The sequence below is a fragment of the Rattus norvegicus genome, chromosome 6 (assembly GCF_021556685.1).
Source record: "Rattus norvegicus strain SHRSP/BbbUtx chromosome 6, alternate assembly SHRSP_T2T, whole genome shotgun sequence".
In the NCBI taxonomy this organism is placed as follows: Eukaryota; Metazoa; Chordata; class Mammalia; order Rodentia; family Muridae; genus Rattus; species Rattus norvegicus.
In genome coordinates this window covers 113,235,028-113,300,339 of record NC_141539.1, presented here as the reverse complement: position 1 = coordinate 113,300,339, position 65,312 = coordinate 113,235,028, and the positions used below count along the sequence as shown (strand labels likewise).

General features: G+C 46.2%; 1 protein-coding gene and 7 pseudogenes across 3 annotated transcripts; 3 read left to right on the top strand and 5 right to left on the bottom strand.

Moving 5' to 3' along the window:
* Positions 1–4,980: 4,980 nt before the first annotated feature.
* On the top strand, positions 4,981–11,202 carry LOC148005403 (glyceraldehyde-3-phosphate dehydrogenase-like). The gene is made up of 2 exons (XM_087555009.1): positions 4,981–5,298; positions 11,185–11,202. The coding sequence occupies exons 1-2, from the start codon at positions 4,981–4,983 to the stop codon at positions 11,200–11,202; spliced, it is 336 nt and encodes a 111-aa protein (XP_087411135.1).
* A 2,443-nt stretch (positions 11,203–13,645) lies between these two features.
* Positions 13,646–15,756, top strand: Ddx41l1 (DEAD-box helicase 41 like 1; annotated as a pseudogene). Its single transcript, XR_015623271.1, has one exon. The product of XR_015623271.1 is annotated as a DEAD-box helicase 41 like 1 (transcript).
* Positions 15,757–16,487: 731 nt separating this feature from the next.
* On the top strand, positions 16,488–18,540 carry Gle1-ps2 (GLE1 RNA export mediator, pseudogene 2; annotated as a pseudogene).
* A 21,595-nt stretch (positions 18,541–40,135) lies between these two features.
* Positions 40,136–43,873, bottom strand: Gle1-ps6 (GLE1 RNA export mediator, pseudogene 6; annotated as a pseudogene).
* A 565-nt stretch (positions 43,874–44,438) lies between these two features.
* On the bottom strand, positions 44,439–45,035 carry Ddx41-ps1 (DEAD-box helicase 41, pseudogene 1; annotated as a pseudogene).
* A 3,853-nt stretch (positions 45,036–48,888) lies between these two features.
* On the bottom strand, positions 48,889–51,052 carry Gle1-ps4 (GLE1 RNA export mediator, pseudogene 4; annotated as a pseudogene).
* A 4,294-nt stretch (positions 51,053–55,346) lies between these two features.
* Positions 55,347–57,442, bottom strand: Gle1-ps7 (GLE1 RNA export mediator, pseudogene 7; annotated as a pseudogene).
* Positions 57,012–63,424, bottom strand: LOC120103584 (WW domain-binding protein 11-like; annotated as a pseudogene). Its single transcript, XR_015623270.1, has one exon. The product of XR_015623270.1 is annotated as a WW domain-binding protein 11-like (transcript).
* Positions 63,425–65,312: the final 1,888 nt, after the last annotated feature.

Genomic DNA, 65,312 nt, shown 5'->3' with positions numbered 1-65,312 from the left:
GTGACAGTGTCTGCTCACAGCAGTCAAACCCTGCCTAAGAGAGACGTTGTTTTCACAGGACTGGGGTATCTCGGTGATAGGCCTGAAGAAGCTTTTGTTTGGAAGACTGGGTTGGGGATCCTTGGACTTGAAACAGACACAAGCTTATGCTACATGCAACAAAAAGTAATAGAGATGTACAAATATATATATGTGTGTATATGTATAATATATGTATGTTTCTATCAGTGTTTTATCTCCATGTATTCTGTAACCACATGCAGACCTGCTGCTCTAGGAGGCTAGAAGAGGGCTTTGGACCCGCTGGGTCCTAGAAGAGCAGATGTTTCTGAGCCACCTTGTGAGTGTTGGGAATGAGTGCACTCGACTGTCCTCTCGGACCCAATAACATTCCCTTCTCAATCACTTACCACGGGCAACACTTTCCTTTAGTTATGTGGGGTGTGGGTTTGCTTCACTTTTGCTGGATTTTCGTGAGTTTCCCTATCTCATCGGATGTCGAATTTAACCAGTTACCTAGCTTGTTTGAGCCACCCACCACAGGAATTTACAAAGAGCAGACCCATAAACAAACAAAAACTCAAAAGACCTAACTTCTCCCCATCTCGGTTTTAAACCCTGGATACTGAAAGGTTTTCAGAAGTTGAAGTGAGCTGACAGAGGCTGAAGAGGAGGTCACTCACTCTCTAAAGTACTCACTACTTAAGCGGGAAGACTTGAGTTCAAGGCAATTCATTTAAAAAATGAAAACAATCAAAGAAAGAAAGAAAGGAAGAAGGAAAGAAACAAAGAAAGAAAGGAAAGGTGGAAGTCATATAATCAAAGCCCACCATCATAGTTCCGTGGAGACTGTGGATTGAGGGTCTTTGGACTTGGAAAGCAGTGGAATGCTTTAAGTTCGGCTTAGAGGGCTATCTCAGTAGGAATATGAAGACCTGGTTCCTGAGAGTGACTTGAATCAGGCAGAGCTATCCAAGAGGTTTCAGTGGGGAAGAACTTCAGTTTGTGGTATAGAGACTGCCTTTTGGACTATCTTGGTGAATAACATGGCCTCCTTTTGCCATAGTCAGGAAAGTGAGGATGTGGGTAATATTTAGAGTCCGTTTGCCTTGACAAAGCAAGTCTCAGAATTGCCCATCATAGTCTTTGTTCTCTGCCTATATCTCATGGAGAGCATTTGCAATATGCATAGAAAGCTAAAAGGAGAAATATAATATATATAATTCAAGTATTTATTAATTGATTTTAAATTGAGTTCAAGGATAGTAAATTAAATGAAGAGAGTGGTGAAGTTGTTACAGGATCCTACCCAGCTACATTCAGGTCCAGGCTTGTTGATGCACACCTTTAATCCCAGGAGATACAGCCGTGGAGGTCCCCAATTTCAAGGCCAGGCAGAAACAGTAAGTTCCAGGTGTCTCTTCATTAACCTTTATATACTGCAAAATGAAAACGAAACAAAAGAAAACAAAACAAAAAAGAAAAGAATCAATTCTCTCACACAGTGTTGATAGCAGCTGTTGTCTCTGGTCACCAACATCTGTAATTAGAAGGCAGGTTGATTACATCTGTAAGGAAACCTGGATTCCTGTGCAGACCCCTTAGTGCTGCTCTAGAAATTTGGCAAGCATTTGTCATTGAGCTAGGACAAGGAAGTAGGCTCACATAAGAATATTTACATTTGGGCTTACACAAAGTACAAGGTAAACAAAACAGAGAAATATGTGGCAATCCTTTTATCTTGGGCATCCTGATAAGACCCTACATACAGTGACCAGGGGACTTTGTTTTTTGCCTGGTTTGATCACATTATTTTTTTCCTTCTTAGACTACTCTCTCTTTGCTCTAAGAACTTGTCTTTTCTTTGTATGGACCTAGAATGGTATAAAAGCAGACTGGGTAAAAATAAACCTGCTTCAGCCTCAGTTATCTTACAGTGTTGTCTAATATCCTTTCCTTCTTAGTCCTCACTACCTCCCTGGACGAGCTGTTGATTGAGGGAGCTGGATTGGTCAGATTCCACCCTAGGCCATGGGACCTCCCCAGCCATAGCTATTTGACCATGTGCACTGTACCACATAGGACACTAGCATAAGGCTCATGCAACACTCAGGGCAGAGTCCAAGAAGCTGAAGGTCAGGCCATCTGAGTTCTTCAAGGGTTCCAACTTCTTCCGATGACTCTGTGCTGTCTGTTTCTTGCAGCTGCCCAAAGATTCCAGATGTATCCTCGAGTTATCTTAAATACAGGTGAAAAACAATGCCTGGAATAATGAAAAATCTCCATCACAAGATTACAAGTTTTATTCTACAAGGAGCCGAGCTACTCTAGGGACAGTGATGACCGTTACCAAGCTATAATAGAGACAACAGGGACTGTTACAACTATCCTTTACCATGCTAGGGACCATCACCAGAAAATAAAAGACTATAACTCAACCATTGTGCTCTGTGGCCATGACCTCCAAGAACAGTCAGAGTTGTTGGTTCATTTGTGGTTCGAAACAGGGTATCATTCTATACTCTGAATTTTTTTCCGTGAAATGAACTGTGTAGTCCAGACTGTCCTGAAACTAGAGGCAAAATTCCAAAGTCCCAAGTGCTGGACTTACAGAGTGACATGGCCAACAAACACTCTTCTTTCCTCCCTTTTAGAAATGAGGAGATGGGGTCACAGAGATTTCAGTCCCTCCGAGTGTCACAGACCTGACAGATATTAAAGGCAGGCTTGTCTGATTCCACACAGTTATCATTTGCTCTTAGACTTAAGACATTTTTATTAAATTTGGCAAATTAAAATGTTGATAAGGTTGGTCTGAGTACAGAGGTGTCTGCAACTAACTGGTTATAACCAGTTACAAATTTCTTGCTGGATGTGCTGCCCCAATCCCAGAACTCAAGAGGCAGATAATAAAACCCTCATCATGAAATTGTTTGGGTGAAAAAGGTAATTTCCTCATTAATATCATTACCATTAGGGAAGTATATATAAAGAACCTTTATTTTGGAAGGAAGTTTGCCAGTATTTATTAAGTATTTGAAAATATTTATTTCCCTCTACCCTGGGTTTGCAGACAGGATTTTCCTATGTAGGTCTGGCTGTCCTGTAATGTACTTTGTCGACCACACTGACCTCCAACTCAGAGATCCACCGGCCTGTACTTCCTAAGTGTTGAAATTAGATGATATAGCCTCTTTTTTTTTTAAGAGGGGGTCTTGGCTACGTTGGCAAGCCTGGGCCTGAATGCCTGAGCTCAAGACATTGTCCTTCCTGAGCTGCCACAGTCCGGGACTACAGGTGGGCACCAGTCTTCAATTAAACTTAAAACAAAAACAAAAACAAACAAACAACCTCTCAGCAGTGCTTATAATGAAGACTGTCAAGCATGCCTATTGCAGCAAACATTTTAGCTGTGTTTGGAGGGACTGAAGAGTTTGGCTCAGTGGGAAAGATGGCTTGCTGCTCTTCCCGAGGACCCAGTATTTGCTTCCCACTGTAACGGGCTCCAGACCTTAGCACAGCTGACTTCATGGTGGAAGTCTCATGCAGGCCTCATCACTGTGCAGAGACAGCACCACCTGCCTAAATGAAAACATGGAACTAATCCACCCAGTGCACAGTTCTGGGAAAGTCTCTCAATGTACTCACCTTGCTCTTGGGCTTCTGTCCTTTGGTTTCTGGCTGACTGTTTTCCTCACTACAGTGTGTCAACCCAGGATGTGGTTTTGAACTAAGAAGATCCTGAAGAAAAGCTCAGGGCTAAACTAAGAGACCAGCCCTCTCCTCAATGGGATTTTCCACTTTTGATTTTTGTAATTTAGATACTGCCTGTGTTCCCTGTACTTAGTTAGGCTAAGGATTTATCTCTTGTTGAGTTTTCTCAAAGAACCAGGTCCTTGTTTTGTTGATGCTTTCTATAGTTCTTTTTGTTTCTGCTTGGTTGATTTCAGCCCTGAGTTTGATTTCTTCCTCCTGTCTATTCCTCTTGGATGTATTTCCTTCTTTTTGTTGTAAAGATTTCAGATGTGTTGTAATGCTGCCAGTGTATGATCTCGCCAATTTTTTTATTGAGGCACACAGAGCTATGAATTTTCCTTTTAAGCACTGCTTTCATTGTGTCCCATAAGTTTGGATATGTTGTCTCTTCAGTTTTCATAAATTCCTAAAGGGCTTTAATTTCTTTATTTTTCCTTGACCAAGATATCACCGAGTAGAGCGTTGTTCAGTTTCCATGTGTATGTGGGCTGCCTCTTAGTTTTGTTGATATTGAAGACCAGTCTTCATCCACGGTGTCAGATGTAAAGCATGGGATTCATTCAATGTTGTTGTGTTGGTTGAGGCTTCCTTCATGTCTGACGATATGGTCAATTTGGAGAAGGTAAAATGATGTGCTGAAAAGAAATGATATTCATTTGTTTAACGAAACATTCTTTGGATACCTGTTAAATCCATGTGGTTCATAACTTGTATTAGATTCAGTGTGTCTCTGTTCAGTTTCTGCTTCTATGATCGGTCCATTAGTGAGATGGGGTGTTGAAGTCTCCCACTATTATTTGGGGAAGTTCAGTGTGTGTTTTGATCTTCAGGACCATTTCTTTCAGAAATGTGGTTTCCCTTGCATTTGGGGCATAGATGTTGAGAATTAAGAGATCAACTTGTTGGATTTCTTCTTTAATGAGTTTGTAGTGTCCTTTCCTACCTGTTCGATAACTTTTGATTGAACATCTATTTTATTGAATATTAGAATATTAGAATTACTACTTCAGTGGGTTTCTTGGGAAATTTTTCTGTAAGTTTTTCCCAGTCTTTTAATTTGAGATAGTGCCTGTTTGTGTAACTGAGGTGTTTTTCCTGTACACAGTGAACCACGGGAAATAGGACCACTCCCTCAAGATTGTCAGCAAAGCATCCTGCACCAGCAAGTGCTTAGCCCTCCTGGCCAAGATCATCCATGACAACTTTGGCATCTCAGAAGGGCTCATGACCACAGCTCAGGTCATCACTGCAATTCAGAAGACTGTGGATGGCCCCTCTGGCAAGCTGTGGCATGATGTCCGTGGGACAGCCCAGAACACCATTCCTACATCCACTGGTGCTGCCAAGGCTGTGGGCAAGGTCATCCCAGAGCTGAATGGGAGGCTGGCTGGCATGGCCTTCCGTGTTCCTACCACCAATGCATCTGTTGTGGATCTGACATGCTGCATGGAGAAACCTGCCAAGTATGATGACATCAAGAATGTGGTGAAGCAGGCATTCGAGGGCCCACTAAAGGGCATCCTGGGCTACAGTGAGGATCAGGTTGTCTCCTGTGACTTCAACAGCAACTATGGAACTTTATTTCTTCAAGAGGAGGGACCTAGAGAAGCTGCAGCAGAGAAAGCATGGAAGCTGACGTTGAGATTCCACTCTGTGTTTATACAGGATGTTATGAATGTTCTTAAGGGATGGATGTGTATATGGCTTTGTATGTTTAGGTGGGCAATTATATCTCATCCACTGAACCAAAGGGTATTTTGTTGTGTGTTCTTTCATGTAGCGATGTAAGTGTAAGAGAGTGTGCTGTGGCTAGGGAGTCTGGGCCGCCATGGAGTTGGGATGTGTTTCTGCCCAGATATCTAGTAGACACAAAGACCCAACAAAGAAAGAGAACTTCAGACCAATTTCCCCTATGAATATGGGCGTAAAAATACTCAATAAAATTCTTGTAAACCAAATCCAAGAACACATCAAACGATCATCCAACGTGACCAAGTAGGCTGCATCCCAGAGATGCAGGGATGGTTCAACATACAGAAATGCATTAACATAACCCAATATGTAAACAAAGTCAAAGAAAAAAAACCACATGATCATTTTATTAGATGCTGAAAAAGCTTTTGACAAAATTCAATACCCCTTCATGATAAAAGTCCTAGAAAGATCAGGAATGCAAAGCCCATACCTCAATATAGTAAAAGCCATACACAGCAAACCAGTAGCTAACATTTAACTAAAGGGAGAGAAACTTGAAGCAATCCCACTAAAATCAGGGACTGAGCAAGGCTGCCCAGTCTCTCCCTACTTATTCAATATAGCACTCTAGGTCCTAGCCAGAGCTACCAGACAACAAAAGGAGGTCAAAGGGATACAAATTGGAAAGGAAGAAGTCAAAATATCACTATTTGCAGATGGTAGGATAGTATACTTAAGTGACCACAAAGTTCCACCAGAGAACTACTAAGCCTGATAAACAACTTCAGCAAAGTGGCTGGGCATAAATTTAACTCAAACCAATCAGTAGCCTTCCTCTACTCAAGATTAAACAAGCTAAGAAAGAGATTATGGAAATGACACCCTTCACAATAGTCCCAAATAACATAAAATACCTTGCTGTGACTTTAACCACGGAAGTGAAAGATCTGTATGATAAGAACCTCCAGTCTCAGGCTGGAGAAATGGCTCAGCGGTTAAGAGCACTGACTACTCTTCCAGAGGTCCTGAGTTCAATTCCCAGCAACCACATGGTGGCTCACAACCATCTGTAAAGAGATCCGATGCCCTCTTCTGGTGTATCTGAAGACAGCTACAATGTACTTATATATAATAAATGAATAAAATCTTAAAAAAAAAAAAAAAAAAAAAAAAAAGAACCTCCAGTCTCTGAAGAAAGAAATTGAAGAAGACATCAGAAGATGAAAAGATCTCCCATGCTCATGGATTGGCAGGATTAATACAGTAAAAATGGCCATTTTGGCAAAAGCAACGTAGAGATTCAATGCAATGCCCATCAACATTCCATATCATTTCTTCGTAGAGTAAGAAAGAGCAATTTCCAAATTCTTCTGGAATAACAAAGAAAGAGTGTAGTGAAAATTATCCTCAAGAATAAATGACTTCTAGCGGAATCACCATCCCTGACCTCAAGCAGTACTGCAGAGCAATAGTGATAAAAACTGCATGATATTGGGACAGAGACAGGCGAGTTGATCAGTGGAACAGAATTGAAGACCCAGAAATGAACCCACACACCTATGCTCACTTCATATTTGACAAAGGAGCCAAACCATCCAATGGAAAAAACATAGCATTTTCAGCAAATGGTGCTGGTTCAACTGGAGGTCAGCAAGTAGAAGAATGCAGATCGACCCATGCTTATCAACCTGTACAAAGCTTAAGTCCAAGTGGAACAAGGACCTCCACATCAAACCAGATACATCCAAACTAATAGAAGAAAAAGTGGGGAAGAGTCTCGAACACATGGACATTTGGGAAATTTTCCTGAACAAAACACCAATGGCTTATGCTCTAAGATCAAGAATTGACAAATGGGACCTCATAAAACTGCAAAGCTTCTGTAAGACAAGGACACTGTCATTAGGACAAAACAGCAACCAATATATTGGGAAAATATCTTTCTAATCTTACATGTGATAGAGGGCTAATATCCAAAATATTGAAAGAACTCAAGAAGATAGATTCCAGAGAGCCAAATAACCCTTTAAAATGGGGTACAGAGTAAAACAGAATTCTCAGCTGAGGAATATCAAATGTCTGAGTAGTACCAAAGAAATGCTCAACATCCTTAGTCATCAAGGAAATGCAAATCAAACAACCCTGAGATCCCACCTCACAGCAGCCAGAATGGCTAAGATAAAAAAAACTCAGGTGACAGCAGATGCTGGCCAGGATGTGGAGAAAGAGGAACACTCCTCCATTGTTGGTGGGATTGCACACTGGTACAACCACCCTGGAAATCAGTCTGGAGGTTCCTCAGAAAATTGGACATTCCACTACCTGAGGACCCAGCTATACCTCTCCGGGGCTATACCCAAAAGATACTCCAAAATACAACAAAGACACATGCTCCACTATGTTCATAGCAGCCTTATTTAAAATATGCAAAATCTTGTAAAAAAAAAAAAACCCAATGCCCTTCAACAGAGGAATAGATACAGAAAATGTGGTACATCTACACAATGGACTACTACTCAGCTATGAAAAACAGTGACTTCAGAAATTTGGAGGCAAATGGATGGAACTAGAAAATATTATCCTGAGTGAGGTAACTCAATCACAGAAAAACACACGTGGTATGCACTAATTGATAAGTAGATATTAGCCCAAAACTTATATTACTCAATATATGATCCACAAAGCATATGATGTTCATGAAAAAGGATGACCAAAGGCAGATGCTTTGCTACTTCTTAAAATGGGGAACAAAAGTATTCATAGGAGGATATATGGAGGCAAAGTTTGGAGCAGAGACTGAAGTAATTGTCATTCAGAGCCTGCCCCACCTGTACACCATATATATATATATATATATATATATATATATATATATATATATATATATATATATATATATATATATAATAGCCACCAAGACTGATTAGATCAATTAAACTAAGAAGTTCAAGCTGACAGTAAGCAGATATAGATGTCTCCTGAGAGACACAGCCAAAGTATGTCAAATACAGAGGCGAATGTTAGCTGCAAACCACTGAACTGAGAATGGCAGGGATTGGGGGAATTAGAGAAAGGATTGAAAGAGCTGAAGGGGCTTGCAACGCTAAAAGAACAATGTCAATCAACCAGAGCTCACAGGGACTAACCCACTACCCAAGAGGACACATGGACAGCCCCATGGCTCCAGCTGCATATGTAGTTGTCCTTGTTGGGGCTCCAATGGAAGGAGAAGCCCTCGGTCCAGCTTCTGTTGGACGCCCAGTGTGGGGGAATGTGTAGGGGAGGGAAGACGGGGTGGGGGGGGTGTGGAAGGGGAACAGCTTTATAGAAGGAGGGGAGGTGCAGGGGATTGGGGCTTATGTCTGGGAAACTGGGAAAGGGAATAAAATTTGAAATGTAAATAAACAAAGATGCAATAAAGATTTTTAATTTCAACACTTGGGAGATACAGGAAAGTGGGTCTCAGGAATGAAGATGGGAGTTATAAATATTTACATAATTAATAAATATTGTCAAACCACGTTCCAAATCAAAGGTTTCATACGTATACTTCTCTAATAGTGATGAGAGTGATGAGGAAATTTCTCTTTTCCCTAAAACAATTTCATTTTGAGGGTCATATTATCTCCTCTTGAGTGCTGGGATTAAAGGTGTGCAGCCACAAGCAGCAAGAAACTTCTAACTGGTTATAACCAGTTAATTCCAGACACCACTGCACTCAGCCAATCTTCTGAACATGTTTAATTTGCCAAATTTAATGAACAGACTAAGTTAAGAGACCTTCTAATAATTGTGTGGAAGCCAGACAGCCTGTCTTTAATATCCGTCAGCTCCATGACACTGGGATGTTGATGAAATCTCCCTGACACTGTCTCCTCATCCCTAACACCAAAGAAAGAAGAGCATTTCTTGGGTGGGTCACCTGTGCATCCAGCACTTGGACTAAATTTGCCTGAATTTGGAGGTTTGCCTCTACTTTCAGGCCAGTGTGGACTACATACTGAGTTCTAGGAAAAAAATCCGGAGTCCAGTATGAGACCCTGTCACAAACCACAAATAAACAAACAACACTAACTGTTTTGGAGGTCATGGCCACAGAGTGAGTTGATTCAACTACAGTCTATTCTTTTCTGGTGATAGTCCTTACCTTTGTAAAAGGTAGCTGCAATTGTCAGTGGTGGTGTCTCTATTATAGCTTGTTAACTGTCGTTACTGTCTCTAGGGTAGAATGGCTCCTTGCAGAGTAAAATTTGTGGTTTTCTGATGGTGATTTTTTTTGTTTCACCAAGGCATTGTTTTTCCACCTAGCACTTATGATAAATGCTCATAGATAAATGTAGGATCTTTGGGCAGCTGCAAGCAACAGATACCCCAAGGCAATCTAATGTACCTGGAGCACTTTACCTGGCTAACCTTAAAATTCTCTGGACTCTACCCTGAGTGTTGCACGAGCCCCATGCTAGTGTCCCATGTGGTACAGTGCACATGGTCAAAAGACTATGGCTGGGGAGGTCACAGGCCCTGGTGGGGAATCTGACCAAGCCAGCTCAGTCAGTCAACCAGGGACTCCAGGGAGGTGGTGAGGATATAAAAAGACAATCAGAGAACACTGTGAGGCTGAAGCAGGTTTATTTTTTTCCACTCTGCTTTTATATTTTTCTAGGTACCTGTAAAGAAGAGGGCCCGTTCTTAGATCAAGGACAGAGGAGTCAAGGAAGGCAAAAAATAATGTGATCAAACCAGGCAACAAACAAAGTCCCCTGGTCACTGTACCTAGGATCTTATCAGGATGACCAAGATAAAAGGACACATACTTCCATTGAGTTTACCTTGAGCTTTGTATAAGTCCAAATGTAAATATTCTTATGTGAGCCTACTTCCTTGTCCTAGCTCAATGTCAAATGCTTGCCAAATTTCTAGAGCAGCACCAAGGGGTCTGCACAGGAATCAAACTGCCTTCTAATTATGTGTGTTGGGACTCACAGACTACAGCTGTCATCAACACGATCTGTGTGAGAATAGATACCTTTCCGGGTCTTGTTTGTTTGTTTTGGTTTTGAAGCAGGTAATGGTTAATGAAGAGATACCTAGAACTTGCTGCCTCAGGCTGGCCTTGAAGTCAGAGAACTGATTGGCTTTATCTCCTGGGATTAAAGGTGTGTACCACCGAGCCTGGATCTTGCTACAAGTTCCACACTCTCCAGTTCAGTTTAATATCCTTGAACTCAGAATCCAAATCCATTTCTTTAATACTAGAACTCTCTATATTTTTTCTTATCTTGCTATACATATTCCAAATGCCCTTCATGAGATATAGGCAGAGAAAAAGGTCTATGATGGGAATTTCTGAGACTTCCTTTGTCATTGCAATAATCTGGGTCTCTTAGCCTCAAGGTGACTGTTCAGAGAGGGGCAGACAGCAGTCATGTTGTTCATCAAAATACTACAAAAATAGACTTTTCTCCACCTACTGAAGAACCTGTCCGCTAAAAACTCTTGGTCCAGATCTGTACAATTCAGATCACTCTCAATACCAAGGTCTCCAATATTACTACTAAGATAGCCTATTGAGCCCCATTTAAAGCATTCCACTGCCTTTCAAAACCAAAGTGCCCAAATAGAGTCTTCCAACAAAAGCATGGTCGTGCCTCTCATAGCAATTCCCAAGTTCCTGGTACCAACTTCGGTTTCAGCTAGGGTTAATTGTGTGACTGTAATATTGCTCTCCTCTAGATTTCCACTGGACAGTGAGGGCTCATCACGGTGCAAGCACCCCAAATGCTATGCCTCTGTGGAAAAGGAGAGTTGACCTCAAGAACACAGATCCATCCCTTTTGTCCTATCCTCCAGTCCAGGTTGTGATCTCCAACTTTCTGTTTTCCCACATTAATCATTTTAACCTTGAACTCAGTAGGCTCTTTTGTCTCTCATTAGCATAGGAAGCCAGTGGGATGTAAGAATTGCCCTTTTGTTTCTTCCCTTATTGTGCTGATTTGATTCTGTTTGGAGCAGGGTGTGGTAGTCTCGCGAGGTGTGGCCTTGGAGGAGGGGCTTTGGGGAAAGGTATATCTACCAGAGCTCTGACCAGGCCCAGACACAGTACTCTCTCCTTCCTACCTTGGAGTTCATGTGGAGGCAGAGGCGCGCAGGATAGCTGATCTAGGGCAACGCGGTCTATACAAAGAGTTCCAGGGCAGCCAGGATAACCGAGAAAAACTATATCTTGGGAAGAAAGGATCTTCCTTCTTCTGAGAAGCTGAAGTTCACCAGGTATGTTGATTTGGGTCCTGAATACAGAAGTTCCGGGAGTATATGTATTTCATATTTTTCTACCCAGAGTGTCCGGGATGGGGAGCAGAAGTCTTACGGACTTCCTTGACGACTGGGCTGCTCAAACCTGGCATCTTTCATTAGTTGCCTTGCCTGCCTGCTTTCCTCCCTCCTTCCTTCTCTGCAAGAAAGCAAGTCACTCTTGCTTTTGTGTGTGGGATTTTGCTAGCGGGCTTGACATCCCTTGGTGTGCTGTATCCTGCAATTGTAAGCCAGATACCCCCCGCCTCCCTTGTAAATTGTGTATTGCTGGAATACTTTAACCACAGCCACAGAAATGAAACTAGAAGAACCAAGAGATAATGTTTAGTAGTGTGGGACTAGTCTTGGTATAGTCCATTTTTTTTTTTTTTTTGGTTCTTTTTTTCGGAGCTGGGGACCACACCCAGGGCCTCGCGCTTCCTAGGCAAGCGCTCTACCACTGAGCTAAATCCCCAACCCCGGGACTAGTCTTGGTACAGAAAAATAAGTGAGTTGTGCTAAGTGTTAGAGGTACCAAATATTTGAGTCTTCTTCAGGCACTATGATGTAGATTCTTAGGACTATGAGGGGAAAGGAAGGTAGAACTAGAAATGCTTGCCCACAAGAAAAACTCCCAGAGTACAATGTGTATTGTGTGCTTACCTTAGCAGTGGTGAGAAGACAAATCTCACAATGGCCAGGCTTGGCAATCACAAAGGTTCAGGTGGCTCTCACTAGTGTTTTTAGATGTCCTTTATGAAAACAAGCAAAACGGGCTGGAGAAGCAGGTCAGTCGTTCAGGGCATGGGCTGTTCTTGTGTAGTTTGGTTCCAGACACTATCCCCAGTAACTGCTCACAGAGGAAAAGTTAATTTTCTCCAAAGGAGTCTCACTGTTTACAAAACCACTCTTAAGGGAAGGCCCCACACCAGATGTAGGTAGCCAAACAAAATGAACTGAGTAATGTTTCTCCAGGTTTTCTTTTTATTAGTTTTGTCCTATTCTGGTCAGTTGGTTTGTCACTAAGTCTTTCTCACATCTAAAGGGATGAAGTTGAACTTTCTGTTTGCTCTTTGTTTTCTCTGGATGGCCGAGGACTCCATGTAACTGTCTTGTCTATGTCAACTGCATATGTGTTATTTTGTGTCTCAAAGTAGAACTTAGTAACAAAACGTGTGGCTTCTTCCATTTTTCATTCATTTCATGAACTGAACAAAAGTTTAAGAGTTATTTATATCAGCATAATGTAGCTGTCTTCAGACACACCAGAAGAGGGCATCCTGAACACATTAGGTTGGGAGCCACCATGCAGTTGCCAGACATTGAACTCAGGACATTTGCAGGAAAAGTCGGTGCTTTCGACCAGGGAGCAATATCTCCAGCTCTGAAAACAATTTTTTGTTTCTTTTTCTTTATTGTTTTGAGCATGTCCATTCAAAGTGTGGTGGTGCATATTTGAGAGGGGTCTAGTGCTGTACTAAGGGCCTGATAAACACAAATGGCCTTATAGTCTTGGTTACTCTAAATTTCTTAAAAATCTCTTAAAATGGTATCTGAGTTTATTGTTTTATGAAACCTTACACTGCTCTTTTTGTATATGTTCCTCGTAATGATGAGATGAAATTTTTATCAAGCTATACGATTTGATGCTGTGAGCATAAATTTGATAAAAAGAATTCTTTCCAGGGTTCGAGGTTTCTAGATCGCCTTGCCTGGGTGGTGGACACAGAGGGAGAGAAGGCACCTTCTCAGAAAGGACTCGGCGGTCCTTCTGTTTTTTATTTACTGAAGAGGAAAATCAAATATATTGTCAACACAGAACAAGCCAGAAGGGAAGCCCGGTAGAGAGAATTGAAAAAGAACAAAAGTGGTTTTTTCAGGCCTGGCACTGCGTATGTGTGCGGCCTACGATGGAGGAGTGGGAACCCGAGCGGAAGCGAGCTCGCAGGAACCAGGCGACTGCAGGTGCGAGCCACTCAGAGGATGAAGATGAGGACTACGTGCCCTACGTGCCCTTGCGGCAGCGCAGGCAGCTTCTGCTCCAGAAGCTGCTGCAGCAAAGACGCAAGGGAGCTGCAGAGGAAGAGCAGCAGGACAGTGGCAGTGGCAGTGAGCCCGGAGGAGACGAGGACAACATCACGCTGGGTCCTCAGTCCAATGTCAGCCTGCTGGATCAGCACCAGCGCCTCAAAGAGAAGGCTGAAGCACGCAAGGAGTCCGCCAAGGAAAAGCAACTGAAGGAAGAAGAAAAGATTCTGGAGAGTGTGGCTGAAGGCCGAGCCTTGATGTCAGTGAAGGAAATGGCCAAAGGCATTACCTACAACGATCCGATCAAAACTAGTTGGACACCCCCGCGCTATGTCCTGAGCATGTCAGAAGAGCGGCACGAGCGTGTTCGGAAGAAGTACCACATCCTGGTGGAAGGAGACGGTATCCCGCCACCCATCAAGAGCTTCAAGGAAATGAAGCTCCCTGCAGCTATCCTTCGAGGCCTGAAGAAAAAGGGCATCCTCCACCCAACACCCATTCAGATCCAGGGCATCCCTACCATTCTGTCTGGTCGGGACATGATTGGCATCGCCTTCACGGGGTCAGGCAAGACACTGGTATTCACACTGCCCGTCATCATGTTCTGCCTGGAACAAGAGAAGCGGTTGCCTTTCTCCAAGCGGGAAGGGCCTTATGGACTCATCATCTGCCCCTCGCGAGAGCTGGCTCGGCAGACCCATGGCATCCTGGAGTATTACTGCCGTCTGCTGCAGGAAGACAGCTCCCCTCTCCTGCACTGCGCGCTCTGCATCGGGGGCGTGTCGCTGAAGGAGCAGATGGAGACCATGCGACATGGTGTGCACATCATGGTAGCCACACCGGGCCGCCTCATGGATTTGCTGCAGAAGAAAATGGTCAGCCTAGACATCTGCCGCTACCTGGCCCTGGATGAGGCTGACCGCATGATCGACATGGGCTTTGAGGGTGACATCCGTACCATCTTCTCCTACTTCAAGGGCCAGCGGCAGACTCTGCTCTTCAGTGCCACCATGCCGAAGAAGATTCAGAACTTCGCCAAGAGCGCCCTGGTCAAGCCTGTCACCATCAATGTTGGTCGTGCTGGAGCAGCCAGCCTTGACGTCATCCAGGAGGTGGAATATGTGAAGGAGGAAGCCAAGATGGTGTACCTGCTTGAGTGCTTGCAGAAGACGCCCCCACCTGTACTCATCTTTGCAAAGAAGAAAGCAGATGTGGATGCCATTCACGAATACCTCCTGCTCAAAGGAGTTGAGGCTGTGGCCATTCATGGGGGCAAAGACCAGGAAGAGCGGACCAAGGCCATTGAGGCATTCCGGGAAGGCAAGAAGGACGTCTTAGTGGCCACGGACGTGGCCTCTAAAGGCCTAGACTTTCCTGCCATCCAGCACGTCATCAACTATGACATGCCTGAAGAAATCGAGAACTATGTGCACCGAATTGGCCGCACTGGGCGCTCGGGAAACACAGGCATCGCCACCACCTTTATCAACAAGGCCTGCGATGAGTCAGTGCTCATGGACCTCAAAGCCTTGTTGCTGGAGGCCAAGCAGAAGGTACCACCTGTTCTGCAAGTGCTGCACTGTGGGGATGAGTCCATGCTGGACATCGGAGGAGAACAGGGCTGCGCCTTCTGTGGAGGCCTTGGTCATCGCATAACTGACTGCCCCAAACTCGAAGCTATGCAGACCAAGCAGGTCAGCAACATTGGCCACAAGGACTACCTGGCGCACAGCTCCATGGACTTCTGAGCTTCCCGCTTCTCCCCAAGAGTCCAGTCCCAGGACATCAGCCATGTGCACACCAGCCCTCAAGACAAGAAGCCAGCCTCCTTGGCCCAGCTGGCCTGGGCCACCCCAGTGCCCCCAGAATTACTATTTTTGTTCTCTTCCCCAGCTGCCATTAAAGCACAATCCCTTTAAAAAGAAAGAAGGAAAGAAAGAAAGAAAGAAAGAAAGAAAGAAAGAAAGAAAGAAAGAAAGAAAGAAAGAGAGAGAGAGAGAACAAAGAACAGCGAATGATGGTTCGAGCTGCGGCTTTGAAGATGAAATATCCCAAACAGATTATCCGGGACATGGAGACCCTGGATGCAATGGAGTCTCCTGCCAGGACAGGCTTCTCTCCAGAGGACTGGATTGTGGAACAACAGACTCTTGCTAAACTTAGAGGGAAGAGCAATGTCCACTGTCAGGTGTTGTCCAAGTCCCGTTCCAGGAGCCTCCTAATGTTTGTCTGCTGGGATCCCCACACAACGCGTTTCTTTATAATCGACCAGGACGTGAAGGAATGAACGCTGCCAACCCCTGTTTCCTCTGACACCACCACATCCTCCGTCTCATCCCCCCACTATTTTGGCAATTCTGTAAGGGAGGTCTTAGTTTCTCATTTTCACTCATGTGCAGTGGGGACTAGAGTAGAAAATTCTGGAGGAAAAAAGATTATTCCAACTTGACTTTTGTGATTGAGTTATTTTTAAAATTTTCCTGTAAATATTTTGTAATATTTTCCTTGTACTGAAATGGATTACAATATCCCTTACTAATTCAATGCTTGGTATGTGGGAAGAAATATATGAATCTGGGATTAAAGATAATTTTCCAAAAGCTAAAGTCTTTGCGTGTTTTATAAAGAAATAAAATGTTGCACATCAAGATAAAAAATGCTTTCCAAAATAGATTTCAAATGAGACCTTATTTCAAATATAATTAGTTTAAAGGTAAATGATGTGGAATGGTGCCTGCTGGGAAACCCTGAGGGTGTCCCGAAACAAAGGCCTCCTGCACCGTGAGCACAAGGGACTGATGAGACTCTAGCATGATTTAGAATAATGCATCTCATTTCCCATACTGTCCTGTTACTCCGGATGGGTGGTAGATCACATCCCACCCACCAACTCACACCACTGCCAGATATGGCACCCCCTAGGATAATTCTCCATCCTCTAGATCTGCTTCAGGCCAAAACCAATCCTCACTCCTTAAGTCTCCTGGCACAAGTACCGTGCAATCCCCTCACCCTCAACAGCAAATGGAACCCAGAGCACTCATGAGTCACCGTTCACAGACCCTGTAGCACTTCAGTGCTCTCGGGCTATCAGAGTGGAGGGTTGCATCTGAAACTACAAATTGGCCAGCAGAAGGAGAGCAGCAGAGGGCCTGAGGCTGCAGCCGGAGGAGCAAGAGAGGAAGGTGCTAGACCTCTCAGAGATGGCATCCCAATAGCATAAGAGGTCTGAGGAGCTGAGGGAGTAGAAGCTGCAGAAGGATTTCCGGGACTTACAGGAAATGATGGAAAAGAGTAGCAGACAAGCCCTGGACCATCAGAAGAAGCTGAGAGCTGAGCATGGCGGCAGAGCCAAGCTTCTCTCCCTAAATCTTGGAGAGGCTAAGCAGCAGCAGCAAAAGAAGCAGGCAGAGTAGGAACGGCTTCCTGATGAGAAAGACCAGGTCAGTGTGCGAAGCCTGTACCCCCTGCAAGAGGAGGTCCTGTCTCAACCAGCAGCTGGAGGCCTCCATTCAGCAGCACAGAGACCTCCTGAACGTGGACCTGTCTACCTTCCAGAGCCGGGGCACGCAGCTGTGCGGCTTCATCTCCGGACTCCTTCCCACCACCTTGGAGACTGGCTATCCCACAGCAGAGAATCAAGCTGGGGCTGAGGGAGCCCTGCAGGAAATGAGGGACCTCCTCATCCATTTAGAGCAGGAGATCTCCAGAGACAAGGAAGTCAAGGAGGAGGAGGAGGCCCGCATCAATCGACAGGAGTCACAGGGCCCCCAGCACAAGCCCAGCAGGGACTCAGGGGAAGGAAGACTCGAACATGCAGGTCCAGGACGGGACGATGCAGTGGAACCAGCGACTTCAGGATGCTTCTGCGAAATGCGAGTTGGCCTTTGAGGACCTGAGCAAAAGCAAAGACAGTCAGGACAGAAGGATCAAGATGGACAGAAGTCAGCCACCATCCCAGTGAGCCAGATCTCCAGCAGCACAAGTTCAAAGCTCAAGGAGTTCTTTGACAAACTCCACAGCCTGCTCTCTGGTCAGCCTGTACAATCTGGTGGGCATCCCGTGTCTGTCAGTCTTCACCCTCAGGGGCTTCACTTTGTCCAGTACAAAGTGGCAGAGAAGTTCATCAAGCAAGGGGAGTCGTAAGTGGCCTCTCACCCCGAAGTGGCCTTCCCCATTGGAGCCGTGGCCTCTGGGATCTGGATGCTCCACCCCAGAGTGGGAGACCTCATCTTCCCTCAGCTCCACAGGCAGTGTCCCGACTCCGTTCCTTTCCACCCTGCTTTCAAGGAAGGGATGGCTTTGGAGGATTATGGACGGATGCTTGGCTACCCAGTGACGGATTCCAATGTGGAGGAACAGGACCACTTTCTGAAACGGATGTCCGGGATGATCCGTTTCTATGCTGCCATCATCCAGCTCCAGTGGCCATACAGAGACCGGCAGGAGGCTCACCCTCACGGCTTACAGCATGGCTGGCGCTGGTTGGCACAGGTCTTAAACATGGAGCCTCTCCCGCATGTGACAGCCACTCTCCTCTTTGACTTCCTGGAGGTGTGTGGCAGTGCCCTCGTGAAACAGTACCAGGTCCAGTCCTGGAAGCTGGTCCTTGTCATCAGAGAGAACTACCTGCCCAGAATTGAAGCCATCACCAGCTCAGGACAGATGGGCTCTGTAGTGGGTCTACAGCAGTTCTTGGACAAATGTCTGCAGCACAGGGAGATCCCTGTCCCCAGAGGTTTTCTGACAGCCTCCTTCTGGAACTCTTGATGTCCTTCTTCTCAACTCTGTTTGGGGGTGGGTGTGAGAGATGGGGTGGGGGTGGGAGGAGGGACGCAGAGGGTGGGGGCCGTTTGTGGCGGGGGAGGGGGGGAACTCCATTAAGAATAAACCAACGGATTTGGAAGACTCCCTGTCAGGCTGAGAAGTTCGTCTGTGTGTTTTTCTTTACCTGTACTGTGTGAATGAGGCTCTTCTGTTTGACAGCCTTTTGTCAGTCTCTTGGCAGGTTAGGTAGTTCTAGAGGTGTCACAGACACATCCAGAACAGGCCTTTTCCGTTTTCACAAGTATAAGGAGGCACAAGAAAGGGGCACTTGGCACTTAGCTGAACCTTTCCTCTCTAGTGTCCTTCAGGAGATGGCTGACCATTTGCTCGGCTCTCAGCTTGTAGAAAGCCAAGGTGTGTCTGTCTTCTGCAAGGCCTGTGCCACCTGGACACTGCTTTCTGGTACTTAGCCCCAGGCCCTGTAGGGGAATACCAGCTGATCCTCCCACTCACCCTGCTTTTCCCCCCTGTAGATTGAAATTCCCTGAGGGCTTCCCCTCAGACCCCTTGGGGACGGTGCCCCATGCTTGGACTTTTGTGAGACCAGAGAGTGGGGTCACTTAGGTCAGGAAAGCTCCCAGAGAACGGTTTTCAGCACCCTCCTTTCTCAAATCCAGTAAGTACCACCTGGGTGACTCTCACCCATTACATTCCCAAAATCAGGTGCAACACAAGCTTGCCTCCAGGCACCACCGTGCCTATCTGGGGAACACAGCTCCTTTGTGTTCTCAGAAAACACTTCCAGGAAGGTTTCACTTCAGCCATGCTGCTCCCTTCATCATTGCCGGTCATCTCCTAACTCCGGATGACCGGCATCAACTTTCCCCACAGACCACTTCTCTTCTTGATTACAAAGCCAGAGCCACATGGCTGGCCAAAGCTCACAAGTTCTGCTGCTTACAGGAAGGGGCTGCAACATGGTCCCCTTGTTCTACCACAAGATCGCTGGCTTCCTCTTTTCCAACTCCTTCGCTGCCTAAGCTTGACTGTCATGGATCTGGCTCTGGGGCTTGACCTTGACCTCAGAGCTCCATATGCCTGTGTCCTGGCATGATAGCTGTGTGCCACCCGGCCTGCATTTAAGTTTTTCTACAGCTCCAAATTGCTGCCTCTGGCTGACCCTGAACTCAGATATGTGCTTGGCTTTCTCTCCTGGGATTGAAGGAATGGACTACCGTGCCTGGATCTAAAATCCCTTGCTGGGGAGGACCTTGCCAAAGTCTGACACTCTCTCAGTTCAGTTCCATAGGCTTGAACTCAGGATTCAGCTCCCTTTGACTTGCTGGTGCCCCTTTCCTGTTCAAATTCTACGTTTCATATTTCCTCCTTTCTAAGCTTGCTATGCATATTCCAATCGGTCTTCATGAGACGTAGGCAGAGAACCATGTCTCCGATGGGCATATCTGAGACCTCCTTTGTCAAGGCCATGAATCCCAGTGTCCAAACCTTAGCGTCGTCCTCACACTTCCAACTAGGGCAAAAAGCACCCATGTTCTACACCAAAATACTACAAAAAAACAGTCCTCAGGCCCCATACTGAAGTTCTTCCCCACTGAAACCTCTTGGATACCTCTGCCTGATTCAAATCCCTCTCAGGAACCAGGTCTTCCATTTTCCTACTGAGATAGCCCTCTGAGCCGAACTTAAAGCATCCACTGCTTTCCAAGTCCAAAGATCCTCAATCCACAGTCTCCACGCAACTATGCTGGTGGGCTTTGATTATATGCCTTCTACCTTTTCTCTCTTTCTTTCCTTCCTTCTTTGTTTCTTTCTTTCTTTGTTTCTTTCTTTCTTTGTTTGTTTCTTTCCTTCTTCCTTTCTTTCTTTCCTTCTTCCTTTCTTTCTTTCTTTCTTTGTTTTCATTTTTTAAATGAATTGCCTTGAACTCTAGTCTTCCCCCTTGAGTAGTGAGAACCATAGAGAGTGAGTGACCTCCTCTTCAGCCTCGGTCAGCTCACTTCAACTTTGAAAACCTTTCAGGATGCAGGGTTTAAAACGGAGATGGAGAGAAATTAGGTCTTTTGAGTTTTTGTTTGTTTATGTGTTTGGTCTTTGTAAATTCCTGGGGTGGGTGGCTCAAACAAGCTAGGTAACTGGTTAAATTGGACAACCGGATGAGATAGGGAAACTCACAAAAATCCAGCAAAAGTGAAGCAAACCCATACCCCACATAACTAAAGGAAAGTGTTGCCCGTAGTAAGTGATTGAAAAGGGAATGTTATGGGGCTGGGGATTTAGTTAAGTGGTAGAGCGCTTACCTAGGAAGCGCAAGGCCCTGGGTTCGGTCCCCAGCTCCGAAAAAAAGAACCAAAAAAAAAAAAAGAAAAAAAAGAAAAGGGAATGTTATTGGGTCCGAGAGGACAGTCGAGTGCACTCATTCCCAACACTCACAAGGTGGCTCAGAAACATCTGCTCTTCTAGGACCCAGCGGGTCCAAAGCCCTCTTCTAGCCTCCTAGAGCAGCAGGTCTGCATGTGGTTACAGAATACGTGGAGATAAAACACTGATAGAAACATACATATATTATACATATACACACATATATATATTTGTACATCTCTATTACTTTTTGTTGCATGTAGCATAAGCTTGTGTCTGTTTCAAGTCCAAAGATCCCCAATCCAGTCTTCCAAACAAAAGCTTCTTCAGGCCTATCACCGAGATACCCCAGTCCTGTGAAAACAACGTCTCTCTTAGGCAGGGTTTGACTGCTGTGAGCAGACACTGTCACAGTCAAAGCAGCTCTTGTGAGGACATTTAACTGGGACTGTCTTCCAGGTTGGGAGGGTCAGTCCATTATCATTAAGGCAGGAACATGGCAGCATCCAGGCAGGCAAGGTGCAGGACGAGGTGAGAGTTTTCCATGTCCATCTGAAGGCTGCTAGCAGATTACTGACTACCAGGCAGCTAGCCTGACACTCTTAAAGCCCACTCCCACAGTGACACATCTACTCTGACGAGACCTGAAAGACCCTCAGAGAGAATCTTCCTTCGGGAAGGAGATCCCCAAGCCCAATGACCATGCTGAGACCACTGGATGCAATCAGCAAGAGGGTTTATTGTCTGGATACACAGGTACTTTTGTTTGTCTCAGTCAGCTCAGAAGGACTGGCGCGCCCAGCAAGACCGGGGATGGTTTTTTATAGGGTTCTGGGGAGCAGAAGCAGGCATACAGAAGCAGATGCATGGTTACAGGGACTTGATTGGTGGATTTAAATGAGGCGCGGATGCATGGTTATGCAGCAAAAGAGTATGTGCAGGCTGGGGCGTCTGGAATGGCAAGGGCTAGGGGCTTATCCCTTCCTGCCAGATGGCCTATGAGTCAGCACTGATAAGTCAAGCTGGTTCCTGCATTCCTTTTTCCTTATCTTTATGATCTGTTAGTCTTAAGGGCGGGGCAGGCCCACAGGGCCTGGGCTCGCCCAAGCCTGTTTTAGCTCTGAGTCTGTGAATCTTAAGACTTACTTTTTACTTTTATAGTTGTGTACCTTAAGCTCCTTTTAAGGGGGGGTCTTTCAGACCATGACTCCAAATAGTGCAACTCCCTGAGCCAAGCATATCTAAACCCTGACTGTTGCTCTCTCTTCTGCTTCTTGGCAGGCAGGGGATTCAGCCTGTGCCTTCCAGTGCATCTTTGAGGCCCCACAAGCCAAGACCTGCAAGCCCTACAGCGCAGATGCACTGCACATGTGGTGGTTGTTGTTCTGGGGGTCCTCTGTTGGGCAAGTTGGCTTGTTCCAAGAACCAATGCTAGTGAGCTGTTAAAAGCTCACCAGAGCTATGCTGGTAGGCTTTGTTCTTCTGACACCCACCTGTTCTCTATCTTCCTTCCTTCCCTCCTTCCTTCCTTCCTTCCTTCCTTCCTTTGTTTCTCTATTTCTTTCTTTTTTCTTTCTCTTCCTTCCTTCCTTCCTTTGTTTCTCTATTTCTTTCTTTTTTCTTTCTCTTCCTTCCTTCCTTCCTTTGTTTCTCTATTTCTTTCTTTTTTCTTTCTTTCTTTTTTCTCCCTACCTTCCTTCCTTCCTTTCTTTTATCTTTCTCTCTTTTTTCTTTCCCTTCCTCCCTTCCTTCTTTCCATTCTTTCTTTTCTTTCTTTATTGAACTGCATTGAACTCAAGTCTTCCTGCTTGAGTAGAGAGGACTGTACAGAGTGAGTGAACTCCTCTTCAGCCTCGGTCAGCTCACTTCAACCTCTGAAAACATTTCAGTATCCAGGGTTTAAAACTGAGATGGAGAGAAGTTATGTCTTCTGACTTTTTGTTTGTTTGTTTGTTTTTTTTGTTTGCTCTTTGTAAATTTCTTGGGTTGGTGGCTTAAACACAGACATGCTAGGTATCTGGTTATATTCCATAACTGGATGATATAGGAATCTCATGAAAATCCCGCAAAAGTGAAGCAAACCCACACGCCACATAAGTAAAGGAAAGCGTTGCCGGTGGTAAGTCATTGAATGGGGAATGTTATTGGGTCCAAGAGAGCAGTCAAGTGCAGTCACTCCCAACACTCACAAGGTGGCTTAGACACATCTGCTACTCTAGGACCCAGCCGGTCCAATGCCCTCTTCTAGCATCCTTGGGCAGGAAGCCTGCATGTGGTTATATTTATATGTGTAGGCAAAGCGGACTAACACACACACACACACACACACACACACACACACACACACACACTCACACACACCAAAATTTTTATACTTGTTTAACTTTGTTTATTTGTGTCAAAGTGTGCGTGTATAGTAGACTTATGTAATGTCTGTGATGGACAGAGGAGCCCCTGAGAGAGTCTGTTCTCTATGTCTTTCTCTCTGATGCTGTTCTCGCTACTCAAGCACTGCACCATGTGCCTTACACAGCCATCTGCCTAGAGTCTGTGTGAAGGATGGAGGCTTAATTGAGACAATACTACCATTTCACCCTGTGAAAGCTCATGATTCATTCTTTTTGATGCATGATTGATATGGGAGAGCACAACTCTCTCTGGGTACTACCGCCTGGACCTGAAATCCTAGGTGTTACAATAAAGTAGACCAAGCAGGCCATGAGTAGGAAACCAGTAATGCTGTCCTCTGCATTGTCTCCTGCCTACAGATTTCTGCCTTGAGGTCCTGCCCAACTGAATGGATAATAAGCAGTTTCCTTCCCATCTTGTTTCTGGCTATGGTGTTTTATCCCAGCACTAAAAACCTAAGACCCTATCCCTGTATACAACTTGTCAGCGACCTTATCCTCTCTGAGACTGAATCTGTCCCCTCACAGCACTTTATTATAGGGACATTTGGTTTGTTATTTGAAATGCTATAATTCATTTTTTTGTCTTCTGTTAGAATATAAATTCTAGGACAGTAAGGCATTGGATCCATGTTGCCTTTTTACTTTGGTTTTTATTATTGTGAAGAGACATCATGACAAGACAACTCTTACAAAGGCAGATAGTTACATGGGACTCACTTAGAGTCTCAGAGACTTAGTCCATTCTCCTTATAGCAGGAATCATGGCTGCCTGCAGGCAGACTTGGTGCTGGAGAAACAGCCGAGAGCTCTGTCTCTATCTTCATCTGGAGGCAGACAGGAACCATCTTCCATTTTGGCCAGAGCTTAATGAGTCTGTATAAGACATCGAAGGCTGGGCTGGAGAGATGGCTCAGCGTTCAATTCCCAGCAACCACATGGTGGCTCACAACCATCTGTAAGGAGACCCGATGCCCTCTTCTGGTGTGTCTGAAGACAGCTACAGTGTACTTATATATAATAAATGAATAAATAAATCTTTAAAAAAAAAAAAAGACATCGAAGGCCACTTCCAAGGTGATATATTTACTCCAACAAGGCCACACCTACACCAGTAAGGCTACACCTCCTAATGATGCTTTTCCTTATGGCCAAGGCATTCAAACACACAAACAAGTCTTTGGGGGGTGGGGGGTGGTCAAACCTTTTCAAACCAACAGTGCCTGACATATAATCAGTAGTCCATGTTGAAAAGAGGATGTTAACAAGAATGTTCCTTCCCTGGTAGATGGAAAGTATAATTTGGATCAAGTGGGGACATAGAGTGATAAATGAAATATCAGGATAGTTGTGTCTGTGATGAACCCTGGGAAAGTTAGAAGCAGGAGTGTGACAAAGAGAAACTGAGCAGAAGCCACCGATCCCTTCTTAGGACAGCATTGTCAGATAAGAAGCCTGTGAAGAAATCCCATCCTGACACGCGGGGAGGTCAGCCATGGTGGTAGAGATGGGGCTAAGGAAGCTCCAAGGTATAGAAACTGCAACTGTAAAGATTCAAGGTTAAACTTTAATGTGTTGAAGAAACAGAAAGGGACGTGAGGTGACTGAGGCAAAGACAGTTGTGCGCAAGAAGATGCAGGCGACAAAATGGGCTACACCACACGCAGGAGAAGGTTTAGAGATTTTTAACCTTTTTCTTAGGAATATTTTTATGCATTTACATTTCAAATGATACACCCCTTCCAGATCTCCCCTCCCAAAACCACCAATCCCACTCCTCCTCTCACCCGTCCCCTTTGCTTCTGTGAGAGTGCTACCCACTTGCCCACTCCCGTCTCACCCCACTGTCTTACCCCTATGCTGGGACATCAACCCACTACAGGCCCAAGGACCTCCCCTCTAACTGATGTCAGATAAGGCCATCCTGTGCTACATATGTATATGGAGCCAGGGATCCCTCCATGTATACTCTTGGGTTGTTGGTTTAGTCCCTGGGAGCCCTGAGTTGTCCGTTCAGTTGGTATTGTTCTTCCTTGAGGGTTGCAATCCTCTTCAGCTCCTTTACTTGTTCCGGCCACTCCTCAATTGTGGTCCCTGTCTCAGGCTGATGGTTGGATGTTAGTGTCCACGTCTATACTGGTCAATTGCTGGTAGATCCTCTCAGGGAACAGCCATACCAGGATTATGTCATCAAGCACTTCTTGGCATCAGCAATTGTGTCTGGGTTTGGTGTCTGCAGTTGGGGTGGATCCCTAAGCAGTGTGGTCTGTGTGTGGCCTTTGCTTCGGTCACTTCCATTAATTGTCCCTTTCTTTCCTTTGGACAGGAACAATATTGGGTAAAAAAGTTTCAGGTGGGTGGGTGGGCCCATCCTTCATCTGGGGGTCATGCCTGTCTACTGAAGCTGGTCTCTACAAGTTGTATCCCCCATTTGTTGCATGTTATAGCTAAAGTCATCCGTCTGGGTACCGGAAGCCTCTTGCATCGCTGGCATCTTGGACATTCTAGTGGCTGTCCCCAGTTCCCCATCCCCTCTGTAACATGTTGTTTCCAGCTTCCAGCTATTTTAAATAAGGCTGTCATAAACATAGTGGAGCATGTATTTTTGCTATATGTAGGAGCATCGTTTGGGTATATTCCCAGCAGTGCTAAAGCTGAGTCTTCAGGTAGAACACTTTCCCATTTTGTAAGAAACCAGGAGATTGATTTCCATCGGGGTTTTACCAGTTTGCAGTCCGACCAGCAATGGAGGAGTGTTTCTTCCTCTACTTGCTCCACAGCATGTGCTGACACTGAGTTTTTGATCTTAGATGTACTGATTGGTGTGAGGTGGTACCTCAGGGTCCTTTTGATTTGCATTTCCCTGATGAGTAAGGTGTTTAACTGCTTCTCAGCAATTCCAGTTTATCCAGTTGAGAATTCTTTGTTTAGCTCTGTACCCCAATTTTGAATGGGCTTATTTGCTTCTCTGCTGTCTAACTTCTTTCCTTCTTTGGATATTTTGAACATTAGCCCTCTATTGGATGTAGGGTAGGTAATGACCCTTTTCCATTCTGTGGGTTTCTCTTTTGTCATATTGACAATGTTCTTGGCCTTAATAAAGCTTTTCAATTGAATGAGATCAATTGTTGATCTTAGAGCCTGAGCCATTGGTGTTCTGTTCAGCAAATTTTCCCCCCTGTTAATGTGTTCAAAGCTCTTACCCCGGTTTGACTTCTATTAGAATCAGCTTATCAGTCTATGTGGATGTCCTTGATTCTCTTGGACGTGAGCTTTCTACAAGGCGAACTCTCCTACAAAGAGAACAGAATGGATTATTTGCATTCTTCTATATGCTGACCACCAGCTGAACCAGCTCCATTTGTTGAAAATGCTGCCTTTTCCCCCCAGTGGATCGTTTTGGCATCTTTGTCAAACATCAAATGACCATAGATGTGTGGTTCTTTCTGGGTTTTCAATTCTATTTCATTGATCTACCTGCCTTTCTGTGTACCAATGGTAGTTTTTATCACTACTGCTCTTTAATACAGCTTGAGGCCAGGAATGGTGATTCCCCAGAAGTTCTTTTATTGTTGAGAATTGTTTTTCCTATCCTGGGATGTTTGCTTTTCTAGATGAATTTCAGAATTGCTCTTTCTATCTCTGTGAAGATCTGAGTTGGAATTTTGATGGGGATTGCACTGAATCTGCAGATTGCTTCAGGTAAGACCACCATTTTAACTGTCAATCATGCTGATCCATGAACATGGGAGATCTTTCTCTCTTCTAAGGTCTTCTTTAATTTCTTCCTCCGAAGACTTGAAGTTCTCGTTATACAAATCTTTCAATTGCTTGGTTACAGTCACACCAAGATATTTTCTATTATTTGTGACTATTTCGAAGACTGTCCTTCCCCTAACTTTTTTCTCAGCCCATTTGTATTTTGAGTAGAAGAAGACAACTGACTTGTTTGAGTTAATTTCATATCCAACTACTCTGCTGAAGTTCTCTGGTAGAAGTTCTGGAATCAATTATATGTACTATTATATTGTCTGCCAATATTGATATATTGACTCCCTCCTTTCCAATTTGCATCCCTTTTGTTGGGGTAGAAATCTCAGCTCGCTTCCTGGACAGAACACACCAAGCCAACATGGTTCCACATGGAGAGATTTAATGAGAGAAGAAGAGAAGAAGAGAGGAAAGGCTAGCCATGAGCACTGGAGTGAAAGGGGTAGAGGGAAGGGTAGAGAAAGGACAGGAACAAAGAGGGCAGGAAAACAGAGAAAAGTAAGGTCAAGACTGAGAGAGAGAGAGAGAGAGAGAGAGAGAGAGAGAGAGAGCGCAAGAGGGAAAGGAGGAGGCAAGCTGCCCTCTTTGTAGTCTAGTCAGGCACAGGTGGCTTTTGCCAGGCAGCTGTGGGGCAGAGCATACCTGGCTGTTGCCAGGTAGCTGTGGGGGTGGAGCTTAGACAGAAAATCAACACCTTTGACCTCTTTTTATTGTTTAAATGTTCAGGCTAAAACTTGGAGTATGATATTGAATAGATAGGGAGAGAGAGTGTGCGTCTTTGTCTCCTCCTTGATTTTAGTGGGATTGCTTCAAGAGTCTCTCTAAATGGTTTGACATTGGCCATTGCTTTTCTGTATATCCCTTCTATTGCATTTAGTTATGTGCCTTGAATTTCTGATCTTTCCCACAGTTCTGAGATAAAGGGGTATTATATTTTGTCAAAAATTTTATCATCTAATGAGATTATCATGTGGATATTTTCTTTGAGGTTATTTATATAGCAGATTACATTGGTGGATTTTTATATATCCAACCATCCCTGACTCCCCAAGATGAGGTCTACTTGATCAAAGTGAATGATAGTTTTAATTTCTTAATGCCGTTGGATTATGAGAATATATTTGGTATTTTTGCATTGGTATTCATGAATGAAATAGATCTGATGTCCTCTTACTTTTTGGGTCTTTGTGTGGTTTATGTATTAGTGTAATGGTGGCTTCATTGAAAGACTTGGATACTGTTCTTTCCATTCCTATTTTGTGGAATAGTCTGAGAAGTATTGTTATTAGGTCTTCCTTTAAGATCTGAGACAATCCTGCAGTAAAACTATCTGGCCCTGGGCTTTTTTTTGGTTGGGAGCCTTCTAATGCCTGCTTCTATTTCCTAGGGGAATATGGGACTGTTAGATGGTTTATGTGATCCTGATTTAACTTTGGTACCTGGCATCTGTCAAAAACATCATCTTATTTATCTAGATTTTCTAGTTTTGTTGCATAGAGGCTTTTCGGGTAGAGTCTGGTAGTTTCTTTTGAATTTCTTCATTTTCTGTTGTTATGTATCCCTTTTCAGTTCTGATTTTGTTAATTTAGATACTGTCTGTGTTCCCTCTAGTTAGTTAGGCTAATGGTTTATGTCTCTTGTTGAGTTTTGTCAAAGAATCATCTCCTGGTTTTGTTGATTCTTTGTGTACTTCTCTTTGTTTCTACTTGGTTGATTTCAGCCCTGAGTTTGATTTTTTTCCTGCTGTGCCCTCCTCTGGGGTGCATTTGCTTCTTTTTGTTCTAGAGCTTTCAGGTGTTGTTAAGCTGCCAGGGTAGAATCTCACCAAATTCTTAATGGAGGCACTCAGAGCTGTGAGTTTTCCCAAGCTGAGTTTTCCACTATGATTGTGTGAGGTACAATATGTGCTTTGAGCTTCAGGGAGTTCACCCAACTCCCTACAGTAGGTTGTGTGACATCCACTTGTCAGGAACAAAGGTGGGGCATAATTTGGCCCATATAAGTCTAGAATTGAGAGTTCATCTGGGTTATTTTTCCTTTAATGACTTTTGCTAACTTATGGGTGAAAGTCTAATTTAATGGCTATTAGAATGGCTACTACAGGGCTGGAGAGATGGCTCAGCCGTTAAAGGCTAGGCTCCCAACCAAAAATAGAATGGCTACTACAGCTTTTTTCTTGGGACCATTTGCTTTAAATTTTTCCTGCCTTTTAATTTGAGGTAGTGTCTATTTTTGTCACTGAGGTATGTTTGCTGTATGCAGCAAAACGATGAGTCCTACTTAAATATCTAGGCTATTAGCCCATGTCTTTGTGTTGGGGAACTGAGTCCATAGATGTTCAGAGATACTAGGGACCAATGATTGTTGCTTTCTGTTACTTTTGTTTTAGAAGTAGAATTGTGTTCATGTGTCTCTTCTTTTGGACTTCTGAGATGCTCTGCCCCCTGGCACAGGTATAAACTGGAAGGAGCTTGAGTCTCTGGTTAGGCAGTGGTTCCTATGTCCCCTCTGTCCTGGGGTGGTCTTATTAGACCAGGTATTGTAAGGAAGGTTGGGGCCTCATCTGTGATTCTGGTTTGTCAGAAGTCCTGAGAGGTCAAGTTGTTTCTGGGTCAAAGGGTTTAGATTTTAGTCAAGGCATTATAGGAATGCATTAGAGAGTTCAAAACCAGGATGGGATCTCACCAGAGAAGCTCAATATAAAAAATGCAGCTGAGCTACCAAAGCCAGAAAGGGAACATTTCAGAATCTCCCCAAGGCCATCTGTGTTTCTGCAGCAGCAGGAGCTGTAGCTGGTGATTGGTTGTTTAGAATTTCATGCAAGATTTTGCACCTCTGTTCCAGAGAGGAGACATCTGCAAGAAGAACCAAAGCACAGGGCTTCTCTTTAAGGCTGTATACAAAATCACGGTACAGTAGGTGATGAGGAAACTGTCTGCTATGTTGTAGGGCAAAGGAAGGAAGAAGGAGTTTCTGGTAAAAGGAGGAAGCAAAAGCAGTGCAGTGCACCCAGAGGTGAGCAGTGCCCTTCAGGAAGAACAGCAGCAGCATGGACACCAACTGCAGCCAGCAGGCTTGTGTCAGTGCCTGCCCAGAACAGAAGGGCCCAACAGGAACCACCCAAAACTCAAACCCAAGTTGCTCACTACGGAGCTCCCTCAGAGATCGCAAAGATTTTCCGTGGGAAACTGAGGCACATTGTCAGTTTAGTGTCACCTCTGTCTGTAGTCAGCAGTGAACAAGTGTGCCCTAGGAAGTGGGCAGTCCTTAGTGTACAGGACTGTGAGGATTTCATTCTCTTTCTTCTTTTAAAGAAATCTGTATTTGGAGTCTTGCTCCAACTCTGAGGAAGAACTCTTCTCTCAGGCTGGGGTGAGGGCAAAGATATTCCAGAGCCCAGTTCTTACTCACAGAGAGCTTTAGAGTGCCCCTTCCCTGGTAAGATCTTTCTCAGATGTTTGCAAAACACCCAGGGAGGTGTGCAGCCCTGAGCCAGGCAGCCTAGCTGTCTCTTTAAATGCCAGGGTCTGTGAGGGAGAGGGAGGGGCCAACTCTGGAGAGCTTGAAATTCCTGGGCTCCTCTAGCAGTGTCAGGTTCAGGGCTCAGCCAACTGATCCCCTCTTGACTGCAACTCACTGAGTAAGGGAGAGGTGATGTATCCTCCCCTCCTGTAGCCACCAGCAGCTCCAGACCCACAGGACCTGGTTTTAGCAGCTCCAGCTTGCTCCCTTCTTTCCTGCCACTCCCTCCCAGAGAGAAATAGAGAGAAGGAAAAAGGAAAGGGAGTCAGAAAGATCCTGGGATTTGAATCTTTACAAGGAGGAAACATGCAGCAAAATCAGTTGATTAAATACCAAACTGACAGATTCCCACCTCTTCAGTTCAACCAAAAGGTAAGATTCTGGGAGAAAAGGCAGGCAGGCAGGAGGCAAACCAACTACAGGTTTTATCCATTCCAGGAAGAGTTTGCACCTGAGACAATAGAAGTTTTCTGTGGGGAAAACCAAACTAGATTTTCTCTTTTTTTCTATTTTTCTTTTAAAAACTGGATTTGAAGACCACAACTGGCCACAGAAATGGATTTTGAACTCCTCCTATTTTACTGAGGTTTCTCCTGGAAGTTGCTTGAGGTGTTAGGAAAATCAGGAAATGTTTCTGATTCATTATATTCTTCCTCTTCTTTTCATTACTTATTTGTTTTTTTTAAGACTTTCTCCTATTTGATTGATTTATTAATTCAAAATGACATGTGTCTATCACTTAGTGTTGGGTTGCTCTTTTTTTTAAATGATTTTATTTATTTATTTTATGTATATGAGTACATGGTCTCTGTCTTTAAACACACCAGAAGAGGGCATCAAATCCCATTATAGATGGTTGTGAGCCACTTTGTGGTTGCTGGGAATTGAACTCAGGACCTCCGGAAGAGCAGTCAGTGCTCTTAACCGCTGAGCCACCTCTGCAGCCTGGGTTGATCTTTTCTTTTTTTGTGACATTTTGAGGCTTTTGAGAATCCCAGAAAGGCAATGTAGGATGGAGACAAGGATTTCCTTTAGCTCTTAAGAAACTGAGGTGTGTTTGTGTGTGTGTGTGTGTGTGTGTGTGTGTGTGTGTGTGTGTGAGAGAGAGAGAGAGAGAGAGAGAGAGAGAGAGAGAGACAGAGAGTGAGAGAGTGAAGAGGGAGAGAGAGGAGAGGGAGAGAGTGAGGAGAGGGAGAGAGTGAGGAGAGGGAGAGAGTGAGGAGAGGGAGAGAGGGAATGAGTGAGAGAGAGAGAGGGAGTGGGTGAGTGAGTAAGAGAGGGAGTGAGTGAGAGAGGGAGTGAGTGAGAGAGAGAGGGAGTAAGTGAGTGAGAGAGGGAACACCCCTGAATGAGAGCAAGCTAGTGAGAGTTGGTGGGGGGGGAGAGAAGGAGATGGAGAGAGGTGCAGGGAGGGAGAGGAAGAGAGAGAGGAAAGTGTTGAGGAGTGTTCTGAATGTGCTTGTCATCCTTCCCTAGAAGTTATAGGGGCTCCATGATGCAAGCAGCCCATGGCTGCATCCTGACAGCCTGTGTTTGAGGTACTGAGAGGCTCTCCCAGGCTGTTGGTTCTTGATTCTTGATGAGGGATGTATAGGCCCCGCACTGCATGTTTCAGTTTTGCTCTCAGGCTAGTTGGAGATACTAATGGTTTCAAATGTGTGGGAAAGTCTTTTACCAGCTTTCTCTGCTCGACACTAAGGTTGGACATGAACGATCCTAAGTGGGGGTTGGAGATGGTTGACCTTGACGGGTGTTAGACATGAATGACCCTAATAGGGGTTAGACGTGAACAACCTAAATAGGAGTGAGAGATTCTAGCCAAAGGTACATCTGATTGTTAGGAGGTAGACTGGCTGGCTTTGTGTGTCAACTTCACACAAGCTGGAGCCATCACAGAGAGAGGAGCCTCCAAGAGACCCAGCTGTAAGGCATTTTCTCCATTAGTGATCCAAGGTGGGAGGGCCCATTGTGGTGGTGCCATCCCTGGGCTGGTGCTCTTAGATTGTACAAGAAAGCAAGGTGAGCAAGCCAGTAAGTCACATCCCTCCATGGCCTCTGCATCAGCTCCTGCCTCCTGACCTGCTTCAGTTCCAGTCCTGACTTCCTTTGGGGATGAACAGCAATGTGGAAGTGTAAGCTGAATAAACCCCCTCCCCAACTTGCTTCTTGGTCATGATGTTTGTGCGGGACTAGAATCCCTGACTGACAAGTTGGTACCAGGTGTGGGGTATTCCTATGACAGTCTGACCATGTTTTGGGGAGGACTGTGGAAGAACTTTGGAACTTTGTGCTAAAAGAGCCATTAGGTATTGAGAGCTTCTGTAGGAGCTTAGAGGATAATGATGAGAACAGCACAAACAATGGAGGCCTGGCTTGTGAAATCTCAGAGGGAAGATTAGAGACTTATCAGGGCCATTGCTGTTTTGATTGTGAAGATTCTGTGGTTTGGGTTAGTACCAAGATATCAGAACTACTAAAGCAAAACATTTGCATTCCTGGGACCATAAAGCTGGTCAGCTGGAGCTAAGAAACTAGTGGTGATTAAGACGAGAAACAGCAGCAGGGAGGTGAAACCTTCTGGGAAGTGTCTTCTGAGAGCACAAAGAAGCTGAGGCTGTGTTCCAGAGACAGCCAAGGTTGGACCTTGTGCTGCAGCTGTACTTGGTAATGGATGGGAGGCGTCCATGTGATTCTGGTTCTCAAGGCCTGAAGGGGGTCTGGGGCCATGGAAATCCACTGGTGAAGGTGCAGCGTGAGTTGCAATTGAGGGGCCAGGACCGAAGGGGTCATGCAAAGGTGTTGAGGCTTGGTACCCTGAAGAGAGGCTATTGCTAAAGCCTAGTTGCAACAGGAAAACCCAATCTGCATATGCAGCAAGTGTGCACTCATGGGAGGTCACCAAGGAAGTTCTCCAGGTTGACTTCAGGGCCAGCTGAGCCTAAGAGCCCTCTCCTCAGTACACACTTGAGGCAATTGGAGGAGGTGTAACTCAGTTTGGTTTTCCTACACTGCAATGGTGTTATGGACAGTTAATGTGCTGGTGTGCCTCTGTGTTCTGCTAAGCATTTCCTAGTGTGTCCTTTTTCTCTGACCCCATTTTCCCTCTCTTTTCCCTTCCTTCTTCCTCTTTCCCTCTCCTCTTCTTCCCCCTTCCTCTCCCTTTCCTTTTCTCTTTCTCTTCTCTAGACAATCTAAACTGCTTCACTACTTTTCCGAAGCTGCTCGCCTTGCCAGCTGGAGATGACTGGGATATAGGAATCCTGGTTGCTCCAACCCCAAGAACACTCCTTCTGTGTGAGATCCTTCCCTTGCTTTGGTAGCAACAAAGGTTTACTCAAACCATAGGAGGGAGGAGCGTCAGGTAGTGTTCTGTTCCCTGCTTTGCAGGTGGGTAACTCAGTCTTGATGAGCCCTGAAGCAGGCTGTCCTATAAGACAGCTGTTGATGTGAGCAGCCCTCTTGCCCCCCCCCCTTTTTTTTCTTAAAGATGGAAGGGATCCAAGCTCTGTGACCCAGGGAGGCGCTTGACACATTATACAGGAGTGACTTCTTCCCCTGGAATGAGTGCCATAGACTTTTTGTGCCAAATGAGTGCCAGCTGTTTTGAAACTAAAGCACAGCCCTGGAAGGTACAGAAGGACAGAGATGAAGGGAGGGTTTGTTCAAACCAGCTTGAGATGGCTCCTGGGCTTGACAGTCTCTACCAAAGCTGGGGGAGTGGGTGTATTTCTAGGCAGTTGGCTGCCTGCTGGGAGTGTGCTGTTCCTTGGTGACTCACTGGCCTGGGGTAACCTCAAACAGCACAGTAGCAGGTGATCTTGGGAAGGGAGCAACTCTGACCTTGAACTACCTATAAATAGACATCCTAAATGAAATGTATCATGTTGTAGTATGAGTAGGTCCCCTTAATTTGATGGAACCATTAGATAAGTTCGTAGCCATGGGAGGAGCTTGAGTGGCTGTACAGGGTTTGGGAATATCCACCTCAGGGTGGGGGTGGGGGAAGCCCATGGAAACAGCATTTCCTGTCTCAGGAATCCCATTGGCTTTCACAGCTGGGTCTCAGAGTCACCTGACAATGTGTCTGAGTCTTGTTTGAGGGGTCCTGAATATCACACTCTGGGCTTGGGTCCAGCAACCTGAGATGTAAAAGGCTTCCCTGTACCTGCAGGGGATTCTGGTCATTGGAACCATAGGCTTCTAAGATCATTTAGTGCCGAGGTTATAGGTGAGACACTATGCCTGCTAAGTTCAGAGTTTAATTTGCTCAGCAAAACTTAAAATACAAGAGCATTTTTGGTAATTATTAATGCATAGATCAGCCCCCTTAAACGTAGAGACTATAGTGATGTCCTAATTTTTGTGGCTCAGATGGAGTTATATGATTGGAAATAGGATCTGTGTCCCTTCTTGGTACATGCCAAAGCCACTGTAGTGTTTCCCCTTACATTCTGTTAAACGTAGTACAGAGCCTTAGGACTTCCACCACCATCTGGTAGATTCACGTTTCCATACCACAAGGGTTGATTTGAAACCTTGAAATCTCCTAACATTGCACCTTTGAAACAGGTTTTTTGTCCCAGTTCATCCTTTCATTTAGCAAATCCATGGTATCTGTGCATTGCTCTCAATATCTACAGCACCCTGTCTGAAGTGATCTGGTAAGAAGCTTACTGTCTTAAGGTGGTTTCTTTAGTGTGCTGGCTTTCTGTTGCCCTGACAGAATACCTGACATAGACAGTTTAAAGGAAGAAATCATCCTTTCTGAAATCTGTCTTTCAGTCCAGTTTTATCCAGGCTTGTTGGGTTTGTCTTGGCCTAGTCCGTCATATTGGTGGCAGAAGGTGGAGGAAGGCTGTCTACTTCATGAGAGAATGAGTAAGAGTCAGAGGCCCAAGTGTTCCTTCAAGGACAGAACCTCCCATTGCTCTAACATCCTTCCACTAACTAGGCTCTATATCCTAAAGGTTCCCACTTCCAATAGCACCACAGGCTGGAAACCACGCCTTTAGCATAGGGGCCAATGAGGGATATGAAGAAGTAAAACCATGAGCTAAAGAGATGGCTGAGTGGTTAAGAGCACTGATTGCTCTTTCAGAGTTCCTGAGTTCAAATCCCATCCACGATATGGTGGCTCACAACCATTTATAATGATATTTGATGTTCTCTTCTGGTATTTTTGAACACAGAGACAGTGTACAAATATCTCTATATGTATATGTGTATATATGTGTGTGTGTGTATAAAATGTATATGTATATATACGTTATATAAATCTGATTTAAAAACTATGAAACCCTAAGATGGGAAGTGTTTTGTAGAATGATTACTGTCTTGTTTTAACATGAATTTTGGGGGCTATTTTGCCTACTCTCCAGTTGTTTTATGAGGCTCTGATATCGCTAATCATTAGGGCCTTTAAGAAGTTTCCCTCTGATTGTAGAAAGTCTATTTGGTATTTATTTATCAGCCATAACTGAAAAGCTTACCTGAAGAAAAACACAGTATTAGCATTGGAACTCCATGATGCTCTTGTTTGGGAGATACTGATTTTAAATATTTCTATGCAGTGGTGGTGGTGACAGTGGCATCAGAGGTAGAGCCAAAAGCCTTTAATCCTATCACATAGGAGGCAGAGGCAGGAGGCAGGTAGATCTGAGTTTGAGGGCAACCTCCTACATTGTGAGTTTCATGGCAGTAAAGCCACAGAGAAACCTTATCCTGAAAAGAACAAGCAAACAAAAATTATTACGTCATTTCTTCCTTCCCTCCATCCTTCCAACCCGTCTCCGATTTCCCATCACTTTAATTATTTGGGTTGGTATTCTAGTTCAGAGTTCACAGCTAGTTTGATCCCACAGCAGCCTGCATAGTCCCACTTGGCATCATGAAACCCCGCCAGGAAAAAGGAATCTTCTACACAGACAGGAAGTCATGTGGCCTGGACTGGCCTCCTCCTTGCTTAGCAGGGATGATCTTAAATCAGGGCATGTCTTGCCTGCTTCCCAAAGGCTAGAATGACAGATGTGTGACATTTTACCCAATTATCAAAGCCTTGGCTCGTGAAAATGGTCCCAAATAAGCATCAGACAGATGGGACTGCATGCTTTTCTGCATAGGACCATCAGGCTTAACCAATAAATTCCCTTCCCAGAAATTCCTCCCTGCAAAAGGTATTTAATCTTAGGCCCACCTCCAGAGGTGGGGAATGGATTATTGCATCCACATTCTGCCCTGACAACAAGTGTTTAGAACCATGCAATGTCTCTTTTCATCCAGGGTCTACCATGGAGAGATATGAAGAAGTCCTTCCCTTACAAAGCCACAGATGACAAAAGGATTTTCTGTGCTCCCTAAAACCTCTGCCAGCAACTCTGCATCCAACAAGTTAAGGAAAATCCTCTCTGCTAGCACAGGCCAGTGCCCACCCTGTTCTGACCCTGCTCAGGCTAGAAGCTGTCCACAACCTGGAGGCCCCCTTCTCCAATCTCTGCACTTCAGGACTCAGAGAAGGGCATGGACCTTACCTTCCTCCTCGAGAATCTGCTCCTGCTCTGCCTCTCCAAGCTTTAGGGTGAGAAGCTTGGCTCTGCGGCCATGCTCAGCTTTCAGCTTCTCCTGATGGCCCAGGGCATCTCTGCTACTCTTCTCCATCACTTCCTGTAAGTACCGGAAGTCCTTCTGCAGCTTCTGCTCCTTCAGCTCGTCAAACCTCTTGAGCTCTCTGAATGCCATCTCTGAGAGGGCTCGTACCCCCCCTTTTTTAAATATATATATTAGATATATGTCTTTACTTACATTTCAAATATTATTCCCTTTCCCAGTTTCCTGTCCGCATAAGCCGGCATCCCCATACCTCCCCCATATGGGTGTTCCCCCCATCCACCTCCCTTACCACCCTACCGATATTCCCCTGCAATGGGGGTTCAACCTTGGCAGGACCAAGGGCTTCCCCTTCCACTGGTGCCCCAACAAGGCTATTCTCTGCTCCATATGCAGTTGGAGCCCTGGGTCAGTCCCATGTATAGTCTTTCCATAGTGGTTTAGACCCTGGAGGATTTGGTTGGTTGGCATTGTTGTTCTTACAGGGTTACAAGGCCCTTCAGCTCTTTCAATCCTTCCTCTAATTTCCCTAAACAGGGTCCTCTTCTAAGTTCAGTGATTTGCTGCTTGATTTGCTGCTTGCATTGACCTCTGTATTGGACATACTAAAACCATCCAATGGAAGAAAGATAGCATTATAACAAATGGAGCTGGTTCAAAGAAAGAACATTTTCAACAAATGGTGCTGGTTCAAAGAAAGAGCATTTTCCACAAATGGTGCTGGTTTAACTGGAGGTGAGCATGTAGAAGAAGCAAATCGATTCAATCTTATCACCATGTACAAAGTTTCAGTCCAAGTGGATCAAGGACATCCACATCAAACCAGACACATTCAGACTAATAGAAGAAAGAATGGGGAAGAGTTTCAAACACATGGGCACTGGGGAAATTTTCCTGAAAACAACAATGGCTTCCGCTCTAAGATCAAGAATCAACAAATGGAACCTTATAAACCTGCAAAGTTTCTGTAAGGTAAAAGATACTGTCATTAGGACAAAATGGCAACCTACAGATTGGGAAAAGATCTTTACCAATCCTACAACTGATAGAGGGCTAATATCCAACATATACAAAGAACTCAAAAAGATAGACTCCAGAGAACCAAATAACCCCAAAAAAATTGGGGTACAGAGCAAAACAAAGCATCCTCAGCTGAGAAATATCGAAAGCAGAAAAGCACCTAAAGAAATGTTCAACATCCTTAGTCATCAGGGAAATGCAAATCAAAAGAACCCTGAGATTCCACCTCACACCAGTGAGAATGGCTAAGATAAAAAACTCAGGTGACAGCAGATGCTGGCGAGGATGTGGAGAAAGAGGAACACTCGTCCATTGTTGGTGGGATTGCAGACTGGTACAACCATTCTGGAAATCAGTCTGGAGGTTCCTCAGAAAGTTGGACACTCCACTATCTGAGGACCCAGCTATATGACTCCTGGGCATATACCCAAAATATGCTTCCACATACAACAAAGACACGTGCTCCATTATGTTCATAGCAACCTTATTTATAACAGCCAGAACCTGGAAAGAACCCAAATGCCCTTCAACAGAGGAATGGATTAAAAAAATGTGGTACATTTATACAATGGAATGTTACTCAGCTATCAAGAACAACGACTTCATGAAATTCATAGGCAAATGGAATGAACTAGAAAATGTCATCCTGAGTGAGGTTACCCAATCACAGAAAAAAACACTTGATATGCACTCATTGATAAGTGGATATTAGCCCAAAAGCTTGAATTGCCCAAGATGCAATCCATAGATCACAGGAAGCTCAAGAAGAAGGATGACCAAAATGTGGATGCTCCCACTCCTTCTTCAAAGTGGAAAAAATGTCAATAGGAGGAGATGTGGAAGTAAAGTTTAGAGTAGCGACTTAAGGAACGGCCATTCAGAGCCTGCCCCACATGTGGCCCATAGGTATACAGCCACTGAAATTAGTTAAGATTGATGAAGGTAAAAAGTGCATGCTGAAAGGGGTTGGATATAGATCTCTCCTGAGAGACACATCCAGAGCATGCACCGTCCTCTCTTGCTCCTCCTGCAACCACCTCAGGCCCTCTGATGCTCTCCTTCTGCTGGCCAATTTGTACATTCAGAGGCATCCTTCCACTCTGAAGGCCTGAGAGCACTGAAGTGCCATAGAGTCTGTGATCGGGGACTCACATGTGCCCTGGGTTCCATTTGCTGTTGAGGGTGAGGGGATTGGCAGGGTACTTAAGCCAGGACACTTAAGGAGTGAGGATTAGTACCAGTCTGAAGCAGATCTGGAGGATCATGAATTATCCTCCAGGTAAGAGAGCCTAAAAGAATTATCCTCTCGAGCTTGACTTAAGGGACTCCACTCAGTGGTCTCATAAAAGTTGAAGCATGGAGTGCCATCCCAAAGGGGTCCTAGAGGAAGCACTTAGGAAATATCAATATATAGGCAAAAAAGGAGGAAAATGAAAGTGGGTGGGAAGATCAGCTGGTGTTTGGCTACAGGGACTGGGCCTAAGTACTGGAAACAGGGCCCAGTGGCAGGGGCCTTGGAGAAGACAGACACACCTTGGCTTTCTGCAAGCTAAGAGTCGAGCAAATTGTCAGCCATCTCCTGAAGGACACTAGAGAGGAAGGGTTCAGCGAAGTGACAAGGGTCCCTTCTTTCCCCTCCTTATACCTGTGAAAATGGGAAAGGCCTGTTCTGGATGTGTCTGTGACTCCTCTAGAACTAACTATCCTGCCAAGAGACTGACAAACGCTGTCAAGCATAAGAGCCTCATTCACATGGTACAGGTAAATAAAAACACACAGACGAATTTCTCAACCTGACAGGATACTTCAAAACCAGTTGCTCTATTGTTAACCCCCTAACCCCTGGCCTCAGACATAGTGTTCAGAAGGACATCAAGAACTCCAGAATGATGACTTCAGAAAACCTCTGGGGACAGGGACTCCCTGTGCTGCAGACATTTGTCCAAGAACTGCTGCAGATGCATCAGAGATCCCATCTATCCTGAGCTCAGGATGGCTTTAACTCTGGGCAAGTAGTCCTCTCTAGTGACAAGGACCATCTTCCATACCGGACCTGGTACTGCTTCACGAGGGCAGTCCCACACACCTCCAGGACGTCAAACAGGAGAGTGGCTATCACATCCAGGAAAGGCTCCAAGTTTAAGGCCTATGCCAATGACCACCAGTCATAATGTAAGCCATGAGTGTGAGGTTCTGACCTGCTTTTGTCAGGCCGCTGGAACGGGATGATTGTGGCAGATAAATGAATCATCCCAGCCATCTGTTTTAGAATATTGTCATGTTGCTCAACCTTGGAATATGTCAATTTGTAGGCAAGCTTCCATTAATAATCGTCAAACCCATCGCTTCCTTAAAGGCTGGGTACAAAGAAACGGAGTAGGGATGCTGCCTGTGGAGCTGATCGAGGATGAGGTCTCCCACTCTGGGGTGGAGCATCCAGATCCCAGAGGCCACGGCCGCAATGGGGAAAGGCGCTTTGGGGTGAGAGGCCACTTCAACTCCCCTTGCTTGTCGAACTTCTCTGCCACTTTGTACTGGACAAGGTCCAGCCCCTGAGGGTTAAGAGTGACAGACATGGGAGGCCCACCAGATTGCACAGGCTGTCCAGAGAGCAGGCTATGGAGTTTGTCAAAGACCTCCTTGAGCTTTGAACCTGCGCTGCTGGAGATCTGGCTCACTGGGATGGTGGCTGCCTTCTGCAAGTCCATCTTGATCCTTCTGTCCTGACTGTCCTTGCTGCTGCTCAGGTCCTCAAAGGCCAACTCGCATTTGGCAGAAGCATCCTGAAGTTGCTGGTACCAGTGCATCGTCCCATCCTGGAACTGCACCTGCAGGTCTTTCTTCGCCTGAGTCCCTGCTGGGCTTGGGCTGGTGGCAGAGGTCTGGGCAGGAGCCCTTGAGCGCTGAGGGCCCTGTGACTCCTGTTGCTTGATGCAGGCCTCCTCCTCCTCCTCCTCCTCCTTCACTTAGGTGGCTCTGGAGATCTCCTGCTCTAAATGGATGAGGAGGTCCCTCATTTCCTGCAGGGCTCCCTCAGCCTCAGCATGATTCTCTGCTGTGGGATAGCCAGTGTCCAAGGTGGTGGGAAGGAGTCCGGAGATGAAGCCGCACAGCTGCTTGCCCCGGCTCTGGAAGGCAGACAGGTCCACGTTCAGGAGGTCTCTGTGCTGCTGAAAGGAGGCCTCCAGCTGCTGGTTGAGACAGGACCTCCTCTTGCAGGGGGTACAGGCTACGCACACAGATCTGGCCTTCCTCCTCAGGAAGCCGCTCCTACTCTGCCTGCTTCTTGTGCTGCTGCTGCTTAGCCTCTCCAAGCTTTAGGGTGAGAAGCTTGGCTCTGAGGCCATGCTCAGCTTTCAGCTTCTTCTGACGGTCCAGGGCTTCTCTGCGACCCTTCTCCATCCTGCCCTGGAAGCCCCGGAAGTCCTTCTGCAGCTTCTGCTCCCTCAGCTGGTCAAACCTCTCCAGCTGTTGGCATGCCATCTCTGAGAGGGCTCCCACCTTCCTCTCTTGCTCCTCCTGCTGCAGCCTCAGGCCCTCTGCTGCTCTCCTTCTGCTGGCCAATTTGTAGTTTCAGATGCAACCCTCCACTCTGATAGCCCGAGAGCACTGAAGCGCCATAGGGTCTGTGAACAGGGACTCATGAGTGCTATGGGTTCCATTTGCTGTTGAGGGTGAGGGGATTGCAGGGTACTTGTGCCAGGAGACTTAAGGAGTGAGGATTGGTTTTGGCCTGCAGCAGATCTACAGGATGGTGAATTATCCAAGCGGGTGCCATATCTGGCTTGTGGTGTGAGGTGGTGGGTGGGATGTGATCTACCACCCATCCGGAGTAACAGGACAGTGTGGGAAATGAGATGCATTATTCTAAATCATGCTAGAGTCTCATAAGTCCCTTTTGCTCACAGTGCAGGAGGCCTTTTGTGAGGGACACCCTCAGGGTTTCCCAGTAGGGATCATTGCACATCATTTACCTTTAAACTATTTATATTTGAAGTAAGGTCTTATTTGAAATCTATTTGGGAAAGCATTTTTTATCTTGATATGCAACATTTTATTTCTTTATAAAACACGCAAAGACTTTAGCTTTTGGAAAATTATGTTTAATCCCAGATTCGTATATTTCTTCCCACATACCAAGCATTGAATTAGTAAGGGATATTGCAATCCATTCAGTACGAGGAAAATATTACAAAATATTTACAGGAAAATTTTAAAAATAACTCAATCACAAAAGTCAAGTTGGAATAATCTTTTTTCCTCCAGAATTTTCTACTCTAGTCCACACTGCACATGAGTGAAAACGAGTAACTAAGACCTCCCCTATAGAATTCCCAAAATAGAGAGGGGATGAGACGGAGGATATGGTGGTGTCAAAGGGCACAGAGGTGGGGAGGGTTCATTCCTTCACGTCCTGGTAGATTATAAAGAAACGTGTTGTGTGGGGATCCCAGCAGACAAACATTAGGAGGCTCCTGGAACGGGACTTGGACAACACCTGACAGTGGACATTGCTCTTCCCTCTAAGTTTAGCAAGAGTCTGTTGTTCCACAATCCAGTCCTCTGGAGAGAAGCAGGAGACTCTGTCACAGCAGCCCTCCCATCTCTTTCATAAATGCTTCAAAGCATCGTACTTAGTTTGTGCTGAAGCAGGAAATGAGGGACCCCATCTTGGGGCTGCTTTGGCAATGGGCACAGCAGCCTCATCCTCCAACCTTCTTTGGAAAACAGTAGCATCTTTATTCTCACGTCCCACTCTCAGTGCAGTGGGCACGAACCGTGTGATGTCTGCCTTGGGATTAGTGATCTGGGGCTTGGCACTGATGGTCACTGTGGCTTTCTTCTCCATGGTGACTACACTTCCACCTTCTGCCTTTGGTCCCTGAATGAGGCTGGGCAGGGCAGTCACCACCCCTGGGTTGGGCAAGAGACCTGTCGTGTAAAGGGAAGGTGGAGCAGGTTCAAGAGGAGGCACCAAGGATGGGCAAATCATCCCAGGATGAGGAGGGATCCCTGGAGGTACAGGAGGAAGCCTTGGCAGGGACTAGAGTAGTAGCCTAGTGGGGACTAGAGTAGAAAATTCTGGAGGAAAAAAGATTATCCCTGGAAGTACAGGAGGAACCCTTGAGGGGCTGAGGGGGTAGACCTGGAGGAGGACTTGGGGGAGAGCCAGGAGGTCTACCAGGAGGAGGTCCTTGAATTCCTGGCATTCCAGGTGGTCTCAGGAATGCACTAGCCCTTGGAGGTGGCCCAGGAGGAGTGCCTGTAGGTGGTCCAGGAGGTAGAAGAGTTGGTGGTCCTGGCATGGGAGGTGCTTGTGTCTGAGGAGGAATGGACTGTGGAGGAGCCTGGTGTTGTGAAGAGGCAGCAGTTGTGCCCTCAGAGTGGGAATCTTCTTTATCCTGCTTCTGTGATTGTTTCCCCACTTCAGAATCTTTAGAGTCTTGCTCATCCTGTTCCTCTGAAAATTGCTCTACTCCCCGTCCTTCCTCGGGGATTTCCTGATCTGCCATTCGCAGCATCATGGCTTGAAGAGGAGTCAGCTCCTTTTGAAAGAGCGTACCCCTAAACGGGGGACGTGTCTCTCGCTCCAATCGTGGGATGGGGTGCCCCCAGGAATCACGAGGAGCCATTCTTGATGTAACAGCAGGAGGTAGCTTTATTAACGAGATCCCGGGTCTTAGCGGGATCCCGGGTCGACACGTATCTCACACAGGAGACAGAGGAATCGACCTCGAGCCTCTTTAGGCAGGGGTTTATATAGGAGAAGCTAGGGGGTTTCACGTGGTTATCAGCAAGGGAAATGGGTACAAGGTCTCATCTGCAAGCAGTACATGCGGGCTGGGGTGTTCTCAATATAGGAGAACGTCTTATCTTTATCTGTAGAGCAGGGAGTCATCCGTCCGTCCGGATGGCCCCCGACTCAGCGGAGATGGTGGCTGCCGGTCCCTGGAACAATCCCTCGACCTTGCTTTTAGGCTTGGCTGGGCACATCTCAGGCCAGCTCTGTCTGCCCCTTTATCTGCTGTTCTTTTGCAGTTTTTATGAAGTTTTTATTTTAACTCTTCAGCTCTAAATGGTCCGGCAAGCCCTATAGTCTCCCTTAGGTAGTCCGGACCTTGTTTATGACTAACTTTTTGAAATTTAACTCTTCAGTTGCTGACCTGCTTAGTCTGCATAGCTTCGAGTTTGGGGAAGTCAGTGATGACCAAGGCCTCCACAGAAGGCGCAGCCCCGTTCTCCTCCGATGTCCAGCATGGACTCATCCCCACAGTGCAGCACTTGCGGAACAGGTGGTACCTTCTGCTTGACCTCCAGCAACAAGGCTTTGAGGTCCATGAGCACTGACTCATCGCAGGCCTTGTTGATAAAGGTGGTGGCGATGCCCGTGTTTCCCGAGCGCCCAGTTCGGCCGATTCGGTGCACATAGTTCTCGATTTCTTCAGGCATGTCATAGTTGATGACGTGCTGGATGGCAGGAAAGTCTAGGCCTTTAGAGGCCACATCCGTGGCCACTAAGACGTCCTTCTTGCCTTCCCGGAATGCCTCAATGGCCTTGGTCCGCTCTTCCTGGTCTTTGCCCCCATGAATGGCCACAGCCTCAACTCCTTTGAGCAGGAGGTATTCGTGAATGGCATCCACATCTGCTTTCTTCTCTGCAAAGATGAGTACCGGTGGGGGCGTCTTCTGCAAGCACTCAAGCTGGTACACCATCTTGGCTTCCTCCTTCACATATTCCACCTCCTGGATGACGTCAAGGCTGGCTGCTCTAGCACGACCAACATTGATGGACATGCTCAAAACAATAAGAAAAAGAAACAAAAAATTGTTTTCAGAGCTCGAGATATTGCTCCCTAGTTGAAAGCACTGACTTTTCCTGCAAATGTCCTGAGTTCAATGTGTGTTGGCTACCTACATCTGGTGTGGGGCCTTCCCTTAAGAGTGGTTTTGTAAACAGTGAGACTCCATTGGAGAAAATTAACTTTTCCTCTGTGAGCAGATACTGGCTATAGTGCCTGGAACCAAACTACACAAGAACAGCCCATACCCTGAACAACTGACCTGCTTCTCCAGCCGGTTTTGCTCGTTTTCATAAAGGACATCTAAAAACACTAGTGAGAGCCACCTGAACCTTTGTGATTGCCAAGCCTGGCCATTGTGAGATTTGTCTTTTCACCACTGCTGAGGTAAGCACACAATACACACTGTACCCCTGGAGTTTTTCTTGTGGGCAAGCATTTCTAGTTCTACCTTCCTTTCCCCTCAGTCCTACTAATCTGCATCATAGTGCCTGAAGAAGACTCAAATATTTGGTACCTCTAACCCTTAGCACAACTCACTTATTTTTCTGTACCAAGACTAGTCCCACACTACTAAACATTATCTCTTGGTTCTAGTTTCATTTCGGTGGCTGTGGTTAAACTATTCCAGCAATACACAATTTACAAGGGAGGCGGGGGTATCTGGCTTACAATTCCAGGATACAACACACCAAGGGATGTCAAGCCTGCTAGCAAAATCCCACACACAAAAGCAAGAGTGACTTGCTTTCTTGCAGAGAAGGAAGGAGGGAGGAAAGCAGGCAGGCAAGGCAACTAATGAAAGATGCCAGGTTTGAGCATCCCAGTCGTCAAGGAAGTCCTTAAGAATTTTTATCCATGGTTGTCACCCGGTGACCTCTGCTCCCCATCCTGGACACTGGGAAGAAAAATATGAAATACAACACAGAAAGAAACAAAAGGGCAATCCTTACAGCCCACTGGCTTGCTATGCTAATGAGAGACAAAAGAGCCTACTGAGGACAAGGTTAAAATGATTATGGTGGGAAAAACAGAAAGGCAGAGACCAAAACCTGGGCTGGAGGATGGGACAAAAGGAATGGATCTGTGTTCTGACCAACAACTCTCCTTTTCCACAGAGGAAAGCATAGCATTTGGGGTGGGGACAACACGATGAGCCCTCACTGTCCAGTGGTTCTCTAGAGAACAGCAATTTTACTAGGCCGCAATTAGAAAAGTAGATCTGTAAAACTGATGGGTGTGACAGTGGGTAAAGGCTCTTGCAGCCAGACTTGACTACCAGAGGACAGCAGGGTCAGACAGAGAGCCAAAGACAACAGACAATCTCAGACTTTATGCACATGTCGTGGTAGCTTCACAAACACAGACACACACACAAACACATGTAAACAGAAACAGACACAAGCTTATGCTACATGCAACAAAAAGTAATAGAGATGTACAAATATATACATATAATATATATTGTATGTATGTATATATCAGTGTTTTATCTCCACGTATTCTGTAACCACATGCAGACCTGCTGCTCTAGGAGGCTAGAAGAGGGCTTTGGACCCGCTGGGTCCTAGAAGAGCAGATGTTTCTGAGCCACCTTGTGAGTGTTGGGAATGAGTGCACTCGACTGTCCTCTCAGACCCAATAACATTCCCTTCTCAATCACTTACCACGGGCAACACTTTCCTTTAGTTATGTGGGGTGTGGGTTTGCTTCACTTTTGCTGGACGTTCATGTGTTTGCCTATCTCATCCGGTTGTCGAATTTAACCAGTTACCTAGCTTGTTTGAGCCACCCACCCCAGGAATTTACAAAGACCAAACACATAAACAAACAAAAACTCGAAAGACCTAACTTCTCTCCATCTCGGTTTTAAACCCTGAATACTGAAAGGTTTTCAGAAGTTGAAGTGAGCTGACCGAGGCTGAAGAAGAGGTCACTCACTCTCTACAGTACTCACTACTGAATCGGGAAGACTTGAGTTCAAGGCAATTCATTTAAAAAATGAAAACAAAGAAAGGAAGGAAGTAAGGAAGGAAGAAGGAAAGAAACAAAGAAAGAAAGAAAAGGTGGAAGTCATATAATCAAAGCCCACCAGCATAGTTCCGTGGAGACTGTGGATTGAGGATCTTTGGACTTGGAAAGCAGTGGAATGCTTTAAGTTGGGCTCAGAGGGCTATCTCAGTAGGAGTATGAAGACCTGGTTCCTGAGAGGGATTTGAATCAGGCAGAGCTATCCAAGAGGTTTCAGTGGGGAAGAACTTCAGTATGGGGCCTGAGGACTGATTTTTTGTAGTATTTTGGTGGAGAACATGGCTGCTTTTTGCCCTAGTTGGAAGAATGTGGACGAGGCTAAGGTTTGGACACAGATTCATGGCGTTGAGGAAGGAGATCTCAGAAATGCCCATCAGAGACGTAGATCTCTGCCTACATCTAAGGAAGACTATTTGAAATATGCATAGCAAGCTTACAAAGGAGAGAAGTTAAACATTGAGTTTGAATATGAAAGGGGCACCAGCACATTAAACACACGTGAATCCTGAGTTAACCCTATGGAACTGAACTGAGAGAGTGTCAGGGTTTGGCAAGGGACTACTAACCGAGGAGTTTTAGTTCCAGGCACCGTGGTACATTCCTTCAATCCCAGGAGATAAAGCCAAGCACATCTCTGAGTTCAAGGTCAGTCAGAGAGAGCAATTTGGAGTTGTAGAAAAACTTAAAAGCAGGCCGGGTGGCACACCCCTTTCAGGATAGGAGATAGACATATGGATGTTTGAGGTCAAGATCAATGCCCAGAGCCAGATCCATGACAGTCAAGCTTAGGCAGCGAAGGAGTTGGGAAAGAGGAAGCCAGAGATCTTGTGGTAGAACAAGGGGACCATGTTGCAGCCCCTTCCTGTAAGCAGCAGAACTTGTGAGCTTTGGCCATGTGACTCTGGCTTTGTAGTCAAGAAGAGAAGTGGTCTGGTCTGTGGGGAAAGTTGATGCCGGTCATCCGGAGTTAGGAGATGAGCGGTGACGATGGAGGGAGCAGCATGGCTGAGGTGAAACCTTCCTGGAAGTGTTTTCTGAGAACACAAAGGAGCTGTGTTCTCCAGATAGGCACGGTGGTGCCTGGAGGCAAGCTTGTGTTGCACCTGATCTTGGTAATGGGTGAGATTCACCCAGGTGGTACTTACTGGTTTTGAGAAAGGAGGGTGCTGAAAACGGTTCTCTGGGAGCTTTCCTGACCTCAGTGACCCCACTCTCTGGTCTCACAAAAGTCCAAGCATGGGGCACCTTCCCCAAGGGGTCAGAGGGGAAGCCCTCAGGGAATTTCAATCTATAGGGGGGGAAAGCAGGGTGGGTGGGAGGATCAGCTGGTGTTCCCCTACAGGGCCTGGGGCTAAGTACCAGAAAGCAGTGCCCAGGTGGCACAGGCCTTGCAGAAGACAGATGCACCTTGGCTTTCTACAAGCTAAGAGCCGAGAAAATGGTCAGTCATCTCCTGAAGGACACTAGAGAGGAAAGGTTCAGCTAAGTGCCAAGTGCCCCTTTCTCACCCCTCCTTATACTTGTGAAAACGGAAAAGGCCTGTTCTGTATGTGTCTGTGACACCTCTAGAACTACCTAACCTGCCAAGAGACTGACAAACAGCTGTCAAGCACAAGAGCCTCATTCACACGGTACAGGTAAAGAAAAACACACAGACAAGCTTCTCAACCTGACAGGATTCTTCCAAATCCGTTGCTTTATTCTTAAAGGAGCTACCACCCCTCCCTTCCCCCGACACAAACAGCCCCCACCCTCTGCGTCCCTCCTCTCCCAGATCCCCCACACCCACCCCAGAAACAGAGTTGAGAAGAAGGACATCAAGAGTTCCAGAAGGAGGCTGTCAGAATACCTCTGGGGACAGGGATCTCCCTGCGCTGCAGACATTTGTCCAAGAACTGCTGCAGTCGCACTACAGAGCCCATCTGTCCTAAGCTGGTGATGGCTACAATTCTGGCCAGGTAGTCCTCTCTGATGACAAGGTCCAGCTTACAGAACTGGACCTGGTACTGTTTCACGAGGGCATTGCCACACACCTCCAGGAAGTCAAAGAGGAGAGTGGCTGTCACATGGGGGAGAGGCTCCAGGTTCAAGACCTGTGCCAACCAGCGCCAGCCATGCTGTAAGCCGTGAGGGTGAGCCTCCTGCCGGTCTCCATATGGCCACTGGAGCTGGATGATGGCGGCATAGAAACGGATCATCCCGGACATCCGTTTCAGAAAGTGGTCCTGTTCCTCCACCTTGGAATGTGTCACTCGGTAACCAAGCATCTGTCCATAATCCTCCAAAGCCATCCCTTCCTTGAAAACAGGGTGGAAAGGAACGGAGTAGGGACACTGCCTGTGGAGCTGAGCGAGGATGAGGTCTCCCACTCTGGGTTGGAGCATACAGATCCCAGAGGCGACGGCCGCAATGGGGAAGGCAGCTTCGGGGTGAGAGGCCACTTCCGACTCCCCTTGGTTGACGAACTTCTCCGCCAGTTTGTACTGGACAAAGTCCATCCCCTGAGGGTGAAGACTGACAGACTCGGGAGGTCCACCAGACTGCACAGGCTGTCAAGAGAGCAGGCTGTGGAGTCTGTCGAAGACCTCCTTGAGCTTTGAACCTGCACTGCTGGAGGTCTGGCTCACTGGGATGGTGGCTGCCTTCTGCAAGTCCATCTTGATCCTTCTGTCCTGACTGTCCTTGCTGCTGCTCAGGTCCTCAAAGGCCAACTCGCATTTCGCAGAAGCATCCTGAAGTTACTGGTACCACTGCCTGGTCCCATCCTGGACCAGCAGCTGCGGGTGTTCCTTCCCCTGAGTCCCTGCTGGGCTTGGGCTGGGGGCAGAGGTCCGGGCAGGAGCCCTTGGCGCTGGGAGCCCTGTGACTCTTGTAGCTGGATGCAGGCCTCCTCCTACTCCTCCTCCTTCACTTAGGTGCCTCTGGAGATCTCCTGCTCTAAATAGAAGAGGAGGTCCCTCATTTCCTGCAGGGCTCCCTCACCCTCAGCTTGGTTCTCTGCTGTGGGATAGTCAGTGTCCAAGGTGGTGGAAAGGAGTCCGGAGATGAAGTCGCACAGCTGCTTGCCCCGGCTCTGGAAGGCTGACAGGTCCACCTTCAGGAGGTCTCTGCTGAATGTGCAGCTCTGTCCAGCTGCTGGTTGAGCTGCACGACCTCCTCTTGAGGGTGCACCTGCTATGCACACAGAACGGCCTTCCTCCTCTGGAAGCCGCTCCTACTCTGCCTGCTTCTTTTGCTGCTGTTGCTTAGCATCTCCAAGCTGCAGGGAGAGAAGCTTGGCTCTGCCGCCATGCTCAGCTCTCAGCTTCTTCTGATGGTCCAGGGCTTGTCTGGTACTCTATTACATCATTTCCTGTAAGTCCCGGAAGTCCTTCTGCAGCTTCTGCTCCCTCAGCTCGTCAAACCTCTCCAGCTGTTGGCATGCCATCTCTGAGAGGTCTAGCACCTTCCTCTCTTGCTCCTCCTGCCGCCGCCTCAGGCCCTCTGCTACTCTCCTTCTGCTGGCCAATTTGTAGTTTCAGATGCAACCCTCCACTCCTATGACAGGAGAGGACTGAAGTGCTATAGGTTCTGCCAACCGGCATTCCGTTGGTTCTGCTTTTATTTGCTGTTGAGGGTGAAGGGCTTTGCGGGGTACTTGTGCCAGGAGACTTAAGGAGTGGGGATTGGTTGTGGCCTGAAGCACATCTAGAGGTTGGTGAATTATCCAAGGGGGTGCCATATCTGACTTGTGGTGTGAGTTGGTGGGTGGGATGTGATCTACCACCCATCCGGAGTAACAGGACAGTATGGGAAATGAGATGCATTATTCCAAATCATGCTAGAGTCTCATCAGTCCCTTGTGCTCACGGTGCAGGAGGCCTTTGTTTCGGGACACCCTCAGGGTTTCCCAGCAGGCACCATTCCACATCATTTACCTTTAAACTATTTATATTTGAAGTAAGGTCTTATTTGAAATCTATTTGGGAAAGCATTTTTTATCTTGATATGCAACATTTTATTTCTTTATAAAACACGCAAAGACTTTGGCTTTTGGAAAATTATCTTTAATCCCAGATTCGTATATTTCTTCCCACATACCATGTGATGAATTAGTAAGGGATATTGTAATCCATTTCAGTACAAGGAAAATATTACAAAATATTTACAGGAAAATTTTAAAAATAACTCAATCACAAAAGTCAAGTTGGAATAATCTTTTTTCCTCCAGAATTTTCTACTCTAGTCCCCACTGCACATGAGTGAAAAGGAGAAACTAAGACCTCCCTTACAGAATTCCCAAAATAGAGAGGGGATGAGACGGAGGATATGGTGGTGTCAAAGGGCACAGAGGTGGGGAGGGTTCATTCCTTCACGTCCTGGTCGATTATAAAGAAACGAGTTGCGTGGGGATCCCAGCAGACAAACATTAGGAGGCTCCTGGAACGGGACTTGGACAACACCTGACAGTGGACATTGCTCTTCCCTCTAAGTTTAGCAAGTGTCTGTTGTTCCACACTCCAGTCCTCTGGAGAGAAGCCTGTCCTGGCAGGAGACTCTGTCACAGCAGCCCTCCCATCTCTTTCATAAATGCTTCATAAGCATCGTCCTTAGTTTGTGCTGAAGTAGGAAATGAGGGACACCATCTTGGGGCTGCTTTGGCAATGGGCACAGCAGCCTCATCCTCCAACCTTCTTTGGAAAACAGTACCATCTTTATTGTGGTTAAACTATTCCAGCAATACACAATTTACAAGGGAGGCAGGGGAATCTGGCTTACAATTCCAGGATACAATACACCAAGGGATGTCAAGACCTCTAGCGAAATCCCACACACAAAAGCAAGAGTGACTTGCTTTCTTGCAGAGAAGGAAGGAGGGAGGAAAGCAGGCAGGCAAGGCAACTAATGAAAGATGCCAGGTTTGAGCAGCCCAGTCGTCAAGGAAGTCCTTAAGAATTTTTATCCATGGTTGTCACCCAGTGACCTCTGCTCCCCATCCCGGACACTCTGCGGAGAAAAATATGAAATACATGTACTCCCGGAAGCTTCTGTATTCAGGACCCAAATCAACATACCTGGTGAACTTCAGCTTCTCAGAAGAAGGAAGATCCTTTCTTCCCAAGATATAGTGTTTCTCGGTTGTCCTGCTGCCCTTGATCTCTTTGTAGAGACCCAGTAGGCCTAGATCAGCTATCCCACGCGCCTCAGCCTCCAAATGAACTCCAAGGTGGGAAGGAGAGAGTACTGTGTCTGGGCCTGGACAGAGCTTGGGTAGATATACCTTTCCCCAAAGCCCCGCCTCCACAGCGACGACCCTCCTCCAACAAGGCCACACCTCTCGAGACTACCTAGTCCTGCCCCAAGCAGAATCAAATCAGCACAACACAGAAAGAAACAAAAGGGCAATCCTTACAGCCCACTGGCTTGCTATGCTAATGAGAGACAAAAGAGCCTACTGAGGACAAGGTTAAAATGATTAATGTGGGAAAAACGGAAAGGGAGAGACCAATACCTGGGCTGGAGGATGGGACAAAAGGAATGGATCTGTGTTCTGACCAACAACTCTCCTTTTCCACAGAGGAAAGCATAGCATTTGGGGTGGGGACAACACGATGAGCCCTCACTGTCCAGTGGTTCTCTAGAGAACAACAATTTTACTAGGCCGCAATTAGAAAAGTAGATCTGTAAAACTGATGGGTGTGACAGTGGGTAAAGGCTCTTGCAGCCAGACTTGACTACCAGAGGACAGCAGGGTCAGACAGAGAGCCAAAAACAACAGACAATCTCAGACTTTATGCACAGGTCGTGGTAGCTTCACAAACACAGACACACACACAAACACATGTAAACAGAAACAGACACAAGCTTATGCTACATGCAACAAAAAGTAATAGAGATGTACAAATATATACATATAATGTATATTATATGTATGTATATATCAGTGTTTTATCTCCACGTATTCTGTAACCACATGCAGACCTGCTGCTCTAGGAGGCTAGAAGAGGGCTTTGGACCCGCTGGGTCCTAGAAGAGCAGATGTTTCTGAGCCACCTTGTGAGTGTTGGGAATGAGTGCACTCGACTGTCCTCTCAGACCCAATAACATTCCCTTCTCAATCACTTACCACGGGCAACGCTTTCCTTTAGTTATGTGGGGTGTGGGTTTGCTTCACTTTTGCTGGATGTTCATAAGTTTGCCTATCTCATCCGGTTGTCAAATTTAACCAGTTACCTAGCTTGTTTGAGCCACCCACCCCAGGAATTTACAAAGACCAAACACATAAACAAACAAAAACTCGAAAGACCTAACCTCTCTCCATCTCGGATTTAAACCCTGCATACTGAAAGGTTTTCAGAGGTTGAAGTGAGCTGACCGAGGCTGAAGAGGAGGTCACTCACTCTCTACAGTACTCACTACTCAAGGGGGAAGACTTGAGTTCAAGGCAATTCATTTAAAAAATGAAAACAAAGAAAGAAGGAAAGAAAGAAACAAAGAAAGAAAGAAAATGTGGAAGGCATATAATAAAAGCCCACCAGCATAGTTCCATGGAGACTGTGGATTGAGGATCTTTGGACTTGGAAAGCAGTGGATGCTTTAAGTTCGGCTCAGAGGGCTATCTCAGTAGGAGTATGAAGACCTGGTTCCTAACAGTGATTTGAATCAGGCAGAGCTATCCAAGAGGTTTCAGTGGGGAAGAATTTCAGTATGGGGCCTTAGGACTGATTTTTTGTAGTATTTTGGTGGAGAACATGGCTGCTTTTTGCCCTAGTTGGAAGAATGTGGACGAGGCTAAGGTTTGGACACAGATTCATGGCGTTGAGGAAGGAGATCTCAGAAATGCCCATCAGAGACGTGGTTCTCTGCCTACATCTAAGGAAGACCATTTGAAATATGCATAGCAAGCTTACAAAGGAGAGAAGTTAAAACATTGAGTTTGAATATGAAAGGGGCACCAGCACACTAAACACAGGTGAATCCTGAGTTAACCCTATGGAACTGAACTGAGAGAGTGTCAGAGTTTGGCAAGGTACTACCGAGCGAGGAATTTAATTCCAGGCACCAAGGTACATTCCTTCAATCCCAGGAGATAAAGCCAAGCACATCTCTGAGTTCAAGGTCAGTCAGAGAGAGCAATTTGGAGTTGTAGAAAAACTTAAATGCAGGCCGGGTGGCACACCCCTTTCATGCCAGGAGACAGCCATATGGATGTTTGAGGTCAAGGTCAATGCCCAGAGCCAGATCCATGACAGTCAAGCTTAGGCAGCGAAGGAGTTGGGAAAGAGGAAGCCTTGGTAGAACTTGTGGTAGAACAAGGGGACCATGTTGCAGCCCCTTCCTGTAAGCAGCAGAACTTGTGAGCTTTGGCCATGGGTCTCTGGCTTTGTAGTCAAGAAGAGAAGTGGTCTGGTCTGTGGGGAAAGTTGATGCTGGTCAGCCAGAGTTAGGAGATGAGCGGCGATGATGAAGGGAGCAGCATGGCTGAGGTGAAACCTTCCTGGAAGTGTTTTCTGAGAACACGAAGGAGCTGTTTCCCGGAAAGGCACGGTGGTGCCTGGAGGAAAGCTTGTGTTGCACCTGACCTTGGTAATGGGTGAGAGTCACCCAGGTGGTATTTACTGGTTTTGAGAAAGGAGGGTGCTAAAAAATGGTTCTATGGGAGCCTTCTTGACTTAAGTGACCCCACTCTCCGGTCTCAAAAAAGTTCAAGCATGGAGCGCCTTCCCCAAGAGGTCTGAGGGGAAGCCCTTAGCGAATATAACATTCTGGGGGGAAAAGCAGGAAAGTGAGACTAGAAGGGAGGATCACCTGGTGTTCCCCTACAGGGCCTGGGGCTAAGTACCAGAGAGCAGTGTCCAGGTGGCACAGGCCTTGCAGAAGACAGATGCACCTTGGCTTTCTACAAGCTAAGAGCCGAGCAAATGGTCAGCCATCTCCTGAAGGACACTAGAGAGGAAAGGTTCAGCTAAGTGCCAAGTGCCCCTTTCTCACCCCTCCTTATACTTGTGAAAACGGAAAAGGCCTGTTCTGGATGTGTGTGACACCTCTAGAACTACCTAAGCTGCTAAGAGTCTGACGAACGGCTGTCAAGCACAAGAGCCTCATTCACAGGGTACAGGTAAAGACAAACACACAGACGAACTTCTCAACCTGACAGGATTCTTCCAAATCCGTTGCTTTATTCTTAAAAGAGCTCCCACCCCTCCCTTCCCCTGCCACAAACGGCCCCCACCCTCTGAGTCCCTCCTCTCCCACATCCGCCACACCCACCCCAGAAACAGAGTTGAGAAGGACATCAAGAGTTCCAGAAGGAGGGTGTCAGAATACCTCTGGGGACAGGGATCTCCCTGCGCTGCAGACATTTGTCCAAGAACTGCTGCAGTCGCACTACAGAGCCCATCTGTCCTAAGCTGGTGATGGCTTCAATTCTGGGCAGGTAGTCCTCTCTGATGACAATGACCAGCTTCCAGAACTGGACCTGGTACTGTTTCACCAGGGCATTGCCACACACCTCCAGGAAGTCAAAGAGGAGAGTGGCTGTCACATGCGGGAGAGGCTACAGGTTTAAGACCTGTGCCAACCAGCCCTAGCCATGCTGTAACCCGTGAAAGTGAGGCTCCTGCTGGTCTCCATATGGCCACTGGAGCTGGATGATCACAGCATAGAAACAGATCATCCCGGACATCCGTTTCAGAAAGTGGTCCTGTTCCTCCACCTTGGAATGTGTCACTCTGTAGCCAAGCATCCGTCCATAATCCTCCAAAGCCATCCCTTCCTTGAAAGCAGGGTGGAAAGGAACGGAGTAGGGACACTGCCTGTGGAGCTGAGCGAGGATGAGGTCTCCCACTCTGGGTTGGAGCATACAGATCCCAGAGGCCACGGCCGCAATGGGGAAGGCAGCTTCGGGGTGAGAGGCCACTTCCAACTCCCCTTTCTTGACAAATTTCTCTGCCACTTTGTACTGGACAAAGTCCAGCCCCTGAGGGTGAAGACTGACAGACACGGGACGCCCACCAGATTGCACAGGCTGTCCAGAGAGCAGGCTGTGGAGTCTGTCGAAAACCTCCTTGAGCTTTGAACCCGCGCTGCTGGAGATCTGGCTCACTGGGATGGTGGCTACCTTCTGCAAGTCCATCTTGATCCTTCTGTCCTGACTGTCCTTGCTGCTGCTCAGGTCCTCAAAGGCCAACTCGCATTTGGCAGGAGCATCCTGAAGTCGCTGGTACCAATGAGTCGTCCCATCCTGGACCTGTGCCTGCAGGTCTTCCTTCGCCTGAGTCCCTGCTGGGCTTGGGCTGGGGGCAGAGGTCCCGGCAGGAGCCCTCGGGCACTGGGGGCCCTGTGACTCCTGTCCCTTGATGCGGGCCTCCTCCTACTCCTCCTCCTTCACTTCGGTGCCTCTGGAGATCTCCTGCTCTAAATAGAAGAGGAGGTCCCTCATTTCCTGCAGGGCTCCCTCAGCCTCAGCTTGGTTCTCTGCTGTGGGATAGTCAATGTCCAAGGTGGTAGAAAGGAGTCCGGAGATGAAGTCGCACAGCTGCTTGCCCCGGCTCTGGAAGGCAGACAGGTCCAGGTTCAGGAGGTCTCTACTGAATGTGCAACTCTGTCCAGCTGCTCGTTGAGCTGCACCACCTCTGCTTGAGGGTGCACCTGAAACGCACAGGGATCTGGCCTTCCTCCTCTGGAAGCCGCTCCTAATCAGCCTGCTTCTTTTGCTGCTGTTGCTTGGCCTCTCCAAGCTTTAGGGAGAGAAGCTTGGCTCTGCAGCCATGCTCAGCTCTCAGCTTCTTCTGATGTTCCAGGTCTTATCTGCTACTCTATTACATCATTTCCTGTAAGTCCCGGAAGTCCTTCTGCAGCTTCTGCTCCCTCAGCTCGTCAAACCTCTCCAGCTGATGGCATGCCATCTCTGACAGGTCTAGCACCTTCCTCTCTTGCACCTCCTGCTGCAGCCTCAAGCCCTCTGCTGCTCTCCTTCTGCTGGGCAATTTGTAGTTTCAGATGCAACCCTCCACTCTGATGGCCCGAGAGGACTGCGGTGCTATAGGTTCTGCCAACAGGGATTCACGTTGGTTCTGCTTTTATTTGCTATTGAGGGTGAAGGGCTTTGCGGGGTACTTGTGCCAGGAGACTTAAGGAGTGGGGATTGGTTGTAGCCTGAAGCAGATCTAGAGGATGGTGAATTATCCAAGGGGGTGCCATATCTGGCTTGTGGTATGAGTTGGTGGGTGGGATGTGATCTACCACCCATCCGGAGTAACAGGACAGTGTGGGAAATGAGATGCATTATTCCAAATCATGCTAGAGTCTCATCAGTCCCTTGTGCTCACAGTGCAGGAGGCCTTTGTTGCAGGACACCCTCAGGGTTTCCCAGTAGTGGTCATTGCACATCATTGACCTTTCAACTAATTATATTTGAAATAAGGTCTCATTTGAAATCTAGTTTGGAAAGCATTTTTTATCTTGATATGCAACATTTTATTTCTTTATAAAACACTCAAAGACTTTAACTTTTGGAAAATTATCTTTAATCCCAGAATCGTATATTTCTTCCCACATACCATGCGATGAATTAGTAAGGGATATTGCAATCCATTCAGTACAAGGAAAGCATTACAAAATATTTACAGGAAAATATTAAATATAACTCAATCACAAAAGTCAAGTTGGAGTAATCTTTTTTCCTCCAGAATTTTCTACTCTAGTCCCCACTGCACATGAGTGAAAACGAGTAACTAAGACCTTCCTTACAGAATTCCCAAAATAGAGAGGGGATGAGACGGAGGATATGGTGATGTCAAAGGGAACAGGGGTTGGCAGCGTTCATTCCTTCACGTCCTGGTAGATTATAAAGAAACGAGTTGCGTGGGGATCCCAGCAGACAAACATTAGGAGGCTCCTGGAACGGGACTTGGACAACACCTGACAGTGGACATTGCTCTTCCCTCTAAGTTTAGCAAGAGTCTGTTGTTCCACAATCCAGTCCTCTGGAGAGAAGCCTGTCCTGGCAGGAGACTCTGTCACAGCAGCCCTTCCATCTCTTTCATAAACGCTTCATAAGCATCGTCCTTAGTTTGGGCTGAAGCAGGAAATGAGGGACCCCATCTTGGGGCTGCTTTGGCAATGGGCACAGCAGCTTCATCCTCCAACCTTCTTTGGAAAACAGTAGCATCTTTATTCTCACGTCGCACTCTCAGTGCAGTGGGCACGAACCGTGTGATGTCTGCCTTGGGATTAGTGATCTGGGGCTTGGCACTGATGGTCACTGTGGCTTTCTTCGCCATGGTGACTACACTTCCACCTTCTGCCTTTGGTCCCTGAATGAGGCTGGGCAGGGCAGTCACCACCCCTGGGTTGGGCAAGAGACCTGTCGTGTAAAGGGAAGGTGGAGCAGGTTCAAGAGGAGGCACCAAGGATGGGCAAATCATCCCAGGATGAGGAGCGATCCCTGGAAGTGCATGAGGAAGCCTTGGCAGAGGTCCTTGCTGGGGCTGAGGGGGTAGACCTGGAGGAGGACCTGGGGGAGGGCCAGGAAGTCTGCCTGGAGGAGGTCCTTGAATTCCTGGCATTCCAGGTGGTCTCAGGAATGCAGTAGCCCTTGGAGGTGGCCCAGGAGGAGGGCCTGTAGATGGTCCAGGAGGTAGAAGAGGTGGTCCTGGCATGGGAGGTGCTTGTGTCTGAGGAGGAATGGACTGTGGAGGAGCCTGGTGTTGTGAAGAGGCAGCAGTTGTGCCCTCAGAGTGGGAATCTTCTTTATCCTGCTTCTGTGATTGTTTCCCCACTTCAGAACCTTTAGAGTCTTGCTCATCCTGCTCCTCTGAAAATTGCTCTACTCCCCGTCCTTCCTCGGGGATTTCCTGATCTGCCATTCGCAGCATCATGGCTTGAAGAGGAGTCAGCTCCTTTATGCTGTTCTTCCTTGATTTCCCAGGCTTATCAGCACATCGCACCCTCAGACCTGACCTTTTCTCTTTACTATTGTTGCTCTCAGTACCACTGGGGTGACTCTCTGAGTCCAATCTGTCAGGGTCTCTGTCCCCAGTACTCTCATCATGTGTATCTTGCTCCATGTCCTCCGGATAGCCATCCTCCTCCCTGGTGCTGGACATGTCCTCATCATGACCACGCTGAGCAAGCTCTGGGCTGTACAGCATGTCTTCATCTTGTCTCTGAGGGGGAAGACCTAGAGCAAAGCCCTCTTTACAGCCATCCACCAGCAGAACTTGAGAAGGAGGAGGGCCAGGTGGAGGGCCGGGTGGTTTTCTGCCAGGGGGCAAATGTGGAACACCAGGACCCTGGAGAGGCAGGACAGGAACTGCTGGGGTTGGAGGCCCGTATGCTGAGGCTTTCCTCAGGATGGAGGGCGGCTGGGCACCAGGAAGGGGAATGTCCTGGATGAAGACTTTGGAAGGAGCATGGGGCATGTCTGGCAAAAGGATGCTCTCTAAGTCCACATGCTGAGCGTTCTTGACCGCATCAAAATACTGGATCCGTTGATTTCTCTTTTGTTCATATTCTACCTGTAGCTGTCTCAATTCTTTGTACACATCTGGGTTTTCTTTTTGATAAAGGTGTAGAATTCTTTCAAACATTTCCCGCAGCCTTTTCAGCTTAGCTTTCAGTACTTTCTCATGCAGCTGTGGCTGTTGCACTGGGTTAAACTCCATTGCATCCAGTGTCTCCATGTCCCGGATAATCTGTTTGGGATCTTTCATCTTCAAAGCTGCAGTTCGGACCATCATGCGTTGTTTTTTGTTCTTTTTCAATTCTCTCTGCCTGGCTTCCTTTCTGGCTTGGTCTGTGGGGTTAATAAACTTCCCACTCTTGGTGGAGGATGTTGATCTTCGTCCCATGTTGACAATATATTTGATATATATTTCCTCTTCAGTAAATAAAAAACAGAAGGACAGCCGAGTCCTTTCTGAGAAGGGGCCTTCTCTCCCTCTGTGTCCACCACCCAGGCAAAGCAATCTAGAAACCTCGAACCCTGGAAAGAATTCTTTTTATCAAATTTATGCACACAGCATCAAATTGTATAGCTTAATAAAAATTTCATCTCATCATTACGAGAAACATATACAAAAAGAGCAGTCTAGGGCTTCATAAAACAATAAACTCAGATACCATTTTAAGAGATTTTTAAGAAATTTAGAGTAATCAAGACTATAAGGTCATTTGTGTTTATCAGGGCCTTAGTACAGCACTAGACCCCTCACAAATATGCACCACCACACTTTGAATGGACATGCTCAAAACAATAAAGAAAAAGAAACAAAAACTTGTGTTCAGAGCTCCAGATATTGCTCCCTGGTTGAAAGCACTGACTTTTCCTGCAAATGTCCTGAGTTCAATGTCTGGCAACTGCATGGTGGCTCCCAACCTAATGTGTTCAGGATGCCCTCTTCTGGTGTGTCTGAAGACAGCTACATTATGCTGATATAAATAACTCTTAAACTTTTGTTCAGTTCATGAAATGAATGAAAAATGGAAGAAGCCACACGTTTTGTTACTAAGTTCTACTTTGAGACACAAAATAACACATATGCAGTTGACATAGACAAGACAGTTACATGGAGTCCTGGGCCATCCAGAGAAAACAAAGAGCAAACAGAAAGTTCAACTTCATCTCTTTAGATGTGAGAAAGACCTAGTGACAAACCAACTGACCAGAATAGGACAAAACTAATAAAAAGAAAACCTGGAAAAACATTCCTCAGTTCATTTTGTGTTGGCTACCTACATCTGGTGTGGGTCCTTCCCTTAAGAGTGGTTTTGTAAACAGTGAGACTCCGTTGGAGAAAATTAACTTTTCCTCTGTGAGCAGATACTGGCGATAGTGTCTGGAACCAAACTACACAAGAACAGCCCATGCCCTGAACGACTGACCTGCTTCTCCAGACCGTTTTGCTCATTTTCATAAAGGACATCTAAAAACACTAGTGAGAGCCACCTGAACCTTTGTGATTGCCAACTTGGCCATTGTGAGATTTGTCTTTTCACCACTGCTGAGGTAAGCACACAATACACACTGTACCCCTGGAGTTTTTCTTGTGGGCAAGCATTTCTAGTTCTACCTTCCTTTCCCCTCATAGTCCTACTAATCTACATCATAGTGCCTGAAGAAGACTCCGATATTTGGCACCTCTAACACTTAGCACAACTCACTTATTTTCCTGTACCAAGACTAGTCCCACACTACTAAACATTATCTCTTGGTTCTAGTTTCATTTCGGTGGCTGTGGTTAAACTATTCCAGCAATACACAGTTTACAAGGGAGGCGGGGGTGGGGGGTAATCTGGCTTACAATTCCAGGATGCAGGACACCAAGAGATATCAAGCCCGCTTGCAAAATCCCACACATAAAAGCAAGAGTGACTTGCTTTCTTGCAGAGAAGGAAGGAGGGAGGAAAGCAGGCAGGCAAGGCAACTAATGAAAGATGCCAGGTTTGAGCAGCCCAGTCGTCAAGGAACTCCTTAAGAATTTTTATCCATGGGGTTGGGGATTTGGCTCAGTGGTAGAGCGCTTGCCCAGGAAGCGCAAAGTCCTGGGTTCGATCCCCAGCCCCGGAAAGAAAAAAAAAAAGAATTTTTATCCATGGTTGACACCGGGTGACCTCTGCTCCACATCCCGGACACTCTGGGAAGAAAAATATGAAATACATGTACTCACGGATGCTTCTGTATTCAGGACCCAAATCAACATACCTGGTGAACTTCAGCTTCTCAGAAGAAGGAAGATCCTTTCTTCCCTTACTTTTTTCGGTTGTCCTGACTGCCCTGGAACTCTTTGTATAGACCGCGTGGGCCTAGATCACCTATCCCGCGAGCCTCTACCTCCAAATAAACTCCAAGGTAGGAAGGAGAGAGTACTGTGTCTGGGCCTGGACAGAGCTTGGGTAGATATACCTTTCCCCAAAGCCCCGCCTCCACAGCGACGCCCCTCCTCCAACAAGGCCACACCTCGCGAGACTACCACATCCTGCTCCAAACAGAATCGAATCAGCACAACAAGGAAAGAAGCAAAAGGGCAATTCTTACAGCCCACTGGCTTGCTATGCTAATGAGAGACAGAAGAGTCTACAGATGACAATGTTAAAATGATTAATGTGGGAAAACAGAAAGTCACAGACCAAAACCTGGACTGGAGGATAGGACAAAAGGGATGGATCTGTGTTCTTAAGGTCAACTCTCCTTTTCCACAGAGGCATAGCATTTGGGGTGCTTGCACCATGATGAGCCCTCACTGTCCAGTGGAAATCTAGAGGAGAGCAATATTACAGTCACACAATTAACCCTAGCTGAAACCGAAGTTGGTACCAGGAACTTGGGAATTGCTATGAGAGGCACGACCATGCTTTTGTTGGAAGACTCTATTTTGGCACTTTGGTTTTGAAAGGCAGTGGAATGCTTTAAATGGGGCTCAATAGGCTATCTTAGTAGTAATATTGGAGACCTTGGTATTGAGAGTGATCTGAATTGTACAGATCTGGACCAAGAGTTTTTAGCGGACAGGTTCTTCAGTAGGTGGAGAAAAGTCTATTTTTGTAGTATTTTGATGAACAACATGACTGCTGTCTGCCCCTCTCTGAACAGTCACCTTGAGGCTAAGAGACCCAGATTATTGCAATGACAAAGGAAGTCTCAGAAATTCCCATCATAGACCTTGTTCTCTGCCTATATCTCATGAACGGCATTTGGAATATGTATAGCAAGATAAGAAAAAATATAGAGAGTTCTAGTATTAAAGAAATGGATTTGGATTCTGAGTTCAAGGATATTAAACTGAACTGGAGAGTGTGGAACTTGTAGCAAGATCCAGGCTCAGTGGTACACACCTTTAATCCCAGGAGATAAAGCCAATCAGTTCTCTGACTTCAAGGCCAGCCTGAGGCAGCAAGTTCTAGGTATCTCTTCATTAACCATTACCTGCTTCAAAACCAAAACAAACAAACAAGACCCGGAAAGGTATCTATTCTCACACAGATCTTGGTGATAACAGCAGTAGTCTGTGAGTCCCAACACACGTAATTAGAAGGCAGTTTGATTCCTGTGCAGACCCCTTGGTGCTGCTCTAGAAATTTGGCAAGCATTTGACATTGAGCTAGGACAAGGAAGTAGGCTCACATAAGAATATTTACATTTGGACTTATACAAAGCTCAAGGTAAACTCAATGGAAGTATGTGTCCTTTTATCTTGGTCATCCTGATAAGATCCTAGGTACAGTGACCAGGGGACTTTGTTTGTTGCCTGGTTTGATCACATTATTTTTTGCCTTCCTTGACTACTCTGTCCTTGATCTAAGAACGGGCCCTATTCTTTACAGGTACCTAGAAAAATATAAAAGCAGAGTGGAAAAAAATAAACCTGCTTCAGCCTCACAGTGTTCTCTGATTGTCTTTTTATATCCTCACCACCTCCCTGGAGTCCCTGGTTGACTGACTGAGCTGGCTTGGTCAGATTCCCCACCAGGGCCTGTGACCTCCCCAGCCATAGTCTTTTGACCATGTGCACTGTACCACATGGGACACTAGCATGGGGCTCATGCAACACTCAGGGTAGAGTCCAGAGAATTTTAAGGTTAGCCAGGTAAAGTGCTCCAGGTACATTAGATTGCCTTGGGGTATCTGTTGCTTGCAGCTGCCCAAAGATCCTACATTTATCTATGAGCATTTATCATAAGTGCTAGGTGGAAAAACAATGCCTTGGTGAAACAAAAAAAAATCACCATCAGAAAACCACAAATTTTACTCTGCAAGGAGCCATTCTACCCTAGAGACAGTAACGACAGTTAACAAGCTATAATAGAGACACCACCACTGACAATTGCAGCTACCTTTTACAAAGGTAAGAACTATCACCAGAAAAGAATAGACTGTAGTTGAATCAACTCACTCTGTGGCCATGACCTCCAAAACAGTTAGTGTTGTTTGTTTATTTGTGGTTTGTGACAGGGTCTCATACTGGACTCCGGATTTTTTTCCTAGAACTCAGTATGTAGTCCACACTGGCCTGAAACTAGAGGCAAACCTCCAAATTCAGGCAAATTTAGTCCAAGTGCTGGATGCACAGGTGACCCACCCAAGAAATGCTCTTCTTTCTTCGGTGTTAGGGATGAGGAGACAGTGTCAGGGAGATTTCATCAACATCCCAGTGTCATGGAGCTGACGGATATTAAAGACAGGCTGTCTGGCTTCCACACAATTATTAGAAGGTCTCTTAACTTAGTCTGTTCATTAAATTTGGCAAATTAAACATGTTCAGAAGATTGGCTGAGTGCAGTGGTGTCTGGAATTAACTGGTTATGACCAGTTAGAGGTTTCTTGCTGCTTCTGGCTGCACACCTTTAATCCCAGCACTCAAGAGGAGATAATATGACCCTCAAAATGAAATTGTTTTAGGGAAAAGAGAAATTTCCTCATCACTCTCATCACTATTAGAGGAGTATACGTGTGAAACCTTTGATTTGGAACGTGGTTTGACAATATTTATTAATTATGTAAATATTTATAACCCCCGTCTTCATTCCTGAGACCCACTTTCCTGTATCTCCCAAGTGTTGAAATTAAAAATCTTTATTGCATCTTTGTTTATTTACATTTCAAATTTTATTCCCTTTCCCAGTTTCCCAGACATAAGCCCCAATCCCCTGCACCTCCCCTCCTTCTATAAAGCTGTTCCCCTTCCACACCACCCCCCACCCCGTCTTCCCTCCCCTACACATTCCCCCACACTGGGCGTCCAACAGAAGCTGGACCGAGGGCTTCTCCTTCCATTGGAGCCCCAACAAGGACAACTACATATGCAGCTGGAGCCATGGGGCTGTCCATGTGTCCTCTTGGGTAGTGGGTTAGTCCCTGTGAGCTCTGGTTGATTGACATTGTTCTTTTAGCGTTGCAAGCCCCTTCAGCTCTTTCAATCCTTTCTCTAATTCCCCCAATCCCTGCCATTCTCAGTTCAGTGGTTTGCTGCTAACATTCGCCTCTGTATTTGACATACTTTGGCTGTGTCTCTCAGGAGACATCTATATCTGCTTACTGTCAGCTTGAACTTCTTAGTTTAATTGATCTAATCAGTCTTGGTGGCTATATATATATATATATATATATATATGTATATATATATATATATATGGTGTACAGGTGGGGCAGGCTCTGAATGACAATTACTTCAGTCTCTTCTCCAAACTTTGCCTCCATATATCCTCCTATGAATACTTTTGTTCCCCATTTTAAGAAGTAGTGAAGCATCTGCCTTTGGTC

Bases quoted from the DNA above. Each gene is read 5' to 3' on its own strand.
- LOC148005403 (XM_087555009.1), top strand. From the start codon at position 4,981: ATGACCACAGCTCAGGTCATCACTGCAATTCAGAAGACTGTGGATGGC.